Here is a 71,443-nt window from a genome sequence, read left to right on the forward strand (position 1 = left end):
CCGCCTTTTAGCCAACAGGCTCAGCAACATCCACGCAGCGGCTCCGTCTGAGAGCACCAGCAAATCTCATTTGAACAGGTTCAGGGGAAGGAATTTTGGAAGTTCCATCAGTGCTGGATATTTCCCCCTCTGTGGCATATCTTGTGCTGAACAGCCAGCACAGACCCCTGCATCTCACGTGCTCAGGATTTGCAAGGACACGGAGCACGTCAACGGCACGGTTCTGATTTTCTCCCCAAAAAAGGCATCACTATCCCACTGCTCTTCACACCTGGAAAGGCTTCTGCCAGTGGTAAAAGTCCTTTTTGGAGCTACCACCACTGTTTATTACAACCCAGGATGATACTTTACTCAGCACAGCCCCTCTTTTCTCCCAGAGCAGATAGTGGGATCCACAAGAGCTTCCAATTATTTCAAGACTATGCGGCTAAGGAGGGGCGTCTGATCAAGATAAAGAAAACCCTCAGCTCAGTATATTTGTTTGAATGGATTTGCAATAATGCAGGTAACAAAAGCATTCAAAAATTGGATTCCTAATGCTTTTCTGCCATGCCTGGAGGACTGGTTTGGAGAAGGGAAGGAGAAACACTGCCCTGAGAAAGCTGCACAAAGGAATGTGTGATATTCCCTCTCTCTGTACAAACACTTCTGCAGGGATTGAGAGGAGGGAAGAGATTCAAGTGAGGCACAGCCGACCTGAAATGTAGTCAATTACAACACAAAGAGTTAAAATGACACCCCTGAACTGCTCCTGTTCCCTCTCACCCCTCTGCTTTGTGGCTCTGCAACCCAGAAGCCAGAGTTTTCCATCTTTTTATTGCTCATTTCCCATCTGCTGCTCCTACAGGAATGGCTCATAGGAATTAGCAGAAAATTGCTATGGAAATCATGTACTACAAAAATAAATCAAGAGTGAGAGAATGAAAAGTAAAGGATGTTATTTTGCAGCTGGAGTTAGAGATTCCCAGACAGCAGTTTGATTTTTATATGGGAAGCATTCAGTGAAAGTTGGAAAAATCAGCACTAGGAGAGAAAGAGAGAAGTTGTCCACTTTTAAAAAGGATCTATTAGGAATAGCAGCCACGTGTCCCTACACACACCTCAAACTCCAGACCAGCTGAGCATCCACCTGCAACACCCCTCTCTCCTGCCCCCATCCCAATCTGCTCCAGAGATGCTGTTTCATAATGTGATCTTTCCAGAAGTACTTCTTTCTTCTCTGACAATTTTACCAGTCCAAAAGAAATCCTGACCTGGCAGCAATTTGTCTCCTGCAAAACGCTGGGCTGAGATATCACAAACCCACAGAATAACGTATGAAGTTTTAGATAACAGAGCTTTACAGGAACACCACCAGAGTTTTGGGTCTGTTTTAAGCATCTGAAGTACTGTTGACTGACAAAATATTGAAAAACACGTTTTATGTCTTTTTTATTTAAAAGAAGAAGCTGAGTTCTTGTTAATCCCGGAAGTCACTTGGCTGTTGGGGCAGACTGAAAAGCAGGGTTGATTCACACCCAGTTATTTTGGTTAAAGCCCTGCTATCTCCAAAATTGCAGTTCTGGCATCCCCAGGAGAGCCCAGACAGAGGCCACAGCACAATGCCATGACCCATGGAAAAGCAGCATTCCAGGGGAGCTGCTCTTACATCCCATGTGGGGTCTCAGGACCACAGTCCCCCCACCCCCAGTGCAGGAGATGCCACACTGCTGCCAGCAGAGACCCTCTGCAAGGGAAAATACAGGAGTTCACTGTTGGAACTCAAAGCAATAAAGACCATCCTATCATAAAGTCCCAAGGGAATGAAAGCAGCCATCCCTCAAAAGCAAGGGAGGCAGAAATAAAGGGTTGGTCTCTATCCACTTCCTTCCAGCAGGATATCCTGTCCTTCTAGTACTTAAAGAGGTTACAGAGAGCTGGAAAGGGACTGTTTACGTGGGCATGAAGTGACAGGAAAACAGGGGAAGGCTTCAAAGTGAAGGAGGCAGGGTTAGATGGGATATTGGGAAGAAATTCTTCCCTGTGAGGAAGGTGAGGCCCTGGCACAGGGTGCCCAGAGAAGCTGTGGCTGCCCCATCCTTGAAAATGTCCAAGGCCAGGCTGGACAGAGCTTGGAGCAGCCTGGGATAGTGGAAAGTGTCCCTGTCCATGGCAGGGGGTTGGAATGAGATGATCTTTAAGGTCACTTCCAACCCAAATCATCCTGGGATTCTGTGATTCTGCAGTGCCCTTGGGCATGAGCACAGCCAGGGCTCAGAGCACATCCAAAACAATGAAGGACCAGGCTCCTGGGAGAGCACCAACCAACAGCTTGTCCTGCTGGAAACCCACCACAAAAACACACAGACACAGCACAGCTAATGAAAAATGGCTTTAGGAAACCTCTTGGCTCAGCAACAGAGGAAACAATAAAATGCTAAATACATTTTTACATCTAGAATGGATGCTGCATTCATAAAAATAATTATATATTCACAGTACAACCTCATAGTTTTCTTGTAAAAGAAAACTCTCTTTTTTTGAAACCTGATATTTTATTTAGTGGTGAGTTTCTCCCCTACCCCAAAAAAAGTTCATTTGCCAACACAAATCGAACACCACTATGTTCCTGCTGAGGGGATCATACTGGATTTCCTCTCTGCTGCCATTTCTGCCACCTTTTAAAACCACTCTCACACAGCCAAGGACTAATTCAGATTTTAAGTCCCTACTCCAACATTTCAGCAGGACCAGGAGCTACCCAGCTTTGCGCCTCAGCTCTGCTTTCCTCCTCCTCAGCCCCTGCAGCTCCTCCCTGAGGTGCTGCACAGCCTGCAGGATGTCCTGGCGCTGGGGATCATCCTCTGCCTTCTGGGTGTAGAGCAGGAAATGTTTCACAGTTTGGGAGAGCAGCATTTCAGGGTCCACGTCCCCCCGGCCGAGGCGCAGCATCCTCTCGCAGGCGATGGCGAAGTTTTTGTGCCAGTTCACTGGATGATGGGGATGGGAGCTGACAATTTCTTTGTATGACTGTTAAAGGAACAAAAAAAAAAAAAAAAAAAACAAAGAAAGAAAAGAAAAAAAAAAGAGAAGGTAGGGGCAGCAAATTAATTGAACGAAGTGGGAGCAACAGCTTTTAACAATGCTTCAAAACTGCCTGGAAAGAAACAGATGCTATTTAGATGTCCAAGTCCAGAGCTGGAGTATTTCTGTAATTTGCTCTGTGTTTGCCATTCAGCAGCATGAATCAGAAATCCAAGGGGGGCTGAAACGTTTCCCTTCCAACAGCAGCTGTTTGTTTAGAAACATTACAGATGATGGTGATAACCCCACAGCACATTATGTGCTTCCCCCAGAGAGGTGTTACACCAAGCTGGGGGAAAAAAGAGATTTAACTGCCGTGCCTGCAAGACATTTACTCAATATTTCAGGAGATCAGGACGTCTTCCACAGGACTTAAGCAGTCTGTTGACTTGAGTGGGAATATTCATAAGCTCAACAGCAGGCATGTGCCTGGGAACTTTGCAGAACAGCAAAAATCACAACAAAACAGGCAAGAATTAAGGAAACCATTTGTCGATTCTGTGCTGGAGTATGAAATACTGCTCCTCTCTGCTGACACACACTGACCACTTCGTGCATCTGTTGGCATCTCAGGCAGTCCAGTATTTCCAGAGATACCTACACCAGCTTATGGGTGTTATTCTTTGGTGTGAAATGCAGCAGAATTAATTTGCAGTGAGAAGACTGTCGGATTTTACACTCGCTGGCTCAGACCACACCACTGTGTAATGACAGAGGGGACAAGTGCATAGAGGGGACTTCAGGACAAGCAATCTCTTGGCATGGCTTTGGAGCCCAGCACAGACAACATAATTATAGCAAAAGCAGGGTGTTGACTGGTTTGCTGTTGGCATCCTCCTTGACCGAGGGGGCAAGCAGGAATGGATAAAATCCCTGAACAAATCTCTGTGAATCGGCTGTGCTCCCAGTTTGGATAAACATGGGGAATGCAGATGACAGGAAACACTGTATTCCATGGACTCCAGAAATTTAAAAGAAAAAGGGGGGGAAAAAAATATGATGGAGGCTAAAAAATTAGGATGCAGGGAGCACTCCTAACCCAAATCCAGGACTTACAGTGTATGCAAATGTGTAAAGTTGTGCTTTCATTTCTGCAGTCACACTAGCTGTTTCTGCGAGGTCAAAGATGAAGAAAGCTGTTTTCATCCTAGGAAAAGGAGAAAAACTTCCATGTGGTAACTTCATGCAACCAGCTCCCATCACAGGGTTATACACAGCTCCAACACATTCACATGTGGGACAGCAAAGCCATCGGTGATGTAAATTTCTCTCCATAATCTATTTCCTCACCCTACACCCCAACTACCTTTGAGGGACTTTGAGCAGAACCTTTTGGTGAACAAAACAGCCACTTTTCTGAAGGTTTTGCTGGCAGCCTTGCATGCTTCATCTCATCCTGCCAGCCTTTTCCTTCTAAAGCCTGGCACGTGCAAACCCAATAAGGCCACGGCCCATCAAGCTGCCTGCTTTGGTGTGTGTTTCCACACCAGTGAGCTGGCAGTGCCCACTGGCTGTTGGAAGAGAGCAAAGGAAAATTACCTGGCTTGCCACATCTCCTCGTTGGCAACAGCTTCCCAGGAAGAGGGGCTGAAACTAAATGGGAATGGAAATAAAATTCAGCCATCAGATCCACATCGCTGGGTTTCACCCAGCACAACCCTTCCAGCCCACCTACAGACCTCCCAGGCAGAAGAAAACCTGTGGCTCTGACAGCAGGGAATTCAGCTGATTCTTTGTCATTCCAAAAACTTTGTGCCTCTCTCTCCACAGAAGGAGCCTCTGGTATATCAGGTGTTTCACAGCATCCCAGATCTCAGAGCCAGAGATGTTTTTTACCACCACAGGTCAGCCTATGACATTTAAACCTCTGGATGTCTCAATAATTTTAGATCCTGGTTAAGTTTTAAGGTCAGAATTGGACCTCGTACTTGACTAGAGATGTCCTTGCTGGTTTTGACACTATTAAAAAATAACAGATCATGGAATGGTTTGGATTGGAAGGGACCTTAATGATCATCTCATTCCAACTCCCTGCCATGAGCAGGGACACCTTCCACTATCCCAGGTTGCTCCAAGCCCCACCCAATCTGGCCCAGAACACTGCCAGAGATGGGGCAGCCACAGCTCTCTGGGCTGTGCCAGCATCTCACCACCCTGACAGGGAAGAATTTCTCCCTGCTATCTCTCCAGAACATTAAACATTGAGATTATGGCCCTTGTTTGATTCCTCCAACACTGCAGTGGGTGTTGCAAAGCTGCTGGCAGAAAATGATGAGCAGGAAGAAGCAGAGGCTCCTCTGCCTTGTACCTGCCATAGTCTTCAGTCCAGTTATAGAGATTCCTTGTGAGACGAATCCACTCTGCTGGGTCAAACACAGCTCCAGAAGGAACCAGCTTTTCACATGTCCCCCAGGGCCACAGCGAGTGGCTCCTTCTCCAGGTCGAGTCCCCTTCATGAAGACCTATGCAGACAAACACTTCCTTACTGCCAAAAAAACCAACAGAGAGAGCAATGGTGAAGCCACCTCAGAGACCATGGGCCACCCTGTGTGCCTGAGCAAACCAAACCACACCACACTGTGCAGCAAACACACTCACCCAGCACATCTCCCATCAGCACGGGCACGTTTCGGGGCAGGCTGGAAAACAAATTAATTCCCCATCTGGCATTGCCCATCCTGAGCAGCCAGCACAGCTGGCACATCCTGTCCCCTCTCCTGGACCTCCCAAACAAGCCAGAAGCTGTAGCAGAATCCCATTTCTGCCCACTGGCACCTGGCTGTGCTCCTGTGCCTCCCCACCCTCGCAGGGCTCACCCCAGCTAGTCTAAATGCAGATGCTATTCTTATTTGTGTGAGTATCTAATCCTTTCTCCACTCTTACTAAGCTATTTTTATATGATGATTATTCCTGGAATACATTCATTCTATGCTAATCAGTTGGCCACAATGTTCACAAAGGAGAAGCAGCAGCAATTTGCTCTCCAACCATCGTCGTTCTGAGTACACAGCAACGTTCCTATTCTCTGTGATGAATTGTATTGACAACAACAACAAAAAAATCATCAGTAAACACTCTGCAGATCACCTTTTTTTCCCCTCCTTCCTAAAAACCAAACCAACCTCAAAACAACAGGCAATATTATATCCGGATGGAGTTACTTCTGCAGAGATATTTTGCTTTAATTGCAAAAATAATCTCGCCACTGGGGAGGAAGTCAGTGGAGAAAATTGGTCTTTTGGATGCAGTACCAAGCTGTTCCATAAACAATTTCAAGAGGGAAAAAAAAAAAAAAGGTCAGAGATTTTAGGAAAGCTGTTACATATGAAAGAAATGCTTACTGTTTATTTACTTTGAGGAAACGATGGAGATTAAAGGCGAGTGTCCCGTCGGGTAATGCTCCTTCCACAGGATTCCACCGGTTCCCGGGAAAATGAACGCCAGGTAAATGCTTTGCCAGCTTGGGTAAATACCATCCATAAGTCATCATCTGCAATAAAAGTTGTTATCAACACCTGAACAGCAATCAGAAGATTTACAGCCAGAAGAAATGGTTTCTGCAAGAGTAATGGCCATTCGCTCAGGGATGTCACCAACCACATCAGCAGTGACACGAGACCAGACTGGGTCACCATGGCCAGGCTGGGTCACCAAGGTCAGATCACAGCACCAGGCTGGGTCACCATGGCCAGACTGGGTCACCATGGCCAGGCTGGGTCACCATGGCCAGACTGAGTCACCATGGTCACACCACCCACCGCAGCAGGCTGGGTCTCCATGGATAAATCACAGCACCAGATTTGGTCACCATGGTCAGACTGGGTCACCATGGTCAGACTGGGTGACCACGGTCACACCACAGCACCAGGTTGAGTCACCAGGGCCAGCTGGGTCACCACGGTCAGACTGGGTGACCACGGTCACACCACAGCACCAGGTTGGGTCACCATGGCCAGCTGGGTCACTATGGTCAGATCACAGCACCAGACTGGGTCACCATTGTCAAACTGGGTCACCATGGTCAGACTGGGTGACCATGGTCACACCACAGCACCAGGCTAGGTCACCGTGGTTAAATCACAGCACCAGACTTGGTCACCATGGTCAGACTGGGTCTCCATGGCCAGACTGGGTCACCAAGGTCACACCACAGCACCAGACTGGGTCACCAAGGTCAGACTGGGTCACCATGGCCAGACTGGGTCACCAAGGTCACACCACACCACCAGACTGGGCCACTAAGGTCAGACTGGGCCACCAAGGTCAGACTGGGCCACCATGGCAAGATCACAGCACCAGACTGGCTCACCAGTGCCTTCTGATCAGAGGCATATGGTCCTCACTCCTCCACAAAATAGCCACTGCTGGTAAGACACACCACAGGGATTTGGTCTGGTTAAACACCAGGAATTGGGTTTGGGGTTTGCCAACCACTTGCAAAGCCAGGTGTGAGGATGATATGGCAGTGGAATTGTGGGTGACCCATCCTGTAATTTTTTTTTCTCCACATTTTTCAGTGAAAAAGGAATGTGCACACCACACTCCATCCCAGAGTTACCCACAACTTTCTTTAAAAAATCAGTTTTATTTATTACCACATCATGAGTTTTAAGAGACTCTTTCAAGGAGACAAAAGAGCAACTGGACTTTTACAGCTGATGTTTAAATCTGCCTTTCTAAACAGCACTTTCTGAACATACCTCCTGGTCCACTAAGGTGATATCTGGCCTCACCCCCTCACAATAATGAAGGTAACGAAGAGCATTCCCAGGCAAGTCTCCTCTGAGCAGGATCACTGCCCCCACTGGCATGGAGGCCAGCACGTTCCTTGCAAACTTATCAACAACATAGTTGTTGCTCTGATCACAAGTGCTGAAGAGAACAGATGGAAAACAGAATCTTTAAACCAGGTATTTGCATGGCTTGGCAGAAATTCAGAACAATTTTATGCAATGGGCACCCACAGGGGAAATCCACCTTGGTCAGGCTGCAAACATCACAGAGTCACAGAATGGTTTATGGTGGAGGGGACTTTAAAGAACATCTCACTCTACCCCCCTGCCATGGGCAGGGACACCTTCCACTGTCCCAGGTTGCTCCAACCCCATCCAACCTGGCCTTGAACTTCCAGGGATGGACAGTATCAACAAATTAATCACTACACCAACTTAATATCTCCATTTCCAGGGAAAATGAGATGCAGAAACAAAGCATTTAAAGCACAGGCCCTCTACAGAAAGCACCACCCACTACAGTTTTGTCAAAATACACACCTTCACCATAATTCTGATTTCTTCTTGGGCCAAATCTAAAAACTTATTAGTTGGTGCTGGAAGTGCCAGTCCAACATTGGTTCTGCAGAGCATTTGAAATCCTCCTCATCCTTTAATGTTTCCATTAAGAGTGAAAACCCAAGTTTTAGTAGTATCAGGCAGAAGTTGGTTTACATGATCTCAGATTGGATCCTTTTCATTAAAGTTGTGTGCACACACTCCAGAAATGGATTCAGATGACACTTGAGGACAGGAGCTATGATTGGCTCACCTATGGACAAGCCTTTGGAAAAGGTGTGCCAAAGAAAGGATTCCTGAGGATGAAGTCTACACGTCCTTGGTCAGCCTGTACCTGAGCATCCTTACCAGGACACTGATTCCTACCCAAGTGACTGCATGGGTTATGGCATAGGGAAGCCCCAAACTACAGATTTAAATTGTCAAAAATGGGGAAAAATAAGAAAAAACTTCAGGACACAAGGTAGTGTAAAGGAAAGCAAGAGAAGTTCGGGCCACATGAATTCTGCAAACCTCCTTAGGAGAAAAATCACAGATTTACAAGGGTTTTTCAGACATTTATGTATCTACAGACGTTTTTTCCCTCAACCTCTGTGACATTCCCATTTACAGCCTGGAGTTGGTGACTCTGAGGGAGGTCCAACCAGGGGGTTCTGCAGGCTGTGACCATGCAAGCTTAGGTGGGGTGTGAAAAGAGCCTTTCTCACTCCCAGCCAAGGACAGAAACCCCAGCAGCACCCCAGGTCACCCTGTGAGGTGGCACCGAGGGAATTTCTCACCTGTAATTTGCCCAAAGCTGAGAAGCCACGAGGGCAAGAGCAGGAAGCCACTCCAGGCATGGCAGCAGCCAGGTGCCCTGCAGCACAGTGCCCCTCCCAAGTCTGGCCAGCGTGGCCAGCCCCAGCCCTGCCAGCACAGCCACCACAGCACTGCTCTGCAGCCAGAACCGCTCCACCTAGGAGAGAGAATCCCAGATTTGGGGTTGGGCTGGAATGGACCATAAAGATTCTCCCCCATCCCACACCTCCCACCAGACCAGGTTGCTCCAAGCCCCATCCAACCTGGCCTTGGAGCTGTATTTTGGCACCTTCTGCAGTTTCAAGACAACTGCCTGCTGCTGGTCAGGTGGTGTTAAGGTTTTGAATGTTTCTCTCAAAAATTTAACAAGCCAGAGCAACTTTGGGAGTGCAACTTACCACACCTAGAAACAGAGGCTTTGTAATATCCAAATTTGCTCTCCAAGCAAAGAAAAGGGAATAAAGGCAGAGCATTCCAGTGAAGAGCCAGATCACAGCTGATTTCTGCTGCTTTTTCCTATTAAAAAAAAAAGTATCACTCCCAAGGCATGATGAAAAACCAAGCAAGAATTGTATGTGGTTGAACTTGCATACCTAAATGCATTTAACACAAGGAGCTGATGAGTCTTTACCTTTGCCATCTATGAAACTTCTGTTTTCAAAGAACAAAGCCATCAACATTTCAGGAGTTTTAAGCTTGCCACCTACCAAGCCACAGGGTTAACCAAGAGTAAGGGACATTTTGCTCTTAATAATTGACGACCACAGCCAATTGCTGCAATTTCTGCATCAGCAAGCAGAAGGCAAAACAAGCTGCCCATGCAGGCAGTAAGAAAAATGTGCAAAAAAATGCACATTGAAGCAAATATTGTTCAACTTACAGTGGCAGTGCTGTGCTCACACAGGCCACCAATGCCAGGGCAAGGACAGGAAGGGAGAGCTCTGACTTCATCTGTGCCAGCTGGAAACTGTGGAGAAATTAAAGTATGGATATGTCAAATCATCCCTGCACTCAATTAAAGTGTCAGGAGAAGCAGGGAATAAACACAACAGAACATATTCCCACTCTGCTGGGATTAAGTCTACCAGAAAAGGGACAAGGTGGGTTATATGTAGAATTTTGAAGGGAAAATCACTGGGATGGGGGATTCAGTGTTTTTCCTTCAGTGGGGAAGCCAGAGGGCAGGAATGCTGTCCCTGTGCTGGACACACATGGCCCCAGCTCTGGAGATGATGAGGAAAGGAAGGACAGGAGCCACTCTGGCCCAAAGGACAGCAGCAGCAGCAGCAGCAGGTGAAAGGCACAGCCAAGGGGTTACTCACAGTAGCATCTCTCCCATACTGGATCCTGTCTCAGCCTTGGCCTGAAATAAAAACAAAGGAAACCCATGAGGAACCCACACACTGATTGGGGGAAGGAAATTCTTCCCATTTTCTGTTTGCAAGAAAGGCAGCAACCTCTGCTCAAACCTTCACTGCAAGGTGATCTCCCACATTCCTGTTTTATGTGATGCCACTGAAGGATTCAGCCCTTGGATAAGCATTTCCTCAAGGTGCTGGCAACTCATTATCCTGTGATTAGAGCATGCCATATGGTTTAACCATGACCTCTGCTGTATCATGGAATCATTTGGGTTGGAAAAGCCCTCTGAGGTCATTGAGTCCAACAGCACTGCCCAGCCCACCACTAACCCTTGTGCCCAAGTGCCACATCTTTTAAATCCTTCCAGGGATGGGGGATTCCACCACTGCCTATTCAGCCTATTCCAATTCCTGACCATTCTTTCTGTGATTTTTTTTTCCTAATATCCAACCTAAACCTCTCCTGCCACAACTTGAGGCCATGTTCTATATCTTCATGGTGCAAATATTTTCTGTGACATCTCCCCACAGCCTGAGACAAGCTCAATCCCTCCTTGCTTACCAGACTTGCTCCTGTCTCCTCTGCACTGACAAATGCAGAGCTGTACAAAATCTTTATGAGATAATGAGAATTTTTATTGCAGAGACCTGCAATCCATGGCACATGTCTTGGAAAAAGACATGCTGTGTGGAGGGGAGGAATTACCTTCATTGCTGCTTGTTGGAAAAGTGGTGGCTACCAGATTCAAGATAAAGTGAACAGATTCAGGAGGTCTGGAAGGAATATTTAATCTCAGTAAAAATAGAATAGCTAATTGCATCCAGGATTTTATTAAAAATAAGTGTTAAAGGATGGAGAGCCAGCTCACAGCTCCTGCAGCCCCACCCTGCAGGCAGCTGATGGCCCTGGACACATCCATCACAGAGATGACATTTCTGACCCATGGCTTACAGGTGGAACCCTCTCCAAAATATTTTCTGGGCTTTTTTTTTATGACCCTGCCTGCCCTTAAAACAGAGCTATGGGATATAAAAGCTGTCTGTCCACCCAGCAGTGCTCTGGCATTATCCCAACTGGCACCAGGACCAAACATTTGGATTTTGCTGTATTTATTGCTCCTGCTTCAGACAAGTTCATCCTAAATGTGATTTGTGGTGTAGGATTACACATAGTCCATCCCTAAGCCTCCTGAACATCAACTTGAATTCATCACATTTGATGGAGAGAGGAGCTAAGGGATTTGCATGCCTTGGTATTGCTCTGCCCAGTGGAGGCTGATTCTCAGGAGACAGCTGGGAACAAGACAACAGGAGAAGTCTCACAGGTCCTTCAGAGGCTGGACCTGATCTCTGCAGGAGTTTTTGGACAGATTTAGTGGCAGCAGCAGGAATTATCATGTCTTTTGACACACATCCTACAGCCTCACAGCCCTCTGAGAAGGGTGGAATGGCACAGTGGCACTGATGCTGTGTCACGCTGGCTGCATGTGAAGGCTGATTTCTGAGGATGTGGGGCTCCAGGACTCCAGGGAGGGACAGAACATGTAGACCACACCATTTTATTGTTTGGTGTGATTCCCCAGCCCTCTGCCCTGAAAACTTGGAAGCAGGACAGACTCTGGGGTGATGGGCTGGTGATTTCCTTGGGAGGCAAGAGCCCAGCATCCAAGTCAGGGCTGGAGGAGGAAGATGCAAACCCTCCACTCTGAAAGCAACCACAGATTCTTCCCTCTCTTGGCAAGAGCAGAGACCTCTACAACTCAGATCAGAGGTTCGTGAGAGCCCTCAAACCAACCATTCACTTAAATTCAATATTAGTAATTTAAGAGGAATAATACAGAACCCTCAAATGAACCACTCAAATACAACATCAGTAAATTAAAGAGGAATAGCTTTTAAATGAAAACTGCTTGTGACCTCTTTAAATGTCTGAGTTAAAAATAGAAAAATAAAACAATATTCATCTTAGAAACAGCACAAAATTTATGTCACTGACTCCCTCTGGCACAGCTTGTTCTTTGGGCTCCTACACAGATAAGACAGCCAGAGAGTTCCCAGGAAATAATTTGGCTCATCCCATAAGGCAATGAGAATTCTCTCTTTGCTTTCCCAGCCATGTGACCCATTTCCAGAAAACCTGACAGGTCAGGAGGTCGAAATCCAAAATGAATACTGAAAAAATGAAACATTTTCAATTTCCTTCCCCACGAGCCCTTAATCGTCACAACAGAACATCTCTGCTGTTGCATAAGTGAAAAGGAAGCAATTTAGGCAGTGACCCTTGTTTACCAGATTGAATGTCCCATATTCTTCCCTCAGAAAGTGGGTCAAAAATCCTTGAAAAGTCGTCTGGTCTCCCCATGTCCAGCGGGCTCGATTGAGGTAGGACGAAGCCGGCAGATAGAGATAAGGCAGCAAACCAGCCAAGAAGCATAAACCCAACTTCAGCAAATGGCCTAAGGACAATTCCTGCACCAAAATATGTCATATTGCATAACAATGTTTATTTTAGTTTAATCACGCTGGAACTTCAAGAACAGATAAAGAAAAAACATCAAATATATTTACACAGAGCTGATCTCTCAATTTATAGTAAGTCCCTACAAAATGCTATGTTAAACCTTATGATTTTGTGGATTACTAGGAAACTGCATCAAACTGATCTCCTTTGCATGGCAGGGTGAAATTTAAGTGAAGCAAATAATATTAGCTAGGACTCATGAGTATCATACTCATTGCATCTTTCACATTTAAATCATGGCATGACATGCATAGATGGCTGAAGCACTGCAAGGCTGAGATAACCCACTTTGCAGCGATTAAGAGTTGGCTGGTTTTCCATCTGGCAAAAAAAAAAAAAAAACCTACATAAATGCTGCTCTAGTACAAGTGCACACATCATCACCATCATCAGGAGTCAGTTTTGCCATTTCCTTGATCGTGATTAGGCTGGCTAAATTGGATAGGCCAACTTTTGGGGTGGGATTTTCGACACTGCCTAAGGGGTCAGGGAGACAAGACTTTCAAAGGGACTTGTGTGCCTAACTCCTTTAAGTGCTTTGGAAAATCCCACCCTGGAATATTGCACGCTTGCTTTGTCGTTAGCCACTGCCCTGTCAATCAAAGCACTTCCTCAGCATTTGGGGTTACTGGGAGTGATGATCTATGGAGCAGGAAAGGAGCTTGATAATGATGGTGGTCAGAGCTCCTCCAGAAGGAAGGTGGCTCATTTGTACTTTAAAAAGGCAATTTTCCATCAGTTTCCATCTTATTCAGTGGTTTCCTCCAGCAGGCACTACTGGGCTGTCCAAAGTATTTCCCAGGATTATCATATTGGCACAGCATTGCCTTTGCTGGAAATCAGAGGTCTCTCTGGACCTCCCTGCTCAAAAAAAACCCAAAACAAACTACAAATATATTGCAGAAGTGATTCTTGATTGTGTTAATGGAAATATATGGCCAGAAAAGGGAGTTTCTGGGGATGCTGAAGAGATTTTGGATCAAGCTTGTCTGAGTTGCATCACATTTCTTGCAGCTCAGGTGCTTCACCCAGGCTTAGTTATGCCCTGTGCCACTACTGAGAACCACACAGGGTGGATGTGGCTTCTGCTGGTTTCCACCAGAGAGCCAACACACAGAAACTCATCTCCAGGGGGGCTGCTGGCATGGGGAAGTCTGAGCTTTCAGTTCCAAGTATTATTTCAGCTCACAGGGTATTTGTAAGCAGCTGGGGCAGAGCACTCCTGTGCCAGGGGACACAAGGGGGTCACAGATCACTGGCATGAGCAAAGACTGAACTGTGACCACAGAACCCCAGAATGGTTTGGGCTGGAAGGGAACATAGATATCATCTTGTTTTAACCCCCTGCTAAGGGCAGGGACACCTTCCCCTATCCCAGGCTGCTCCAAGCCCTGTCCAACCTGGCCTTAGACACTTCCAGGGATCCAGGGGCAGCGACAGCTTCTCTGGGCACCCTGTGCCAGGGCCTGCCCACCCTCTCAGGGAAGAATTTCTTCCTAATATCTAAATCTAACCCTGCCCTCTATCTCTTGTCCTTTCACTCCATGCCCTTGTCAAAAGCCTTCTTGTAGACCCTCTTTAAATCAGACCCCCTTGAGATCAGTGGCTGTGGTGTCAGACTGTGACTTCAGTGGGTCATGAATAATCACATACATCAGCTTAGAAATGACACAAGTTCTGGGGGAGAAGAATCAATCCCAGCCTCAGAAAAAACAGAGGTGTGAGTGTGGAAATGTCTGTTAATACATACCCTCTTTCTGAAAAGCTGTGAGAGAACCCAGGGCACAACACAAGCAACATAAAGCACTATGGTGTGCTGATTGCACAGACTGAGCCCACAGCAAAAGGCACCCAATTTAGAGATCTGAAAGGGAAAAAAAAATCACAATTACTCTTTACAAGTTTGCAAAAACATCTAGAGATCAAAAAGATTCAGCACAGCATCCTTAGAGGAGAAAGGCAAATACACCAGTGAGCACTGGTCAGTTGTAACACAGAACTCAGGGGATTTTTTATTTGTTACAGGGAGATCCCAACTGTTTAACAGAAAACATTCTTCAAGAAGTGTCCAGCTGAACAGCCATGCCTCCATGCATACAGAGATCCTCTGTAGCATCATCACATCCTAATGATGGGAGGAGTCCAATTCCTGAACCCAGCTGCACAGGGGAGGCTGCCCAGCAGTTCACTCTGAGTGATTTTTCAGAAATGTCCTAAAATAAATCCATTATCTACAGAAATCTAATTTTTTGTAGCAGGAATTAATTTTTTTCTCTTTTTTTAGGCACAGAGGGCTAAAGTCAGGGCTGCACAGACTTCCTATGACAAGGAAATTAAAGGTAACACCCTCATTATTCTAAAACCTCAAGCCTGTTCCAGTGCCCAACCACCCTCTGGGGAAAGAACCTTTTCCTGATATCCACCCTAAACCTCCCTTGCTTGTTTCAGCCCCTGAGGGTGGTGTGTGAGATGCAAACATTTGCCTTAGTGTAGTGATGGGATCACCTTGTAATTTTTAATTAACTGCTCAGCATTCCATGCTGGACACTGCCCTGCCAAGGAAGCACCTTGCCATAAGTTCAGAAAAACCTTTGTGGGTCTCAGAGCTGCCTGGCAGGGCTCAGAACCACCTCAGTCATTTTTTAAGTACATGGATGAGCTCCAATATGATGTCTGTATGGCCATCTGATTTCTGAAAAGCACTGCAAGCTTGCTGTTGGCAGCCTGGCTTCTTCCAGGCGTGGGATGCCAGACACTCTAAAAAAACATTGGAACAAGCTCCTTAACTGCTTCTGAAAATCTAATTTTGAAAATCCCATTGGAAAGCAGGCATGTGAAACATGGGAGAAGGTTGGAAAATGCCCAGCTCCATGTCTGTGGAGTTCAGGTTGTGGGGATCTTGGGATGCTGCTCATTAGAAAATAATAATAATAATTTTTTAAAAATCCAATAGTAAAACAAGGTCTCTGTAGCCATTGATAAAACATGTTATTTGAGAACTCATGAAGCTGAGTAAACTACCACTGCAGACTCCTGAAATTCTAGCCTAGCCTGACAAAAATCCCTTTATTCACACAATTTACAGGAGTCACAGCAGGCAAGTCTGTCAGAGGAAAAGAGATCAGATGTTCGGGCAAACAAAAGTAGAAAGAACAAGACTGCTGAGCAAAAATATCATTTGGCTGACTAGTCTGTTTATAAAGTAGAAAATACAGCATGAAATTTAAAGTCTCTGTGTTTAACAATGCCATTATTTTAGGGGCACATTTAATTTCAAAAGAAAAACTGATTGAAAATTTGCTCGTTCCCGTTTTTGAGTTGGAACCTGGTTTCTGATTAGATGAAGGTTTCTGTACAATACATCCATTTACCCCCAAGAAAATTACCAATTCTTAAAACAAAACCTTGAACACTCACAGCCTAGTTTGTGTCTTTGATGCAGGATGAACTAAAATGTTTAGATTTAAAATATTTTGGTTTTCCTGCTTCTATCCTGTGAGTATTAAATAAATCAATCCCAAACCCATCCAACAGGTCCCAACTCAATCCTTAAGCGAAGTGGGCAGGGTTTTTTCAATGTTTGTTACTTTTGAACATCCAGGTAGGTCAGGGATGGACCCCACCCAGCACAGGTGCTGAGACAAGACCCAAAACTTGACCTTTTTACTTAAACAAAACTAAACCAGCAGTAAACGAACAAGAAATTAAACAAACAGGTGCAAACCAATTACAAAAAAAATAAAGAACCGTTCACTTTGCTGGAGATGTTTTACCTTTGATCTCTCTTTTGCAGTGGATGCCTCCTCAAAATGAGCAGTGAGAGCCATCAGCAGCCCCACAAACAGATTGTTTAAGCTGAAAACCTCCGCCGTGATGGACCACTGCCATGTTAGACGAGAAAATGAAAACACCCCCGCAGCAAGGATTCCTCCAGCATATGAGCCAGAAAGCCTGCAAACACAGATAACATGAAATCTTCTTTTCCAACAAAAAAAAAATGAGCCTACTTTATTGTCCTTCTTTTTTTAATTCTTTTTTTTTTTTTTTAAAAAGCATACTGCAGCAGCAGCAACGAGTGCCACCCAGCACCCTGCCAAAACATTATATGGTTAAGATCTCCCTAATAATTTCTCTGCTAAGGATTGCCATTGGGAAGAGCAGAGCCTGTTTGCCAGCCACCCAACACCAAAGAATCTGCTTCTTCTCGCCATGAAAACTTCCAGGATTGAATTTGCTTCAGAAATCCTGATGAGGGAAGGCCCAGAGAGTGCAGGGAGCCAGGGAGTCATGGCTTTAATGGGATACTCTGGAGGAGATGCCAGCAAGGGTGCAGCCTTCAATTCATCCAGGAGCTGAATTAAGAGTGGATTAGAGCTATTCAGGATGGACAGCATTGGCAGGGCTTTCCTGGGAGGGTTTTGGTGTCCTGGGGATTGCAGCACCCACAGTCCCAGCAGGGAGAGTCCAGGAATGTGGGAAATGGGTGCCAGCTCCAGCAAGAGGGAGGGAGAGGGTGAAGCAGCCACTGCTGGGATGGCTGTGAGCCCAAAGCTGGCCATCTCTGGGACTCCCAGATGGGATTATGGCACGTTCCCCACAGAGCTGTCTGCCCAGCTCAGCTGGATGCTGCAGACAGCACAGGCAGCCCACGAGGTGGAATTCAGGAAACCCATTCCACCACAGTAGCTTTTCCCACCCAGCCTCACTGGGAGCAGCTCTGGCTTTGCCTGTCTGGAAGCTCTCTCCTTTAGGAAGTCACCCTGAAAAGAAGTGTAGGGCACCACGACATGCTCAACCAAGCTTTACCCAAAAATACAAACAGCTGTGGCTGTGGTCAAAGTTGCACTCCAGAAATTCACCATTCCACTGTAAGAGTCAGCTAGTCTCCACCAAAAATTGGGTATTATTTTTCTAATTCCACCCCAGATATGCACAGTTCCATTTAATCCTAACAATTCTAGCAGGTTTAAGCCAAAATAATTATAATCTACCCAACCTCTTCATCAAGCTATCCATGTGATTTCCACATGAGGAAGCTCCTGACTGAGCCCTCTCTACAAGGGTTTCTCTCCTTGGTTTGCCAGAGTACCTGAAGGTAACTGGAAAATAGGACTAATGATTTTTATCTCCTTTGTGAAGTACTTTGAGACCTGAACCTGCAGGATGTAGCCAAAGGGTGAGAAGTACAGAGTTAACACTGAGAAAAAAGGAAACAATTCTGAGGTGTTCCAGGCCAAGCTCAAGGTGACAGCGAGTTCCACATCAAGACTGTGGGAAGAAGTCCCAAAAAATCAACAGAATTGGGGAAAAAAAACTGAAGAAAAATACCAGGAAAGGGCAGCAGGACCATGTAATGAAAAACCAACAGATCCCCAATAGACAAATCCACTTCATGATGTTCCTGTCTTGACTGAACCATTTAACAGTTCAAACTTTTAGTTATAAAGAAACAACTCCATAAATCCCTTTGAAATTCTTGCAGGGAAATAACTTTTCCAAAAATCTTCAGAAAAGCAGCATTTTAGGCAAATGTCCCAAACATTCACCAATTCTCCTTGTCTTTCCCAGGAAAGACTCAAACATATCATGAGAGTTCAAATGAGATGAAAGAAATTCCATCCTCTTGACAAAAAGTCTCAAACCTGCGAGTTGAGTTTTATGAAGCAAGGCTTAAGCAAAAGCCATTCAACCCAAAGCTTAAAGAGTTATCCCAGCTAGGTGGGACAGAGGACACCTCTGCTCACCAAGCAAAGCAATTTCAGGAGCACAAACTAAGCACAGCCCAGAGACTTGTCTGTCCACAGAATCATAAACACAACCATAGAATGGCTTAGGGGGGAAGGGAACTTAAAGATCATCCTGTTCCAACCTAAGCCATGGGCAGGGACACCTTGGCTTAGTGTCCAGCCTGGCCTTGGACACTTCCAGGGATCCAGGGGCAGCCACAGCTTCTCTGGGCACCCTGTGCCAGGGCCTCACCACTCTCACAGGGAACAATTCCTTCCAATATCCCACCTAACCCTGCCCTCTGGCAGTGGGAAGCCATTCCCCCTTGTCCTGTCACTCCAGGCCATTGTCCAAGTCTCTCCTCATCTCTCTTGGAGCACTTTTGGAAGAGTATCTGAGGTCTCCTTGGAATCTTCTCCAGGCTGAACAACTTTCCCAGGAAACTGATGGGAAAGCCAGGCTGCTGAGCCCACTCTGTGGCAGCCCATTTCATGCATGGAGCACTAAGCTCCTCCAAGTACCACAGATGTCAAAAACCCAAATGGGAACGTGTTGCGTTCTTGAAAAACATCAAGAAAACAGTTTTGGCAAGTGCAAGCTGGAGAGCACACACCTGTCTGTCCACAGAATCATAAAAACAATCATAAAATGGCTCAGGTTGGAAGGGAACTTAAAGATCATCCTGTTCCAGCCTAAGCCACGGGCAGGGACACCTTCCTCTAGACCAGGGTGCTCCAAGCCCCATCCAACCTGGCCTTGGGCACTTCCAGGGATCCAGGGGCCCACTAAGCTCCTCTAAAGTACAACAGACGTCAAAAAAACCAAATGGGAACGTGTTGCATTCCTGAAGAACGTGAAGAAAACAGCTTTGGGAATGCAAGCTGGAGACCAAGAGTTTTTCTGCAGGTTCTGTCACCAGCAATGGAAGTGATGGATTTGTGAGTTTGCTGATTCAGAGGAAATGTCTCAGAAGTGGAAGCAGTCAGAGCAGGTATCTCCAGAGAATGAAGAGCACCTGGCAGAAGAAATGCAACAATCCACAGTGCAAAACAGCACTAGCAAGACAAGTAGTAATTAATCCAAGGTGATTGTCAGCATGATTTTGGGATAAATTAACTCAATCCTGCCCTGCAGGTGGGGTAACATGGTTATACAGCTCATTTTGATCAACATCAGGGTCTCCATGTTCCTCTGCCTCTGCAGCCTCTTGGAATTCTCCAACACAGAGTGACAATGTGCCCACATCTCTCCAGCCTCAGAACCAAGATGACCTCAAATGACACACTGTCCAAGGAGGTTACAAAAAACCTCAGGCATGGACAGCTCAGCCACCTATACCACTTTGGACCCAAGATGAACCTCAAGGTGGAAAAGACACTGATGGGTTCAGTGGTGCAAGGCAGAGTGAGATGAAAGAACTCTCCAGAAAAGGCACAAAACCGAGAGCAAAACAGAGATGGGAAAAACTGAAAAAGCAAAGGGATGGGACAGAGCTTTGAAACTGAGGTCAAGAAGCTTAAAGCCAAGAATTATTTTTTTAGCCCATCCCTGGAAGTGTTCCATGGCAGGTTGGATGGGGATTGGAGCAGGCTGGTCTAGTGAAAGGTGTCCTTATCCATAGCAGGGGGTTGGAATGGGATGAGCTTTAAGATCCTTTCCAACCCAAACCATCCTGGGATTCTGTGATTCTCTAAAAAGCATGAAAAACATTTCAAAGAAACACAGTGCAATCAACAACTGAAGACATGTTGGTGACAAGTTACACAAGGAAGCAGGACATTAGGGAGCCAGAAGATAATAGCTGCCTTAATTACAGGCACAGATAGAATTCTTGTGGTTAAGACAGAGTATCTTGTTGAAGAAGGTTAATTCAACAGCTAAAGGGAGACCTCCCATAAGTCCAGCAAGAGCTCACAACCCAGTGATCAATGTGGAGACAGAGGGAACAAAATGAAGAGCCCACTTCTTGTGGAAGTTAAGAAGTTTTTTCATGGCATGTAGTCACTTGTCTCACCAAAATCAGGTGTATTTGCATTGTCAGGCCTGGCACTGACAATGCAAATACTTCCTGCAGGGAAGCCCTGCTGCACAAGAAGGAACCACAGAACCTTTGCCTTCTGCACTGGCTGGAGGCTTCCCACGTATGCCATGGTTGGGAGAAGGAAACATTTGGGTTTTTCCCTGGAAATACCTCCCAGTTGCTTAACACTGTCTTTCCTTTGGACAGCACATCAGGACTGCAGAGCAGAGAGCAGCAGAGAATTATCCTCACTCAACTTCTACTCATGCTTCTGTCTTTAAACACTGTCTTTATTTTTCAAATGGAATTGAGGTGCTGCAAAACATGGCAAAGACACCCAGCAGCTGAATCCTTGACTGGCCTCATGGAAAAGCAACATCTTAGGAGAATTTATCCCAAAATTTTTCGGGAGCAGGGAGGGTAGATGGCTGCTCCCCCAAATCCAGCTTGTTTCCCCACTCTTTGGGCCCAGTATGAGAAAGAACAGCCCGAGCACCAGAGCCACTCATGGAAGAAGAAAATTGAAGCCATGGCAAAATTGGGAAAGTCTTCATGACCATCATCTAAAAACACACTCAGAAGGGACAGAAAGAGTCAGCAAAGGAGAGGTCACACAGTCCTTTCTGGGAAATATTTTCCCATGGCATCCCTAAACATAAAAGGAAAAGACTAAAAAAATAATTTTTTTTTTTCCTTTTGAAGCATGCAAGTGAACGAATGTGCTGCTGGGCCTCAGCTCCAAGGATGAAGCTAGTAGGAATTTGCCTTTATCAGGACTATTTTAGCTACAAGTTTTTATTAAGAGTTTGCAGGAACATTTGGGAAAACTGAAATTAAATACATTAACCTGGGAATTTTTCTCAAGTTTTTAGCTTCTCATTTGTTGGCAATCACTAAAACATGAAAGACTTTAAATTTTAAAATGTAGCCTTTCTTTTAAGTTTGGCAACATTTTCCTTTAGCCAAGGTTACAAGTCATATGTCTTTAACAAAAAAACTCCACCAGCATTATTACTTTTTATTTATAAAACAATGGTAGACATTCTATATTTAGTAATTCCCCAAAATGTATTAAATGATCAGCATAAAGCTACACATGGATGGGAAATGGAATTTAATTAAAATGTTTTTGTTAAATGCAATCTTCAGTGCACTGGATTCATTAAGAAAAGTAAGATAATTGGAATGGTTTATATTTGAAGCTGATGTATTTAACACAGGCAACACCTATCCGTACCTAGTGAAATAAGCTGATTATTTCTGCCTTCTTTTCCCTCCAAAACTTTACAGGCAGGAGATCTTAGCCTTTCCGCATCTTTCTTTTTTCTTTTTTTTAGGCACTAGAATAAGAAAAACTCTCTTGACTTTTAAAATCTCCACTAATTACCTAAATAATGGAATTTTTTTTTAAATTTCAGTCTGTCCCTGCACCAGCAGATGATGATCCTGATGTCAGTGGTTCCCTGTTCACTTCCATAGATTTCAGGTACATCACCAGCAACCTGTCTCTGCAGTAGCAAAGATACATTCCTTCAATGTATTTTTATTTCAAGGCAGTGCACTAAAGAGTTAATATTTTGAATTAAAAAGGTTTTGCTTGTTAATCAATCAATTGAAAAAAACCTATTTTTTTGATGAGGCTAAACATAAAGGGACACAGAAGACTCAACACCCAAGCTTCCCACTGATAAATATGAAGCGTGCACGAGCATCGGCACTGAAATAGAATTATTTAAAAATTAAAATCCAAACAGGAGTTTAGGGCTTAAGTAACAATAATTATCCCCCAAAACCCCAATCCCTCTGGGTTTGCCTGCCTCTCAGCCACAAACACTCCATGACAAAAGGCGGTTTCTCTTGCTCTCAGCGCTGAAGAGCCAGCTCAGGTACTACAGGGAATAGCAAACCAGATTTTATTCTTCCTCAAGGACCTGGAGCTCAATAGACACTTAAGCCCTGCCCGCAGCAGGAGGAGGAGGAAGGAGAGCAGGGCTTGGCTCACCTCTCCTGGTTGAGTCTCATGGTCACAAGGAGCAAAGGGAAAAGAGACCGAGCAAAGAAGCAGAGCCACCATAAAATAAAACCAAACCAGTCTGGTCACAACCAGCTGCTGTCCTTGGTGTGAAACTGGACTTCAGCATCCCACAGCTCCAGAATTGCCACAGATCCATGATTTCTGGGATGGGGGAGAGCAGGCAGCACCCTCACCTCCCACCACATGCACAGAATGCCTCACATCCAGCCAGGGACTGCCACCACTTCCTGACTCTTCTTTCTTGTAGTTATTTTATTGAAACAACACAGTTTGGACAGGGGATGGTCCAGGGTGGTTAAGGAGTGCTGAGCCAGTGAGGATTTTGGCAAAGGAGAGCTGGTCCTTGCATCCTCTCACACATGTCCTCCTGGACTGGAGGTGTCCAGCTGGGACATCACCTCTGAAGGATATTGTCTCTGTCCATCCCTTTGGAAATGCGGACCTATGAAGGTCACCAGCACGTGCAAGAGGCATCTTGCACCCAAACCCTTGTGCCCTGGGGCCAAGGTGACCTTGGATCCTCTTGCTTGGAGGATCAAACTGCTCTGGGACGGCAGCAAAGACCTCTGTGGGTCCACACTGGGTCTGGACACCAGGGAAGGGAAGAGCCCCCTGTGACAACCTGTCAGGAGAGCGAGGAATGAGACATCCCAACGTCACCCCTTGCATGCTCCAGGTTGTCCATCACCACTGGAGCAGAGCCTGCCTGCAGCAGGCCCTTGCCAGGGAACTTTGGTATTTAAATTCAACACCTCCATGCCAAGCTATTCCAGAGCAGCTCAATGAGTGGAACAGCTCATGACAGATCCATAAAATGCACACAGGGCTGCACTGCTTTAAGAAATATCACCCCATACTCACATTTGAGTTGTACAAACTGTGCTTCCAGCCATTACAAATGAGAAATTCTCTCCTGGTGTCTTTGCAAGTGCAAAGGGTGTATTAGTTCAACCCATTATTTGATTCACAATCCTTGGAAAATAGATACACCTTTATCCCAGGCTCCTGTAATAACCAGCGCCTGCTTCCAGCAGCCAAAAAACCCCAACCCGCAGTAGGAGCCGACTTGAGCTATTTAAATGTTTTATAAGTTAGCTTTTTTTTTTTTTTTTGGGTAATTGCAGAAACTTTTCCTAATCTGACATTTGTTAAAACCCCTTATTAGAAATTATGCAGCCGCAGAAAAAAAAAAAAAAGAGAAAGGAAAAAAAAAAAAGGAGCGGGAGGGGGGACAGAAAGGAAGGAGTTGAGGGGGGAAAAAAAAATAGAATAAAATATAAAATAAAATAAAAATGAGCTGGCTTCACAATTACCAAGTCAGCCCATGCAGCCCTTCGCTATTGTACGAGTGGCATAAACCCCCCGGCGGCCTATCAGCTCCCTGGCAGGCAGGGGGCTGCGCTATTCAAAGCGAGAGATACAAGCTGCAGGGCAAAAACCTGGCAGCTCCCATCTGACCCCCCAATCCCCGGCTGGTGACAGCTCCAAGCTCCATGGCAAATTAGCCCTTCTCACATTACAATTGCAGGAGACAGATTCCATTAGCGGTATCTGAAATTGAGTGGAGAGCTGCTCCGTTATCAGACTTGACTCATAAGCGCCGCTATTAATCAGAGCTATGATAGCATTTATATATTTCAAGCTATCTGCCGCCGCTGTGATATTCTGCTACAAAGGGTTGATGGGACTTAGGGAAGGGAACAATGGAGCTTTCTGGGAAAAGCAGAGTAAATCAAGAAAGTCTGTGACTTCCGCACATTCTGAAGGGATTGCGGTTTACATAAATTTTCTCCCAATTGGAGATTGAGCTCTTCCTCATCTTACACATGGGATTTAGTTGTCACTCAATGGTAACAGCTGTGAAAAGGTGAAGCGGCCCACCGCTCAGAATATTGCCTCCGCTTTTAAAGCAATTAACCCATGAACAGGAGGATACCTGGTGATATCAAAGGGATTAAGCCAGGCAGTGCATTATTAACATTTCCTTGAACTAATTCTAACTCTGACTAGCTGTCAGAAAAGACTCTTCAGTCTTTTTTTATTTTTTTAAAAAGAGTTTTTTTGCCCTGCTTTTTCTTCCCCCCCCCCCCCCCCACCCCCGACCCTTTTCAAAATGAAGCAGAGTTACTGCAGCCTCATGTGCCTACTTTAGAGCCAAATGCAAATGAACAGATTTGGCAGTGTCTTCAAACAGACTGAACTCAGCACCAGTTTATTCTGGGGACAAGTGGGAAAAAAAATAAAAATAGATATGTGATCAATTAGCCAGAGGTCACGGCAGATTTTCTAAAAGCAAATTAGTACCTGAGTGCATTCCTTTCTTCTCTCCCTCCTAAAACTTTGTAACTACTCCTCACTAAGCACAGCTGCTTCCCAAACGCCCAAGACGTTCCTGCTGTGCTACAACAGAGATAATCTACGATAATCTATAACCTGGAAAAATCCAAACACACCCTCTCCTTCCCCAAAGCCCAATTTCCTAATTTCCCACTCTGGTTGAGCAGGCACTGACTCCTCTCTCATCCCTCAATCCTCCCCAAGTCATGTCCACAAAAAAAGGGGCCAAACCGTTCTCAGGGCTGAATCCTGCTCTGTCAAACCCATGTACTCAGGGGACATGGAGCATTTCCTCACTCACCAGAGGCAGAAAACAACTTTTCCCAGCACTAGGCACTTTTAAGGGAGCATCAGCCAGGAGGTCCCTCTGGGATGGCCATGAAGGTCGCTGATCCTCCTGGTCCTCCTTAGGGACCTTCCCACAAGAGCTCCAGGACACACACTCTGGGAGCCAAAAAGATCAGTGCCATCAAGAGGGTCAAGTGGCACTTCCAAAACATCCCTAGGATTTCAAAATGATGGAATCATTTTGATGATTTCATTATCCAACATGCCTAATTCTCCTTTTTGCTGGCAGTGGGAGAAGAGCTGGCTCTGGGTCTTATATACACTCACAGTTCCTTGCCTGGAAGGTTTAGTGGGCAGGGAATACACATATATACTTAAATATATATTTGTATAATGCATTAGTATCAAAGTTAATATCAAAGAACAGCAAACCAAAGAGATGTGAATTGCTTAATTTAATGCAACATCTTCCCCCCTTTCAAAACCCTGTGTCCAACTCAGCCAAAATAAAGCTGGCAAAAACTTCCTACAAATACTTGGGCACTGACACCATCTACTCTGCTACTGCCTCTGCAATAAAACAGCTTTGTGTGCTCAGAAACCCCAAAACAGCCAAACTATGAAAGGTATAGACTGAAAAAAAAATTGCACTTAGAGCAGGGGAAAGCTTCCTATTTCTCTTTGCAGCAGAGAACGCAAAGAATGCATCCCCTGTGCAGAAAATGACACTTTGGCAATCATATTATAAGAAGATAATTGGTTTACTTTGTAAACTTGCTATGCTTTGCCTCCCACAGTAAAACAAATAAATAGTTGTTTAAAGAAACAATCCTACAGCCGCACTCGCTGAGTCCTAAAAACATAAAGCATCTCCCCCCTCCTTCAAAGCAAAGATGAATCATTTGCCTCAGTTACAAGCAGTCCGAGGAAACTCTTTGTAAATGGCATTTTACGATAATTACAAGCAATTTATTAAGACTGTGCAGAGGGGGGGAAAAAATCCATACTTGAGAAGTAACTCAAAGGAGAAACGGCTCGTTCAGCAATGACAAAAAGCCTTTCTGCATCAATGTGCTGCAACATAATTTTGCTTTGAGAACAACAATCCAGGCTTAAAAAATAATGTAATTAAAGGAGTAATATCATATATTATAACACATTAAAATTAACAGACGTGACGTGGCGGCCGCTTCCTTTCGACCCCAGTGTGGAGCATCCCGCCAGCCATCACCTGGCAAAGGAGAAATCTGCTCAAGGAATAAATTCCACCCTAATCCCACATGTGCCACAACATCCCAAACACCACAGAGGGAAGGAACCACGACTCTTCTCCTTAAGCAATAAAATCATCCCGACCTGACGAGGAATAAACTCCGGGAAATGACTCAAACAAAAAGAATCAATGGGGAAAATTAATAAAAAAAAAAAATTTAAAAGGGAGAGATTTACTGAGTGGGGATGTTGGGAAGGAGGGAGGGAGGCACGGGGTGTGAGGGTAAACAGCAACGCTGCCCGGCTGGCGGGGAGAAAATAAAGGTTTTAGAGGTTAAGTTCAGGTCAGACGACAAATGAAATCGTAACAACCCAACTGACATTGTATAATGTCTTCTTCACTGGATCAATAGGGCAGCGTCAGCCCCATTTCCATAGAGATGGCTTCCTCCCCGCTGGAGGGTGGCTATTGTTTGAGCAGGCAGATTTGCCACTTGATCCGTGTTGCTCCCGAAGGATGTGTACTTCATCAATTATTTGTACTCCTAACATCTACATATTTTCATATTAACATCCACGTTTCACACGGCAAGAGGAGCAGGTGCTGATTTTGCCACTGGTACCTCGTAGGGGTCACCCCACCAGATAATTTTATTTAAACACAAAAGTAGGGGGGGATTTGATAGACCCGTTCAGTCCCTTTGTGAGAACACACAAGCCCAGTTTAAAACACACCACATCACCCTCAGACAGCTACAGTTTCAAGCAGACAGTGCCAGTGAACACTTCCTAATATCTTTGTAAATTTTTAAAAAAGCAATAATTTTTCTTTTTTTTCTTTTTTTGGCCAAATAAGTGTTCCCAAAAATAAATCAATTTTAAGGTGCTTGAAATAAAAAATGTAACATTGTAATTTGGAAATAAAACTGACCTTACAATTATTAAAAAAAAAAGAAGCAATCACTATTAGGCTGAATAACTGATCCGGTCAGTATCTGTAAAATAATTTCTGTAAGTCTTAATAGTTTTTATCATCACTCGCTTGCAGGTTTTCTGTTCCTTCATGCAAATTCTAAATTTGACAGAAGTGCTGTCTTCCAAATCCAATTAAACACCAACAAAACACCTAAACCTTCAGAAGTGCTCAAGTAATTCCCAAAATAATTCTCAAATTTAGCCTGTCATTTCTCTTCTGTATTCTTATTTCTCTAAAGGAACGATTGCACCATTTCCAAAGCACAAAGCGGGCACCCAAGGAACTGTCACACACAAACTAAAAACTGGGGGAGATCTTCCAAATAACTGCAATAATGGGAATAACCATGATTAAAAAAAAAATCAGAACCAAATATAGAAAACCTTTAGCAACTCCTTGCAGGAGTTTTTAACAGAATGGAGTTGCGCTCTGATGCTGCACCGAGCGCTGTGCGCGGGAGGGCAGCGCCACTTCCAGCTTCCCAAATAGGCTGTGAAATACAGGATATTAAATTAAATAATGCTGACTTAATTACATGTATTACCCACCAGTGAAAGCAATCACTTTAAATGCCTACAGAAATATCTAGGAACTACTCAAGCAATTCCAGTAGTGTGCTTTGGAGCTGATGCTACGTGCGAGGTGATGTGCAAAAAAGCAACTCCTCTGCAGCAGAGAAAGATGGACCCTGTGCAACAAAGTTTAAGCGAGCTCAGGGCTTGCTTAATCTCAGAATGTGCCCCCCACCACCTGCCCATTTATTCCTGCTTTTATTTCTAGGTTGCTGGGAAGGTTTCCCTGAGGGGTGGCTCTGGAAACGGGTGGGAGAAAAGGGCTTTTGTCAAAATAATCCCAGTCGGGAAGCGCCCCGTCTCATCCCGGAGCGCCCCGATACCATTGGCAGCCTCAAAACGTGCCCTATTTTCCCTGCAAAAAGAACATCAGAAATTGTTTATACGGGTTGCCATAATCCTCTCAAATATGGGTCAGGCTGAGGTTAAGAGCAGCCAGAACTTGCACATCAAAGACGAGCAGGGTTAACAAAAACCCCACCACCACGTGAGCATCCCGATTGTTCCCTGTCCTCCCAAGGTTAGAGGTGCGGAGAGGAGGCTCCGGACATCCCCCCCACAGCCCGGAGCTGCTCCAAAGAAAGGCAGGGATGCTCTCCCTGCTCCTTGGGTACCACGGGCAGGCAACTGCCCATCCACCTCCGCCGGGAGCTGCAATTAAACCAAGTTCACGGTTTCCCGATAGGTGAAGCTCATCCTGTTAATTTAAACAGACCATCTGCATCTTTCGAGAACGACAAACTTCATTAGTTCTGGTTAGTTAAACCGAGCGGTGATTTGTGATAATGAGCCTGAACAACCTGTCACGGCTGGGCAAGGGAAAGGGCGCACTTTTTATTATTGCTATTATTATTATTTAACAGAAAAGAAAAGGTGGGGGGGAGGAATAAAAAGAGGGGGAGGCTTTTGTGTGGGAAAGAAGGTCAAATTCAGATTAAGTTGCTGTTAGGTTAATCAGAGGAACTAATTAGGGAAGGGGGGGGAACTGCCGGTCCGAAGGCCAGCGGGGAGCAGAGGGAGCCTTCGGGAATGTCCCGAGCCGCCGGGGAAGCGCCACGAAGCCAAGGAAAAAGCAACCCCGAGGACTTTACCTGAAAACTGTGCAAAAAAGCAAAGAGGCAGCAGCTGCTCCCACCAAGCCGCAGAGGAGATTGACTCGGAAGGCGGGGGAGCCGCCGGGCAGCCCCGTGGCCACTTTGGCCAGCAGCGTGAACAGGGGGTAGCCAGGAGGGTGGGCGACCTACAGACAGAGGGACATGGGGTTGGAAAGGGGGGTGAGGCTGGGAATAGGAGCAGGGCAGCTCTGAGCAACTCCGCTCCCCGAGCCACCCACAGTGCCCATCCCAACCCTCAGTACCCATCCCAAATCCCCATACCCATCCCAATCTCCATACCCACCCCAATCCCCATACCCATCCCAAACCCTGGTACCCATCCCAACCCCATCAAGATTTTTTCCTCAGTGGATCTGGCTCCACGCCTCGCCCATAATAATGAGGCGGCGAGGAAAAGGAGGTGCCACTTTTCATTAGCGTGCCTTAAAGGGCTCCTTGTTTGGGTTCACAGTATATTAGGGTCATTCAAAAAGGCTGTTGTTTGTTTTTTTTTTTTTCCTTTTTTTTTATTTTTTAAAAAAAAGCAGCTTCTCAACTATTTTATTGGTTAGCAAGTTGAAAGACCACACTGCTATCGGATTACCACCGCGCTGACAGTCCTAAGGTCTTGCCTAAAGGGATCACGCACCATAATAAAGTTTATTAAATAATAAAACTTATTAAAATTGTTAACCCGATTTATTTTATTCTCCCCAGCTTATACAAAATTTGGGTTGATAATAAGCCAGCTACTGTATATACAGTAAAGCCTTTGCTTTATAATTTAGTTTAATTGGATTTAAAACTTGAAGTAAATTGTCGCGTGCTGTACTTATAAGTTAGTAAAAACTGTGGTTTGAAAATAAATTAATCTACTTTACTCCATGCTTAATTAAACTTCCTTAATTCCTAAAACTGTTAATGAGAGCATTGATTAAACAATAAAACTAATACTTACTCCAAGCTCATATGCGGCTGTGATCAGCTCCCCTGTGAAAAAATAATGTAAAACCAATAATTACTATTAGGAAATGACACTCCTCCAAAGTTTTCAAAATCCAAATGCTTGCATTGGGGTTTTGCATTAATTTGACTGGATAAAACTGTAAATCTGTGGAGATTTAACAGCATGAAATTTTCTAAGAATATTTTCTCCCTCTGATGTCACTGCACAAAATATCTTTTGTATGTTTTTCGTGAGACTTTTATGAACAGATAAGTGAAAATATAGGTAGGCTTGGGCAAAGAATGGCCGGAGACAATCAAAATGCAGACATTTGTGTGTGTGTATTTTTAATTTAAAACCATCTGACTCAATAACTTTCAAGCATTACATTTTGCAACGCTTAAGCTGCATTGTCTGTTCAATAACCCAGTTGTTTGTCATAAAAAAAATTATAGAAACCAACACAAATCCAGAGCTTTACAGTTTTTAAAGAGGAAAAACATAATCACTGATTGTGCAAATCTGCACCCATTTATCTGGGAAGGTTGCTCTCCCTTGATGCTAAAGCAATTCTGCTTCACAAGTAATTCTTTTACCTGTCAGTGGATGCTGCACCCAGCTCCCAATAGAAAAAACACTGAGGTTTTGCATTTTGTTTGTATTTTATGCCAGGACAAATAGCTGCCACAAAAAGACCCACGTTAGCAGAATAGTTGGCATTTTTAGAGCACTTAAACACTGGAGCATTTTGCAGTAAACTCTCCTGAGCAACATACATTGAATATATTCAATGAGCACAACGCATTCAGGGAGACACAAAATTGAAAATTTACAGCTGGTTTTCCTTCTTTCCCTCAAATTTCATAATCCAATTTTACTGGTCCTAATAATTTTGCAAGGACCAAGGTCATGGGGGCATTGTTAGATGGGAAAGACACAAATGAAGGGCTCTGGTGGCTTTAAATGCTAAATTAACAATATTTTAAATTTCTGTACAGTCACGTCCTCACTATGCCATGCAAAGGGGGGCAGGGGGGATTGTACAAATGGCACCTTTAAATGCTGACACCAGGATTTAAAGTAAAATGCAGTACATGCTGCATTTGAAAATGAAGATTCAAGTCTACCCATTACTGCTGGTGGCAAGTTCTGCAGAATTAGAGCTGTTGGCTGGCAATGACTGGGGCCAAACCTGCCACTTCCTGCACCAAAACCTCTCAGACATGGAGTTCCCTGCACTTGCAAACACTGGCTATTCTCTTTTTAGGAAAATTTCACCCTACTGCAAAACAGCCTCAAAAAGTGGATGCAATGGGAAAACCATCCATTCCAATTCTGAGCCCTTCAGAGTTCAGCAGCTCAAATATTTCCAGGGCACGGCGAGGCTGGGAAGGGATAAATCCTCCTGCACACAGCAAAGGATGGTGACAATACAGGAAACCCAAAATTTGGCACTGATGGAGTTCCCCAGTGTGCAGCAGCTGGTGAAGCCCATCACCCATCACATCCCAGGGATGCTGCTCCACTAAAATCCTCCTGGGATGCAGCAATATGTGCATCTAAAAAAGCAAAAATTTAACATCATTCACATTGCTGTGACATTTAATTCAAAGGCAAGAGTAACCCCAAAGAAACACAGCCACCACCAAGCTTTGAAAGACAACAGCACAACTTTGCCTTGTAAGAATTAAGGAAAAAAAAAACCAAAAAGACCTGCAAAAGATAAGCTCACAAGCTGCAGGCCTGTTGAATTCCAGTGGGAAAATCAAAATAAGTCCATAACAGCCACTGCTTTGGAAAAGGTTAATTCTCCACCTCCCACCCACACACCTGGGCATCCCTTGGGCTGGAGGAGTGAGGAGCACTTATTTTGTTAAATAACAAAACACACAGAGGAAGAACTACAGCAGCCCCAAACTTGGTTTCAATGTCTTGTGAGACAGAATGACCTGTGACATCTTCAGGCACTGGCTCAAACTGAAATGTTTATTCCCTCCAACTCCACAGGAACAGGAGTTGGACTCAATGATCCTTGTGGGTCCCTTTTAATTCAGAATATTCAGTGATTCCTGATGTAAACAAGTTTCTGAGTCCCCCATAAAGGTGTTCAGGCAACAGGCCAAATGTTGCCTGAACTCTGATTTATACCCAGCAAGTTTGGGAGCTGATATTTGAAACATCACAGTGAACATTTGGTTGGTTTCTTTTTTTTAAACTTTATTTGATCCTTTCTAAGCTGTTTTAACATCTGTGGATGTTTCTGAATTATAATTCCATCTCCCCCTATTATTCTCTCACTCATTTCTTTATTTTAACACTAAGTAACACGAGCAAGCTGCCAGTGGAAATATAACTGCCTTGGACATTTTTGGATTACTACAAACTTTGAGAACAGTTAAAAATACAGATAGCTTAGAAAATAAAATAAAATTAAAATTAGAATAAATAAAAAATAAAATAAAATAATGAAAATAAAATAAAATAAATAATAAAAATAAAAATAAAATAAAATAAAATAAAATAAAATAAAATAAAATAAAATAAAATAAAATAAAATAAAATAAAATAAAATAAAATAAAATAAAATACTAGGCTCCCTGCCTGGAAGCAGATACAGCAAATCCTTAAGCAGCTCTTCATTCACACAAGTAGCCTCAGTGCTTTTGGTGGCACAAGTTTCAGGCACAGGCCAATCAAACACCTAGAGCAGGGCCATGCACAGAGACATTCCAAGGACTTCAGCTGAAGTATTCCATGCTCAAGCCATGAGAAACCAGGGGAATAATGCCCAAAAAAATCCTGACACTGTGATGGGAAACAATCCAGGCACAAGGGGATAGCAGGGATGAGCCTGTGTCTGCCCAGTCCCAGTGAACACATGGAAGGCAGGCAGCAAATTTAGAAGAACATTCAAAAAAATAAATAAGGAGAGACAAGGAGTGAGGTTCAGGGCTTGTCAGGGGACACTGTCCTGAAGGATTTCCTCTAGCACAATTTTACACCAGGGATTTCCTTTCCACAACAACTTGGGGAAAGTGGGGTGAACGCATGTGCTGTTTGGCTGCTTGCTCTGTCTACTGGGATAATTCACATCAAACAAAAAAATCAAATCCCAGCATCCATCCATCACATCATGAGGAGAACCTGCATCTCTCTCTGCAAAGGCTGCTTATGTTTATTTGCACCCCAGAGGGAGAATCCAGGCTCAAGCACAATTAAGAACCAGGTTCCTGAGGCTTTGTGCAACATGAACAGCCCAGAGCACAGGGTGCTTGCCACGGACAAAAAAAAAAAAAAGGCAAAAATTATAATAAAAACCAAAATGGTAACAACTGTAAATATATCAACCATCAGATATTAATTAATACACCCAGAAGGAGCAAAGCCAGCCCTTTCAGTAACTTGGGAACAGAAGCAAAAGCCATCAGGATGCACATGGCCAGCCTGGCCAGTGCCTCTCTCTCTCTCCACACATCCTGAGCCTGTACAACACATGAATCCATCAAAATGCCACTTATTTAGAAGGAGTTTCATGCACAACTTGGATTTGAAACCACTGGTGACCAGGAGGCACAGCATTAAACAGAGCTGCTGAACTGTTCTGAGATGACACAGAAAGAAAGTATTCTGGACACTTGTTCCAGGAAATAAAAAAATATCAACATATTCCCAAGAAAAACCAAGCCCTTCCATCTCCAAACCACACAGGCAAAACCAAAGTATTTGTAAAGCAAGAACAGGTTAAATCAGTAAAACCAGAGCAGGACCAAACAGGAGAACTCTGTCCCCCTGTGGGATCAGCAGTGCCAAACACCAAAATTCAGACAGTCTGGTACTGCCAGGAAGCTGCACTTGCAGAGAGGCAGATCCAAAGATTTCCCTGCTGCACAAGCCTGGGACAGCACAGCTGGCAGGATGGCACATCTGCCCCCTAAAGCCACCAGCTGTCCCCGGGCAAAATCCTTCTCTGAAAGGCTCAAATACAGGCAAACCATTATGGGGTGGCCCCAGGGCACCAGGCCAGGGGGGTCCCTGCTGTGCTGACCCCACTGGGCCATTGCACACCCCAAAGCAGGGTGGCCCTGCTGCACCCACCTGTGGGGCCAGTGCCTCTCTGGGGAGCTTTAAATGCATCAACCCAATAGGGTGAGCACCCCAAAAGTGGCTGTACTGCACCAGGGGCTAATGGGACCAGCAACCATATGGGGTGACAGCAATGCCCCCATTCCTATAGGATGAGCATCCTCATGGGGTGACAGCAACCCCCTGCAGTGACACTAATGTCCCAGTCCCTGCAGGATAACAGCAACCATATGGGGTGACAATAAAATACCAGCCCCTATGGATGAGCATTCCTGTGGGATGACAGCCAGCCTAACAGGGTGACAGCAATGCACCAGTCCCTCTGGGGTGAAAAGCCCTATAGGGGTGAGAGCCATGCACCAGTCACCTTATGGGGGGACAGCAACGCACCAGCCCCTATAGGATGAGCATCCTTATGGGGTGACAGTGCAGTATCAGCCCCTATAGGACAAGTATCCTTATGGGGTGACAGTGAATACAGGATGAGCATCCCTATAGGGTGACAGTGCAGTACCAGCCCCTATAGGACGAGCATCTTTACGGGGTGAAATGAAGTACGAGTCCCTACAGGATGAGCATCCTCATGGGGTGACAGTGAAGTACCAGCCCCCATAGGGTGAGCATCCCTGTGGGATGGCAGCAAGCCGATGGGGTGACAGCAACGCCCCGGTCCCTCTGGAATGAGTAGCTCTCTGTGGTGACAACCCAGTGGGGTGACACTGACCCTCCAGGGGTGACAACAACGCACCGGCTCCTTTGGACAGACCAACCCTACACGGGTGACACTGATGCACGAGCTCCCGTGGGGTGACAGCAACCCCGTGGGGTGACAGGGATGCCCCGATCCCTGAGGGCTCGTCCCCCCGCCGCCCCCCGCCATGCACCAGCCGCTACGGGCCGAGGGTCCCCACCCGGTACGTTACCCGCATCCCCGCCGGGCAGGGCGGGCGGCAGCGTGGCCGTGTAGAGAGCAGCCACGATAGCGCCCAGGGCCCCGGCGGCTCCTCCCGCCCCGTTCCCGATCCCTATCCCGGTGCCGGTGCCGGCCCCGGGCCCGGGCCCCGCGCCCATGTGCGCCGCCACCTTCCGGGTTCGGCCGAGCGGGGCGGGCGGGCTGTGCCATCCACCGCCCCGCGGGGGGAGCACCCCTGTCCCGCTCGCCGTCTCGCTCTCCCCAAAGCGCCTTCCGGGGCTTCTCCTAATGCAAATCTCAGACAGAGAACAGAGAGAGCCGTGAACCCAGTGAGGCCATTCAGCATGGCCTCCCGCTCTTTTTCATCCTCCCTCGCGAAGAGAAGTTGGTACAGCCGGAGAGGGAGTGGCGGAGGGTGAGTACGGCCGGGCGGCCGGGCGGGACCAACACCCGCGGGGGGAGACGGGCCGAAACCACGGCGGAGATGCGGGGGAGGAGGAGGGGACCTGTGGGCGTTGTGCCTTTCCCTTGCTCCCGGGATCGTCCCTTCAGGACCAGGTTTTTTAAGGATCAGATCAAAGCCCTGCTCGGACAGTGCTGGCTGCAGGCTGCACCACCTCCACCACAGCCCCCGCGTGCCCATACACAAATAATAAAGATTTAACCCCTATATGGGATGGCACAAGATGCTGGTGAAGGAAAAGATTGAAGGTGACAGCGCAGGGATTATTAAAAGCGGCGATTCCCGCTGCGGGAAGCAGTTAAGGAAGGCAAATAGCATCCCGAGACCTATCGATAGAGGACTAAAACACATCCGTGGAAATCATTATGGGATTGTGCGAAAGAGCGGCGAGGCCGTACCTGCAGAATTGTGACAGATTAAAGAGAGGCTTTTGAATACAAATGAAAAAGGTATAGGAGAGGGTAACGAGGATAATAAACAGCCTTATGGATTAGATCTAAGTGGAGACTTTAGAAAATGAGGTTTGCATTTATTAAGGAAAAAAAGAGCAGGATTAAGGGCTGACACAAGGGAGAGAACGTGCGTGATGTTCTGGGGGCTGGAGCAGGGTCCCGCTGGAACAGCGGCACAAACCCCCTGGAAGATGAAACCAAGGGAGGCATCCAGGGAATTCCAGGGTCCCCAGCACAGCAGGGACATCGACCTGCTGGAACGAGTCCTGAGGAGGCCACCAAGATGACCTGAGGGATGGAGGCCCTGTGCTGTGGGGAAAGGCTGGGAGAGCTGGGGGTGTCCAGAGGAGGCTTTGGGGTGACCTCATGGTGGCCTTCCAGTACCTGAAGGGGCTCCAAGGGAGCCAAGAGGGCCTTTGCACAGGAGCATGGAGTGATAGGACAAGAGGGAATGGCTTCAAACTAGAAGAGAGTAGGTTTAGATGGGATATTGGGAAGGAATTCTTCCCTGTGAGGGTGGGGAGGCCCTGACACAGGGTGACCAGAGAAGCTGTGGCTGCCCCTGGATCCCTGGGATTGTTGATCACTTGAATGTTCTTCAGGAATGCAACACGTTCCCATTTGGTTTTTTGACATCTGTGGTACTTTAGAGGAGCTTAGTGGGCCGCTGGATCCCTGGAAGTGCCCAAGGCCAGGTTGGATGGGGCTTGGAGCACCCTGGTCTAGAGGAAGGTGTCCCTGCCCGTGGTTTAGGCTGGAACAGGATGATCTTTAAGTTCCCTTCCAACCTGAGCCATTTTATGATTGTTTTTATGATTCTGTGGACAGACAGGTCTGTGCTCTCCAGCTTGCACTTCCCAAAACTGTTTTCTTGATGTTCTTCAGGAATGCAACACGTTCCCATTTGGTTTTTTGACATCTGTGGTACTTGGAGGAGCTTAGTGCTCCATGCATGAAATGGGCTGCCACAGAGTGGGCTCAGCAGCCTGGCTTTCCCATCAGTTTCCTGGGAAAGTTGTTCTGCCTGGAGAAGATTCCAGGGAGACCTCAGAGACTCTTCCAAAACCTAAAAGTGCTCCAAGAGAGATGAGGAGAGATTTGGATAAAGGCCTGGAGTGACAGGACAAGGGGGAATGGCTTCCCACTGCCAGAGGGCAGGGTTAGGTGCGATATTGGAAGGAATTGCTCCCTGTGAGGGTGGTGAGGCCCTGGCACAGGGTGCCTAGAGAAGCTGTGGCTGCCTCTGGATCCCTGGAAGTGTCCAAGGCCAGGCTGGACAGGGCTTGGAGCAACCTAGGCTAGTGGAAGGTGTCCCTGCCCATGGCTTAGGGTGGAATGAGATGGGTTTTGAGATCCCTTCCAACCCAAGCCATCTATGATTTTATGAATTTAGGCAAGCTCTGTGGACTTAGCCGGGCTGTACAGGAAAGCTGAAGTTTTCACCGACTCAGACATCACTGGGGTGCTTGGAGGAGCTGGTGTTGGAGGGTGTGAGCACCACCTGGGCCCAGCAGCTGCCTCCCATCCCAATGGGAAGCAGTGGTGACCCAGAGCTTCCAGGGCCCCAACTCCTTGGCAGGATTCTTCCCTCGTTGGCTGAGCACCATCGGGGAGAGGAAAAAGACACGTTCCAATCCTCCTCCAGCCATTGGCACTATGGAAATGAGCGGGGTCATTGTTCCCGTGCCCGTTGGGGCTCCTAAAATGTAATTTTAGCAGCAAAGTGCGCAGCCTGTGTGTGAAAGCAGGCTGGTGGCGAGGCTCTTTATCCGGAGCGTGGCTTTTTTTCTTTGCCGTATTTTTCCTTCTTTGTGTTTCCCTTGGAAAAGGCATCCAAAGACAAATGTGAGCCGTAGCTGATTACAATTATATTGATGGGGGAGGTAGCAATTTACGGGCAAATATCGAAACGTGGAAGAATGGCTGGTAATAATAGGGTGAGGACAAACTGTTCTTTAATTGTCCTGCAAGTTGTTTTATATCTTTGTCATGCAGAAGCTGGAACTTTTAGGGTGCCAGTGGCAAAGTACTTTGCTGTAATGTGGTAGGGCAGGCTCACAGCAGCCTTTATCTTACTGAATAACTACCACCATTTCAAAGGCTGGGATTACAGGCACACTTTATGTTGAAAAGGGGAATTTACATGTTTCTTCTGTAAGCAGAAATCTATTAATTCGTGAGATTTGCCTCCCCTTTCTTCATCAGCCATGACCCAGGGGTTTGACCAAGACAGGAAGGACATTCAAACCTCCTTTTTTTGCTGTTTTTTTAGAGACAGGTAAGATATTTTTTGGCTGTTTTCACCCATGCTCTGGAAGCTGGGAGTTGTCCAAACCCAAGTGAGATTCACCTCACCACAGAGCAACCCTCCAGGCTTTCTCAAATCTTTGAGTATGTGCTCAACAGCAATTAAAAAAAAAAAAAAAGTATTACTTAAAAAAACCCCAAACCACTGGGGCAAGTGGACAGTCTTTATAAGACGGCCTCGTGCTACACAGAGTGATTTATTTCTAAAAAATCCTTGGCACTTGTAGCACGAGAGCATACTCTAGTGGCAACCGAGCAAAGAAAGTGCTCTGGTTTGTGCAGTGTCTTGATGATAAGACACCTCCTACCTTTCTTTGAGAGGCTTTTCCTCTCCTATCTCCTCCAGCTCCACGCTCAGTGCTCAGCCCGACAGGAAATACCCAAGGCAGGCAGAGAAAATAAACAGGAACTGCTAGAAGTCATTTTAAAAACACAGCTTGGGAACATATCTCCCCAAAATGACTGTGTACTTAGAGAGTTGTCTTTTTACCAGGCTCTGTTGCAGATTTTCTCCTGAGAGACACAGTTTAGAGGAGGCAGGAGATAGGAAAAGGGAGAATAATACTTAAAGCAAATTCTATTCACCCATGGCAGTGTCATTACAAACTTGAATGAGCACAGTTATTGCAAATAAATAAAAACAATAGACCAGAACCAGTTTTACATAAGAAAATACTGAAATACCGTTCAATTAGTCCTAAGCTTTAGTTAAACCTTTTCTTTTGCCCATCAGGTGATAAGGTTAATACAGAAAGCACTCAACTGCTGTGCTCATGTAACAACAGTCAGCACCCATTTAATGAACTTACACGTACACACATTTAGCAAAGCCTCAATATTGTCAGCACTGGGCTGGCACGGAATTTTAATGGCAAAGTAGCCAGCCCAGGCTTCATTCTAAACAATATCCCCATGCAAGGAGAGCAGGTCCTCGTGGGGACCACCAACAATACAAAGAAGCCCAGCTCCTATATTTAAACAAGAATTTTGGCAGAATTTCCACTGGCGATGTATGGCCGCCTGCAAAGCACGAGAAAGGAGGTTATGCTGCTTTTATTTGGTCTTAAGTTGCTTGAATAAGCTGCTTTTTATGACTTGCTTGTTGAAGGGGGCAAGACCAGGCTCCCATATCCCAGCTACAGCAACGTGGCTGCAGTGGACATGGTGCAGAGGGAGCTTCCAAAGGGAATAACATGGAATAAAAGCCCACCTGGTCCAGGGGGCATCCTCTTGTCCCTGGACATGTGTTGGAATCCTGGATGATGAGAATTTTAAACTTTCTGTGCTGAAGGGCACAGACCCACAAGAAAATACTATATTTGTCCTGAGGCCATGAAGAAGGCTTCCAAAATTGATTGATAGCACTGCAATGATGAGTGTGTAGTTTGATTAGAAGTGTGTAATATCACTAGGTGGAAAACTTAGAGTTTAAGGTTTTAGAATATAGCAATATATGTGGGGCAAGATGGAGGTTTTAGGGTGTTGGCTGGTTGTTGTTCTTCTTCACCTTCTTCTTCCTCCTTCAGGGGTTTGGGTGGTATTTTATCATTGGACAGAAAAGTCTGCATTGCAGACTGGGAGTCATTAGTTATTAGGTTAAAAGTGAAAATAATTCAAGCATCATTTCTTACTTGGATAGTTTAGCCTTAAAAGACCTTGTAAAGAAAGACAGTTAGCCATTTTGTAGCTTGTTAGTAGAATGCTGTAGAACTCATGACTTGTAATACAGATAAGAAATAAAAACCACCTGAGCCTGAACACAAAATATCGTCTCGAGAGCTTCAATCCCAACCCTGACAGAGGTAGAAAAAAGAAGCCAAAAAACCATCAGACATGGGGTTCTGTCTGCCCCTTCCTGCAAAAGCACACTTTCAAGGTAGATCCAGCCATCAAGGACATGCCTGGATGTGGCTGATCACCCAAAGCACGTGGGGAAGCTCTGTGCTGGTTCCTTGTGTTCTCCCTGGCCATCCAAGTGATCCAGATTCGTGTACATCCACCAGGAAACCTTCAGTGCCTTGTGAACCCATCAAAATTTAAAAGAAAGGTAAAGCTCTCCCAGGTGAGAATGGGTCAGAGGTCTGGAGAAGACAGGGACTCAGTTCCATAGGAAAAAAGACCTGGTTCCACTGCTGCCAGGACAGCTTGTTCTTTGTTTCAAAGCTCAGCTTCATTTTATTCTCCAAATAGGAAAACTGAACTATTTCCCCATGTTTCTTGGTTCAGTTTTTGATTTTAATTTCCCCATTTCTTATTTCCCTCAGTTTTGCACCTTTGTCAGAAAGGCTTTATTGACTTGTAGAAGACTCCAGTCTCTTCCTGCACCAGTCTCAGTGGCCTCCCAGCTGTTTCTCTGTCACACTGAGCAGCCACAGATCCCACTTGTCTCAGCTGGTTTCCCCAGAACTCTGACAGTCATCTCTGTGTTTTCACACCTGATTTCCTTGAACTAATATTATTTATCCCCATGCCTTATTGGCAGACTCAAGTCTAGTGTCTGATTTGCACAGTGACTCCACCACTTCCCAGACCATCTTCTCTGGCTGCTGCACCACTTGAGGACCTGTTCCTTTCATCCCTGGGCTGCTCCATTACTCTCTGGTAAGTGTTTAGATAAAGGGAACATTTTTTACTAATTTACACATTTTCATCCTTATTTTAATTACAGGTGTAGGAATCAATTTCTAGCCCATACTCTGGTGGCCAGATTCACAGCCTGGCCCAAGAAATGCCCACACACAAAATCTGTACCAGCACTTCAGAGTTTCAAACTCTAATTTCTTCGTCTGTGCTCACAGCTCCAGTAAAACTCATCAAGGAACTCATTTAGGTAAGAATTTTTCACATTCCATCAGTCTTCTCTGTTTTGTTCCCATTTCTTTAAGCTTCTGTCAGAACTGTGTCAGCTGAGGATCATGCTCAGGGAGTTTGTACAAAGGATGTCAAGTAGGACAGGAATTTTACCCTCCAAAATTGCTCTTTGCACCTGGTTTCACCTGTGTTTTCCTGCCTGCCCCCACCATATCTTTGTTGTGTTCCTCCATTGAAAAAATCCTTGGTGCTGCTACTTGTGGTTAAGCTACCCCAGGTTGTCTTTTATTCCAGTTGGAAATTGATGCAGCTCCAGAGTGAGCTCCAAAATCTGTGTTCTCCCACAGGGTTTTTGCATTAATCTCATTCTGGTAAGATTGTGATGGGAGCCTTTTCTCCTCCCCCTGTTCTGCATAGATGAGGTCACAGACAAGGGCTGTGGTGTGTTGGTATGTGGCCAAAATGAACTTGTGGAGATGCTGAGCAGCAGGAAGTGTTGGAATGGAGGAGAGATGGTGGGCTTGCCCCATCCCTGGAAGTGTCCCAGGCCAGGTTGAATGGGTCTTGGAGCAACCTGGGATAGTGGAAGGTGTCCCTGCCCATGGCAGGGGTGGAATGAGATCATTAAGGCCTTCCAACCCAAAGCATTCTGGGATTCTGTAATTCCCATTTCCCTGTATCCAAGCAGCCCTGCTGATGGAGCTGTGCCATCATGCAGGACATGCCATTTTGTGGATAGCTCACATTACCTGGAGTTTATTACCTTCAATGGAATAAATCCAGGTTTTGGAGGGAAGAGATTTGGGAGGTCAGACCCTGGATAGGATTTTGAGTTAGGCCGGTTTGCTTTTCCCAGGCTGATCCCTGGCTCAGCCCCCTTAGTTCCTGTCCCAGGGGGTGACAGTCACAGAGCTTCTGTTTTTATTACACAGGAGCAGAACACAAGATTCTTTTCTGACACTTGCAGTAATGGCTGAACCATTTAAACATAAACCTCACAAAAAATTCAGGCTGGGACAGTGGGATTCTCTACAGCCTCAAAAAACAAGCCAAACCTCAGGCACGTTTTCTTCAGCATGCTGGTGGCTGACAGGAGCATGTCCCAGCTCAGCAGCATCCCCAGAGCTGAGCTGGAATTTTACCCTCCATGCATCAAGGATCTCCTGAATCCTGGATCCTCCATCAAATCTCCTGAACATGCTCCATGCCCTGGTTTCAAGGTCTGCACAGGTCCTGCAGTTGTTCTCCTTAGAGGTCAGGAAGTACAAAAACAGAATCAGAATACTTTGGCTCCATCTCCATTTCCTGTGGAAGGCCAGGCAAGGAAACAGATTAAATGGATTACAATAAATCCAGATTAAATCCTGGCCCTGGCTTGCCCATTCACATCACCAGTTGTTCAGCACCCATGTGGCCACAGCACTCCATGCCCAAACCAGCTGCCTTATGGGAAGGACCCCAGAATCTTCATGGAAAGGTTTGTGTTGGAAGAGACCTCAAAGCCCATCTCATTCCACACCCTGCCATGGGCAGGGACATCTCCCACTAAGCCAGGTTACTCCAAATCCCATCCCATAAAGAGACAAATCTTGATTCTGGTACTGCCCAATCATGGATTTGAGGTAAAATGAGCCTTCCCTGAGCATCTTTTTAACAGCAAATGCTGACAATCACAACAAAACAACATTTAACATAAAGCCAAGGGCAGCTTCTATAGGACAGTGCCTGAAGTTGCCACAGCTTTTAATTTAGGAGCCTCAGACTTCTCCTCCTCTGCTTTCTGTCATCTGGCATTTGCAGGCTCCTCTCAAGCCACAATGAGAAAAACGCATCTCATTTTTCAAAGGCCAGAACTGCTGGTGCAGAAAATAGCAAAGTGCAAGGGGCTGAGCTCTGCTTCTGCCTCCACTGGGATAAATCCAGCTTCCCTCACTGCCTTCAGCTGCCTTACTCCCCTTTTGGTGTAACCCAAAGCAGAATTTGCCTCTTGATGTTTTTCCATGGCATTAAGGCCTTTAAGGAAAATCCTACAAAAAGATTTAGGTGCAAACAAAATCTCCTGCTTTCCACAAATCTGCCTGAACTTACACTGCTAAAGGAAGCACAGGGGAACTGAAGCCTCTTGCAGGGGACAGGGGACTCTCCAGCAGGGTCAGCTGTGCATATATTTACACATGATATTAGCAGGAAAAAAAGGCAAAATGGATGCACAGTGACCCAAGGTAGTCCAAATGTTCTGTGCTATCATTTCTGCTGGAGTCAAAGGCCTTGTGGGCTGGGGCCTTGATAAGCCTGGTGAGCTAATGAGCAACAGCTTAATCAGCACAGATAATTCTTCTGCAATGCAGGAGGCAATTGCAGCCTTTTTTCCTGTTTTCTAGGAACCTTGTGGATTTTTTTCAGTCATAAATATGAGATAATGCTGTACAACTTGACCTTCCCAAACAAAGCTTTTGCAGAATAATATCCACTGGTATTCATGAATATCAGTTTATCTGGGCTGGGGTTTTGTCCACTGTAGCTGACCAAGTGGAAAGAACACCAGGAAAACTAAGAAAAACTTTTAAATTAATTTGATTTCTCTACATATGGATGAAATCTATTGGTGCTGAGTTCAAGAGGTCACTCCAAGCATGGAGATATCTGTGGGGTCTCATCTCTTATATAACCAGAAATGACCCAGCTCTTTTGGGGAAGGAAGTTTCCAGCTAAACACCACGAGCTCTGCACAACCCATCCTTTCACCTGGCACTTTTTAGCCATGTGCTGGCCAAAACCACCTGTGAGAGGCTGCCAGGAGGGCCCCCTGAAACAGCTGTTGTGTCTGGAAGCTGAAGCCAAAGAGGCTCTGCTCAGACAGCCCCTCAGAGTTAGAAAAGGCCATGGCAGAGCAGGAGGAAGGCAGGACAGTCTGCAGACCCCAGGGTGGCCGCCTTGAACCGCTGCGTTCCCCCAGACAAAATGTGTCACCAGTCCAGATTGGAGGGTGGGGGATATCCTGTCTCCCACCTCCTTTGGCTGGCTCCATTTTCCCCTGACTGGAATTAAAATAAAGAGTCAGGATGGTCTGTTGCCAAATTCCCTCGGTGGTGGTCAAACAGGAGCGGCTGCCCGTCCCCGCCCCTCGCTCGCTTTGTTTGTGCCTGTAATCACTGGATTTCCCAGCTGGTCTCCCAGCCCAGGACCTGCTTAACTCCAGTCAACAAACACAAGTTGGGGAATTCGGTCCAAGCAGGCAGGTGCAGTAGCTGGATAGCTTGTGGATTTCCCTTCTGCCACCAAACAACAGTTACTGCACATATGTTGGGAAGATAAAGCCTTGTTTGCCATCAGAGAGGCAAAATGCAGAGGCTCCCTGCAATTCCTGCTGTCCAGGAGATGTGGGAGAGAAAGGTGTGTGTGTGAAAATAAGGGAGGATGCTCTCCCAGCAGCTGAGAGGTGAAAGCTGAAGCATTTTGATCTCAAATTCTTGCCAACAGGAAACAGCAGTCGTGGAGTTACATCTGCATCCAGCCCTGATGGGAGCATTAGGCTCAGGTTAGGCTTCCCAAGGAGGATTCTTAAAACATAGGACAGGTCTAAAATTCACTGTTGGCACCAGTAGGGGTGCAAAAAACCCCTCTGTAATTCCACTGCAGCTTAGCAGAGAGGAGGGTGGGCTGTAACGTGGCTGTGGGCTGCAAGTGCCCCATGAGGAGAAGATTTCTGATTCTGGAAGGATGATTAATTGAGCAGACAAAGCTGAAGGGAGCCTGAAGTGCTAAAAGCTGCAATTAGACAAACTACACCTAGAAGTGAGGTTCTGAGGGGAGGGAATTAAACACTGCAGAAATCTGGCTGGGATGGCAGATCCTAGTCCACTCCTCTGCATGGTGATGGCCACACACACCATTTTCTCCTCTTGGTGTTCCCTGTTTCTTTTCCAGCTCCCTTTTGGATGCAGGGGACATCAGGGCTTGAGGTGACTTAAATGTCCCTCCAACCATGAGTGAAGACAGAGAGGAGATCCAGTCTAGCAGGATTCAGTGTTTACCCAACGAAACCATCTGGGAAGATTTGGCTTTCCCCTAAAACATTCAGTTTAGGGATAAAGACTCCAAATTTCTTCCCCCAGTGCCATGAAATGTTTCCAAGGGACTAAGACAGGCAGAGAGGCCCAGCCCCATGTACAGATGACCTGTACATAAAAGCAGTGCCAGCAGTGCCTCTGGCCTTATTCCACCCCATACAGCAGCACCCACTCCTGAAGTCCACAGAGCTCCAGGAGGCCAAGGCTGAGAGGAGAGCAAGACCTCCTGTTCCTAACAGCCTCTAATCCCTGCCCTCCATAATCAGTTTTAAAATGGCCATCAAATCTTCCCTCTGCCTCTAATTGAAAAAGTGATGTCAACAGTAATCTGCTGCCCCAATTTATCCCCATATATTTGGGGAGGTTTTGGGCTAATGCATTGTTTCATAAACATATGTTTTAGCCCAGCCCTGTGTGCACACACACAAAGAGAAAGCTCTGAACACACCACAGCAGTTATGGATCCTAATGCCTTAAATATTACTTTTAATACTAATGTCAGATTATTAAAAACATAATCCATTCTCCTGATTGGACCTAATGTAAGCAGGAGGATAAGAGGACTTCTATCCATGCATTAACACATTTCATGTGGTGTAAAGCCACTTTCTTCCTCTTAAAACATAAGGTCAGGAACTAATAGAATCTGTACTTGAAGTGGGTTTTTAAAACATATTACATGGAAAGTTTAGTGAAAGTTAATCTGCCCATAAGTGTCAGCTGGAGCCCTATGAGTAAACAAGAAATAAATGTAATTCACATGCAATTTTTTCCCCTGTTAAAAACCTATCTGTGCACTTTAAAACATTTATGTTTAAATAGAGCAGAGACCAGCACTAAAAAGCACTCAGCCCAAAGCAGCTTTATATAAATGTATTGCAAGGGACTAAAATAAAGTAAGCTACCCAAATCTCCCAAAGATAAAGGGAGAAGGGCTCTGACCCCATGTGAATTCTCCCCCCATCCCAGCCCTGAGCTGCTCCTGGGCCTCATTCCCTGTTCTTGTGCACCTCTCTGTGGCAGCATTCCCCATCCTCCTACATCTGCTCTGTGCCTGGCCAGTGCTGGGGCTCAGGGGCAGCTTGGCAGTGGTGGGGCAGCGTTCCTGGCACGCTGTCCCCACCAGTGGGTCTGTCACCTCCCCACGGTGCCCAGCCTCTGCCAGCTCCTCCCTGCCAACTGCAGGACCCCTTCAGCCACACATTCCCACTGTGGAGGGCTGGGTTGTTTCCCAGACCAACCCCCTTTGCCCATTTCCTTTGCCCAACCTCTGGAGAGGAATTTGGAAAGGCCGAGCCGGGCGCTGAAGCAAACACAATATCGACAAAAGGCTGATTTTTGCCCCCAAATTTGGCAATGCCATCATTTTTAAGCAGCCTCAGCTCCCCAGTGCTGGTGGAGGCCAAGCAGCTGACCCTGCTGCACTTCATTGATTGCTTTTTTGGCAGCTTGAGGGCTGGCAGGTGGTTTGGGAAGAAGATTTTGGAGCACTGGTGATGCCTTCCCGGGGGAAAGCACGCAGCCAGCTGCCCAGCTCTGCCTCCTCCTTGCTCCAGCAGCACATCTGGGCTGCTCCACCACCAGCTCTATGCAGGAACCATTTGGTTCCCCTAAAATGGATCCAAGAGTGGCTGCAGGGGGTGCTGGCTGCCAGGGGAGGGAGATGGGAGGGCAGCAGAAGTGGGGGGGGAAGCTTGAGCTGGCAGGCACCAGGACTTGGCCCTCGTGCTCCCAGCCACATGCCAGAGATTTAAGCTTCATGAGCAGGCTCCAGCCACCAGAAAGAGATTGATGACATATGGATTTCGTACATCCAGCAAATGGGAGAAAAGCTCTCTATGGCTGCATGGGATTAGCAGAATTTCCTGACAGCCAGGGTCCTGCAGGAGGGATGGATTGCTGAGGGCACAGGGAGTGGGGGCTGTTCAAACCTGTCCACTAAGAGCCTAAATGAGGGATGTGGGACTCCAGGCAGTCTTCAAAATGCAATTTATTACATTCAAGGTGTTGCAGCAGTCCAGGGTTGTGGGTGACAGAGCTGTGCCCACAGCTGGCAGCTCCAGCAGCAGGCAGGCCTGGAGACCCTTTGGTTTTGGTCACAGTGCATTCTATACTTTTCTTTGCTGAGCATCTTCATACAGTAGAACCAATCTATACCTTAACTCTTATCAATAGCCTGTTATAACTACTGTAATTACCATATTCATGTTACTATTCTCCAATCACTCACAGTCAGTACATTACAGTTTAAGCTAGAAATTGTTTTTCAGTTTTCTTGCAGTGGAAAAGTCTGAGACCTTTTTTCTACTTGCCACATTTGCTGACTTGTTTGCCTGTGCTCTCTTTCTGCTTGGTAAAAACATCTTCTTGTTTGGGGTGGGTTTATCCTTTGCTCTAAGCCATAAAAACCCCTTCTAACCAACACCCCTTTGCCTCCTTGGTTATCCAGTAAAACTGGCTCAGCAATTCTTTACTTCTATAGCAAAACTTGCTTCCATCTCTATTCCTTCATCAGACTCTACATTCAAAACTCTTTCTGCTAAGCCTGAACATCTGTGAGACTTTCTTGCCAAATTTTCACCCTTCCCAACAGTCCACCATCACTGCAAGTCACTCTTGGTCATCCTTATCTCAGTGGCACTGGAGAGGCTTGGAACCATGCAAGACCCAGACAGGAGGTGTAGGGAGAGTAGCAGAAAAGTCAGAGGGATGAGCAGCTGGAAGGAATCCAGGTCCAAGTAGATCCAAACCCTCTCTAGAGTAAAAACAAGCAATTCCCCATCTTCCCTGTCTTTCCTTAGGCAAACATTGTGATGGGTCATTCAGGCAGGTGCCCAGGGTGGGTGGCACAGGTCCCTGTCTGTGTAGAGTGGATGTGTGGTGTTGGAATTTGAAATGTAAGGAATTTTTAGAATTTTGGGGTTGTAAGTTAAAGCTTAGAATGAAATACAAGATTTGATTTGAGACTTTGGAGAAAGCTTCTAAACTTAAGTGTAAGAAGTGAGAATGTGGATTTATAGTTTAAAATAGAGAGACATTTAAGTTAAGGAAAGTTTAGAGTTAAGTCAAGGAAAGTTTAGAATTTTAGAGTTTAAGATATAGAAAAACTAAAAGTAGTTACAAAGGTAAACAAGCAGTTTAGAATGCAGCACTGTAGGTTTGTGTGTCATAACATGATTAAGAAAATTTACACTGTAGTAGGAGTCTATAAGACTAAATATTTAAAGATTAAGTTAAAAACATAAATATCTTTGTTACCAATATTTTATTAGTCAATAACTCCTTTAAAAATCTAATAATTAAAAGCCTTATAACTTTCTAAACCATACTGTAACAATGTAAACCAAACTCACCCTTCCTACCTATGTAAAAAAAAAAATAAAGTAAAATAAACCACATCATCAAAAACAACTCAAAAATCCCATCTCTAACTTATTCAAAACTCCCCACAAATAAATTGTCACAGTGTGGCCTCTTCTCCAGGGCCAGAATGAAGGTGGTGCTTTGTGGGGAAAGGCAAAGTGGAATGAAGGTCCCAAAGGGGATGAAGACCCACCCAGTCTGGCACAGCCTCCTTCATTCAGGGTTAAAATCTCCTGTCTAAAGCCTAGAGAAGAAAGGGTGGAGAAAGGGGGGGGATAGATCAGAATAAGTGCCAAAAGTTTGGTTTTCCTGCACTTTGAGGAAAATGTGAAACAAAGTGATTGCTTCATCCCTGAAAGTGTTCCAGGCCAGGTGGGATGGGGCTTGGAGCAACCTGGGATAGTGGAAGCTGTCCCTGCCCATGGCAGGGGTGGAATGAGATGGTCATTAAGGTCCCTTCCAACCATTCTGGAGTGCTGTGACTCTGTGATTTGGCATTTCCCACCCTGTCACACAGCTTAGGCAGCCCTTCCTGCCATGGACATAAGTTGTGATACTGCTTTCAACACAGCAACCTCGAGTTGCTGCAAGTCCTGTGGCCAACTTCTCCAGCACCACAAAAATCAAACAACAGGGCCTTTCACTCAAGAGGCTCAGATTTCAGAGTGAAAAAGCCCTTTTGCCTTCAAATATCTCCAGGACATAACACAGGCAAATATCATGCACCAGTTCACGAGCAAAGTTACCAAAGAAGGAAGAGAAAAAAAAATTAAAAATAAATCCTAGGATGCTGGGTAGTGAGCCCCAGACATTGTGCTACCATGTTATTCTGGGAAAACAGTAGGAAGATGCTTTGAATTAAATGAAAATTATTTTGTGTGTCTGATGGTGTTGGAGGAGGAGGGAGCTGTTATCTAAAGCCTTTACGTGGCTTGAGTCCTTAGCAGAAGCTGAGCATGCCTCAGGGGATCAAAAATCCCTGAAAATGGGAATTCCTTGGCCATCTCTAAGGCTCTGATTTTGTCATGGCAGCCACAGGAGCCATGCATTCGAATTAACTCCATGAAATCTAGCAAATGGATGGAGAAATACCTCTAATTCAGCAGGTTCTTTCTTTTGCTTCCAAAAGATGGTGTTTTGCCACTGACAGCAATTCAAATCAGGGGAGATATCACTCAGCAGGGAATTATCTCCTGGAGCTGTGTCTGTGTCCAGGACATGGAGCTGAGTGGGGATGTGGAAGGAGTGAGGGAATGTGACCAAGGTCGGGCTGAGATGTGGAAAATTTGATCAAGAGCTGGCCTTGGGCAGAGCAGCACTGCAGATCCATGACAGGGCTGGCTCTGAGCACCAATTAAAGAGAAGGCAGAAATCAGAGCTAATGAAGAGGCAGCTGCTCTGGCACTGCCAGCTGGGCAGTGTTCCTGGCCTCACCACTGAGTGCTTCTCTTTACTGGAAAATTTACTGGTTCTGGTCAAATTCAGAGACTCCAGGGGTGCAAATTCCAGTTAAATACTTGACACCTGTAGAACCTGGAAGCCATGGCATTCCCAGTGTGGCCACTGCCCTCCACGATGCTGGCCAGTGGCCATCAGTGCTCTGGTGGGATGGTGGTGGGTGTCACCTCATGAATGGCAGCTCCAGCTCAGGGTCACAGCTCCACCAGCTTCTCTGCAGAGTAAATTATCACCTCCTGTTAGTGAAAGATGGAGCAGTCTGTCTGTCTGTCTGTCTGTGTGAAAGTGCCCCAAGTTCCTTATTTGGGATCAATCCAGGGAGTTTCCTCCCTCCTCTGATCTCCATGATTGAGCTAAAAATGAATACTCTGAACCCACAGACACGTCCACTGCTGGGAACTCCCTTCTTCTTTATATTTAAGTCTCCCTTAAGCAGTGTCACCAGCATGGCAAGCACCTCTGGGCTGCACTTGCAGCTTTCCTCCCTTTTGTCAACATGTCAACACCCCAACCTCTATGTCCCTGACCCTTCAGGAAGATGTCATGGCAGGAGTGAAAGGAAAAAAGCAAAGACCTTCCCATGAGAGGAGTCACTTTTGGGAGGCTGTTGGGTGAGGCAGAAGGTGGACATTTCATTAAGGAGCAATCTGTGTGACCATCACACACCCAAAATCATGGCAGCACCTTTGCACGTGGCACAAGGGAAGAGCAGCTCATTTATCCTGGTTGGGAGCAGCACCCTGGACAACACAGGGAGAAGAGGCTAAAAATCACCTGGAAACACAGGCAGCTGAAGCTGAAAGCATTAACAAATTTGGCAATGTCTCCTGATCAGTGAGTATTGAAACAAAATGGGGCCAGGAGCTAATTATATGGAAATATTTCTATTTGCACATTTCACTGCAAGGCAAAGCAGAGAGTATAGCTAATGCATCTCCACCACTGACAGGAATATTAAGTTTTCTGTCATTTTGCTACCACAACTACCTTTCTCAGCATGTGTTCTGTCCTAGTTCCTATTAAGGTGAGAGCAGAATCAAACTCATTAATTGTCTGCATTTTAGATATGATAAGAATTTAGTGGTTGGTGTTAATTAAACTACAAAACAACTCCTCTTGCTGCCGTGTGCATTCCAAGCTGGAGCAATTAATTCACTCACTTAAACTGATCAAGATTTAATTACCATCACTCTGTGCAATTACTCCATAATTAAAGTAATTTGGTTCATTCCACTTGCTGACAGTGTCATTGAACAGCCATTCATAGTACCCAAAGAAGTGATAATTAACTTAAAGAACAGCTCAAGGCAGTTTTACACAGACTTTATGTTATTCCTAAATATACCTATATGGGAGAAAGAAGCCTATCACATACTACAGGTGCTTCCCTTGTAAAGGGGTTCAGATCTTTTGTGTGCAATTTTTTTCAGCAAATGCACTGTAACAAACCCAATTTTGGGGAAGGCTCTGTAGCTGTCACCAGATAACAGAGAATTTCATAAGGGCAAGCACGATAAAACCTGGATCCTTCCAGCAGTACAGGCATTCCCTGCCTCCTCCTGGAGACTCCTCATTAAGAAAGAAAAAAAATCCTCAATTAAAAGTTCCTTCCATCCAGATAACACTGCCAGATCTTAGATTTTATTTTCTTTTAACAGAGCAAGTCCCCAGTTGATGGGACCAGGGGAAGGCAGAGAAATCTCTGAGTTTTTAATGATCAATGTTCTCAGTCCCCAGGTTGTTGGCAGTCATTGAATTATAGAATTATTTGGGTTGGAAGGGACCTTAAAGCCCATCTCATTCCAACCCCCTGCCATGGGCAGGGACACCTTCCACTAGACCAGGTTGCTCCAAGCCTCTCCAACCTTCCTTGAACATTGCCAGGGATCTATAAATAAATATCTGGTCTAGGTGTTCATGGCACATCGATTTGGAACCAAATTTTATGCTGATTTTATTCCAGAAAATTATTTTTCTGTTAGAATTATTCCTCAAGGTTTGGAAGTGAATATTGCTGCCTGTTTCAGAAAGGCTGTTTGCACTCACAGGTACAAAGCTGCCTCCAGAAACCTCTGTGCTGAGCCCCCTTCTGAGAGGCCAAACTTATCAGACCAGCCTAATCTTTCCCCATAACCTTGTGAAATGCCAATGCCAAGCTCTCTGCAGGGTGGGCAAGGAAAGAGCCAGATACATCCCTCTGTCCTTACTTTTGAAGGATGGAGTGGCAATGAGGACCTTCAACACATTGTCCACCCATTTCAGAGTTAAACCTTCTCAGCCCACGCAGAGAAATTCAAAACATGACCTGACACAACCATTTGGACATGAAATATGCAAATTTTGTACTGATTTTTTTCCCCCCCACCATGAAAGTGATGTTATTCTAGAGAATCATCTCAAACAAGTAGAAGCAGCACACTTGCCTTGATCTGATGGACAGCATGGAGCACAAACAATCAGGTTACAATGATCATGAATCAGCCAGGGGAAATGAAGGAGATGAGGATTTGTAATTATCAGGGCTGGTTGATTCTAATCAGAGGAAAACATGGAGTTCAAGAAGAATGTAATGGGTTTAAGCTGAAAAAGGGGAAATTTAAATTAAATATACAGAAAAAAAAACTTGCCTGAGGGTGAAGGTGGTGGGGCCCTGGCACAGCTTGTCCAGAGGAGCTGTGGCTGCCCCATCCCTGGAAGTGTTCCAGACCAGCTTGGACAGGGCTTGGATCAGCCTGGGATAGTGGGAGGTGTCCCTGTCCATGGCAGGGGTTTGGAATGGGATGGTCTCTAGGATTCCTTCCATCCCACACCATTCTGTGGCTTAACACTTCTAAGGCAAAATTAAAACAAAATGGTTTAAGCAGAGGGTGAACAGCTCATAAAAGGGATTGTGGTCCCTGCTCCATGTGGCAGCAGATCCCAGTGCCCTGCACTCCTGTGACCCACTTGGGAGGTGTCAGGTTCCCTGCAGCTCCTCTCTTGGTGCTCTTCCATCAGCCAGTAAATCCACAACCCTCAGCAATGCCAGCCCTCCCCAGAAAGCTGAGCTATGCCATGAATTATTCCTCCACCTGCAGCATCCATAAATCAGAGCCTTTTGGTTGGGCTCCCAAATGCTTGTTAGCCTTGCGTGACTCAGCAGTGGCTAAGTTAATGTCAGCTCTACCCAGGGGAAAATCTTCAATATTTCTTTTTACTTAAAAAGAAAGAGGAAAAAAAGAATTCTCAAACATTATTTTTAAGCTCCTAAAAGAGCATTAGAAAAGAATGAAGGGGAAGGAAAAAAGAGACTGTGTAAAGATTGCTTACCAGAGTCCTTTTACAATAGTCAGGCACACAACAGAAATAGGTGGACATTAATTCATGCTAACCTTGCACACCTAAATACCATTAATTCATCAAAACTAATAACATTTATTCCTTCAAAAATGAGATTAAAGACAGGCACCCCTTGCAGTCATAATCTGTGGCTGATGACTCTCAAATGAAACCTCCAGTATACAAAGCTACCAGCAGAGCTTGCAGAATCTCCTAAATTGCAGCTGGCAACACATAAATCCTCAGGACAATGTACATTATTTTCTGGGGAGCGGGTGTTTGCATGCCAATTGCCAGGCAAAAAGCAAAGCAAAGCTGAGAAACTTCTCCCCCAGCCCAGGAGCTGTTGCCAGTTGATGTCAGATGATGCCACTGGGACTGATGCTCACCTAAATCCATCAGGCTGGAGCAGGATTCGGGGCACACGTCCTGAAAAACACCTTTGCTTTAAGTTTGCAAACCCAGGGAGCAGAAACCTCTGAGCTGGAGGTGCCCAGATGCTCTGGCAAGGCATGCAAAGCTTTGGGTGCATACCCTACCCTGGCTGGAGGATGCTGACAGAGCTGGGAAGGGTTTTTAGCAGGAGCTGCTGGTGCCTCTGATGGGTTTGGGGTGGATAAGGGCTCAGCTCTACACTGGCTCCAATAAGGAAATTAAAAGTTCCACTTTTGCTTTCCCTGGGTTTTGGCCATGGGAATGGCATCAAGCTGAGTCAGGGGAGGTTTAGGGTGGATATCAGGAAAAGGTTCTTCACTCAGAGGTGATTGAGCACTGCCCAGGCTCCCCAGGGAATGGGCACAGCCCCGAGGCTGCCAGAGCTCCAGGAGTGTTTGGAACACACCCTCAGGCACAGGGTGGGATTGTTGGGGTGTCTGTGCAGGGCCAGGAGCTGCTCTCAATAATCCCTGTGCTCCCCTTCCAGCTCAGGATCTCCTATGAATGTATGGACTGTGGTGGTGGGAGAGCCTCTCATCTGCTCCTGGAACAACCTTTTGCTATTTTTGCTTGTGTTTGAAGCGCAGGTGTCTGACCCAGCACTGGGCTGAGCCCCCCCAAGGTCCTGCTCTGCTTGGGCTGCCAGTGTGACCCTGTCCCTGAGGCCTGTCACACTTCCTTCCCATCCTCCCTGTTGTGCCCACTGCAGTTTCCTTTTCTCCCAGGCTCAGGTGGATGCTTTCACCTGCATCCAGCAGGACAGGCAGCTCAGCCACAGCCTTTATCTCAGGGCTCCATTTCCCTGTGACCACAGCCTTGAGGGGACCCTGACAGCACCCTGATGTGGTATTCACATGCCCTCTGAACAGAGAGAAGCTGTGAGACAAGCAGAGAAGAAGGGAAACACAATTCTTACCTCGCTTGCTGTGCTTGTGTTGTGCTAAAGTAGAATGTGCTATGGAGATTGTTGTGATGGTGCTTGCAGGGGTCCCAGGATGAGGGAAGAGATGAGAAAGTTGACTCCACGTTTCAGAAGGCTGCTTTATTATTTTATGATATATATTATATTAAAACTATACTAAAAGAATAGAAGAAAGGATTTCATCAGAAGGCTAAGCTAAGAATAGAAAAGGAATGAATAACAAAGGTTTGTCTCTGACTGAGACAGTCTGAGCCAGCTGACTGGGATTGGCCATTAATTAGAAACAACCAGATGAGACCAATTCCAGATCCACCTGTTGCATTCCACAGCAGCAGAGAATCATTGTTTACAGTTTGTCCTGAGGCCTCTCAGCTTCTCAGGAGGAAAAAATCCTAAGGAAAGGATTTTTCATAAAACATGTGGGTGACAGATCATTTACCCAAAGTGAGGATGGTTTGTTCCCTTGGCCTATCAGGGCCAGGTGTGTGTGGGACTGTCACGGGACAGTCACGAGACAATCAGAGATGAGTGCAGTGCTGTGCAGGTGTGAGCAAGAGTGAGTGCCTGGCAGATTCAGTTCAGATACAATGTGCATAGTACAGTATAATAAAGTGATTCATTAGTAATTCATTTGCCTTCTGATGATGGAGTCAGATGCATCATTCTCTCTCCCCTTCGTCAGAGTCACTTTTTATTTACAATAGCACCAGGCACCCCCACACAGCTGGGCCCACAGCTCTGTGCCACCTTCAGCAGCCCCTGCACGGCTTCAGGAGTCCCACAGACTCCAGGGCAGGCCTGTGAGGGCGTTCACAATCCTACAAATCCAGCAGATTTCTGTCTTGCACTCAGGAGTCTCCGGTTTGCAGAGGGTGGTCAGCATGAGGGTGTGATCACCACTGCTGCTGGTGGCCACAGAGACCCAGAGGTCATTTTGGGAGGCAGCAGGATTCCTGGCTGGCAGCACTGCCCAGGGCTCCTCAAGGACGGTGGCTGGTCCTGCCAGCCCTCTGCAGACACATCCAGAACACCGGAGGTATTATTTCAGATTAAGACCAGATTAAGCCCATTTAATTTTAACTCAGATTAAGCCTCTATTTAGAATCTGGCCCTGTTTCCCATGCAGCTGGGCTGACCCCCCCCGGGGGGCTGTGAATCACCGTGGAGGGGTGCTGGGCACCACCCAGCCTCTCCCCCACCCTCCTGACACAGAGCAGCTAAAACCCAGGGTTACTAAAATAAGGCTTTGCTTGTGAGCACTCGTGTCAGAGCAGCATTTCGGGATGGGGTTTAATATTTTGTGGCTTCAGGAGGTACCCCAGTGCCTGCAGTCCACGGGGGTGTTGGGCAGATGTGAGCACTGAGGAGCTGAACTGGTTTAATCTCTAAATAACGATGGAAGTGCAAGTGTGTGAATGACTCCAAATGAATGGATCACCCACACACGCTACACTCTCTGCATATCTAATTACACAGCGCTTGCTCCTGCCCTGCTTTTGAAGAAATACTCCACAAGCCACCAGTGCCTTTCAAACAAGTGATTACAATGCAATTTCAGGAAGGAAGCGTTCGGGACCCTTACAGACTAGCTGAAAAACAGCAGTCGGGAGAACATAATCAATCTCTCTGATTTTCCGTTCCTATTTGTGTGAAGAAGGCACCCCAAAGGTCCAAATCTGTGAGGAGATAGCCCCAACAAAAAAAAACCCCAAATCTCTGTCTTTCAAGGTTTTTTAAGAGCCAGGCTCCACAGCAAAGGCAGTTTTGGCAGCACTTATTTTTTTATTTATTTGATAGATTCTGGAGTAGCTTATTCTGACTTCACCAACACATCCTTCATCCTAACCCTGCATTGGGCTGTGATATTAGGTGACTGTGTGGTGTGTTTTCACTTCCTATCGACTGGTTGTGTACTTCCCTCCCACTAATCCCTTGTTAATGGACACTTTCTTTCAGCCAGCTGGGATCTGAGTTATGTTGTCTTTGTGCTTCTCACAGATTTTATTACTTGGATATCTTTGTTTTCATTATTTCGAGATTTGGGGATTTTGTCTCTTCCCTTCAGATGTATTCACGCAGTTAGAGATGGGCTGGCCTCCCACAGCTCCTGTTTGCATTTGATATGGGAGCAGTGGGAGAGCAGCTCCTGGGATGGAAACAGCACAGCCCCACACTTCAGCAGCCAAATCCAGGAGAGAACCCACTTCTGGCTTTTGCTGGAAACTACCTCCAAAGGTAAAAATAAAGCAATTCCTCCCCTCGCTCGCTGCACTGGGTTCACTGGTTTTAACTGGGCTCTGCTGGAGGGTGCACACCCAGAAAGACACAAAGCACCCTGAGCAGCAGGGAGGTGGCAGGTGAAGCAGGAAGGGAGGAGACAGCTCCCAGCTCTGCTCCTGGATTGCCAAGGAGCTTCCAAAATTGTGGGGCCTGACAGAGCATGGCTAGGCAAGCTGCTGTGGAGTCACAGAAAGGCTTGGGTTGGAAAGGACCTTCAAAGATCACCCAGTGCAGCCCTCCTGCCATGGGCAGGGACACCTCTGTCACCGTGATATTTTCTGAAAAATCCTTTCACCAGGATTTCTTCTCCTGGGAAGCTGAGAAGCTTCAGCTTCTCCATGTTTTGCTGTTCTGGAATGTGGTCTGGAGATTGTTTATCCAAACAATTGTTTTAATTTAATGACCAATTGTGGTCCAGCTGTGCCAAGGCTCTGAGGAGTCATGGGTTTTTCTTTCTCATTCTTGTGAAGCCTTCTGATGTATCCCCTCTCCTTCTTTAGTATAGTTTAGTATAGCATTCTTTAATATAATATCATAAAATAATATATCAGCCTTCTGAGAACATGGAGTCAAAGTCTCATCTCTCACCTCGTCCTGGGGACCTTGCAAACACCCCACACCTCCAACTCACCAGGCTGCTCATGGTGTGGGGAAGCCAGCAGTGACATCCCTGGACACAGTGCCCATGGCAGTGAGGTGCACAGGAGGTTCAAGGACATCACCCTGGCCTTCAGAGGAGGGGAAAAGCACAGACCACAGTGCAGCAAGGTCAGATGGAGAGCCCAGAGTCCCCTGGCAGCAGAGTCCCTCCTCCAGGAGGAACATGAGACCCAACCCTGGGCAAATCCTGGGTTGCAGGATAGGCTTGGTGGGAAAGCAGAGAGGTGGAGATCCAGCAAAGCCACCAGCAGAAGGGAGACATACAATTAAAGACTTATTCTTCCCAGTCCACTTTTCTCCACAGCCCCAAGCAAAGAGCAGAGCTTTACAACCTTTTTTTTCTTTTCCATTTGTATGTATTCTAGCCCCATCATCCTTAGGATGGGCACTAAGCCAGTTCAGGGAGGAAGGGCAGAGCTGTCAGTGCTGGCATAACCTGAGCAGTCCCTGGAGAGCCAAGGCTGCCACGAGGACCAGACAGGCCACCAGGGGCAGGTGGGAACTGGAGTGATGCTGAACTGGGTTTTCAAGACAAGCAGGAAGGTGTTTTTAGTGCAGAAATCAGAAACAACCCCACAGTTTCAGGAAATTAGCGACAAATAAAACCCCTGAGAGTTCACCCAAAGGAATGTGGTTTGAGGCTGAGTTTCTCAGCTGGGACACAGAGCCTGGTGCTGATCATGGCTGAGCTTTGGCCACGATGTCCCTGGAGCTAAGAACCTGCTCTCTGCAGAGTGGGAGCTGCTTCCAGCCAAATGCCACAGCCCAGAAAAGTCTTGGCACGTTCAACATCCCCACTTTGTCTTCTTAGTGCCCTCTCCTCAAAAAAAGCAAAAATCAATCTGATATTTTGATGCTTCCTGATAAAAGTTACCTCTGTCAAAATGACCTTTTGGTTAAACAGCACTAGCTGGCATATTAATCCTATTATTTCATCAGGATTATTATTTTTTATCAATCCAACACAGCTGGCATTTTATCTGGCACTAAGTGGATTGAAGTTCTCAGCTGGGGCATGCTGTGCTCTCAGATGTGTGAAGCACTGACAGCCACAACATGAATCACCCACCCCTTCCCCTCCTGCCACCCCACACTTGGCTCCAGATCTGCACTGAGATGGTCAGAAAAGTCAGCTCAGCATTGAGAAAAATAATCTCTTTCCAATTGGTGGATGCACCAGGTGAAATTCACAATTATCTCTCATGGTGCCCTCAGCTCCTGGGAGCTGGGCAATGCCACAGCATTCCTCAACTTCTCAAAAAGGAGGAAACGTTGATGGGATTGCTGATGTCTTGAAAGGAATAACAATTACAAGAAAGCCCTTATTCCAAGACTGATTTTAAGGCAGATAAAGACAAGAGCTAAAGCATTTCAAATCCAATCCAACAAAGTCCTTAAGCGCCTGCTTTAAGGCAAGCAGAGGAATAATGCCACGACTCAAAGGGGGTGTTTATCTGGTTGTATTTATGAGGGCTCTTAAGGGCTTTGCTGGATCAGGGTGTCAGGTGTGGGAGGAGAAACGCCCCACTCTCCTGCCCGCCGTGACCTCAGCACACCCCTGCGCACAGCTTCCAGGGAAAACCCATCCAACGGGAGCTACAGCCAGCACAGAATCACAGAATCACAGAATAAGGAGGTTGGAAGAGACCTCTGGAAGGTCATCGAGTCCAACCTGTGCCCTGACACCTCAACCAGACTATAGCACCCAGTGCCATGGCCAGTGTTTTTTTCACACATCCAGAGATGGTGATTCCACCACCTCCCTGGGAAGAGCATTCCAGTGCTTTATTATTCTTTCGGTGCAAAATTTCTTCCTAATATCCAACCTGTCCCTTCCCTGCCATAGCTGGAGACTGTGTCCTCTGGGTCTGTCAGAGACCGACCCCACCTGTCTGCAGCCTCCCTTCAGGAAGGTGTAGAGAGCAATAAAGGCACCTCTGAGCCTCTTTCAGGCTAAACAGCCCCAGCTCCTTCAAAGGGCTTGTGTTCCATCCCCCTCTCCAGCCTCAGACATCTCAACATCCTTCCCAAACTGAGGGGCCAGAACTGCACACAGCACTCGAGGTGTGGCCTCACCAGCGCCGAGTACAGGGGAGGAATCACCTCCCTGCTCCTGCTGGCCACACCATTCCTAATGCAGGCCAGGATGCCACTGCCCTTCTTGGCCACCAAGGCACACTGCTGGCTCATATTCAACCGGCTGTCAACCAGCACCCCCAGGTCCCTTTCCACCTGAACACTGTCCAGCCAAAGGACAGCCAAGGACAGAGTCCTTGGAAGGGCAGCAGAGCCTGGCTGGGTGCCCAGGGGATGTGGTGGGGTCTCATGAGCCAGTGACAAACATCTCTCCAGTCTGGAAGCTGCTGATCCCACCTGAGAGCCAGGCGTGGGTGAGGTGGCTTTTTGAGGTCCCTGTTTCTGTGTGAGGGAAGGGTTGGAATCACAGGAGGGGCTTGTGCTGAGCTGCTCCTGCTGAGCCTGACCATGGACAGATGTGGGAAGGGGCATGGATATAACCATGAGTGTGGAGATGAACATGGAGATTGACTTTTTACATGAGCAGATAGGGACAGGATTAGGGGGTGTCACTATGAGACACAACACAACACAACACAGACACGCTGCTGTTCTCAAGGTAAAAAGGGAAGTTTATTTTCTGACTCCAACATTTATAGATTTCCAAAAGTCACAGTGGATTGGAGGGTGAAAGTGACACCTCTCCAGTGACATTGGACAAACCAACAGTCCATCAAATTCCTCCTCCTCCATAAAAGAATGCAAACCAGTAAGTTATTTACAGAAAGTGTGTGAGAGTGTTCATTACAAGAATGTAAACACCAGAAGGCTCAGAAAATCTTAAAAAATCAAGGCGACAAGGGGGAATGGTTTTGAATTGGCAGAAGGCAGGTTTAGGTTGGTTATGATGAAATTCTTGATGGCCAAAGACTGGTAGAATTGGGAATTCTCAGCCTCGAAAGGAGAAGGCTTTGGTGTGACCTAATTGCAGCTTTCCAGTGCCTGGAGAGAGCCTTCAAGAGAGATGGAGAGGGACTTTTTCAAGAGCATGAAGTGACAAGACAAGGGGGAATGGTTTCAAACTAAAAGGGAGTAGGTTTAGACGGGATATTGGAAAGAAATTGTTCCCTGTGGGGGTGGTGAGACCCTGGCACAGGGTGCCCAGAGAAGTTGTGGCTGTGCCATCCCTCAAAGTGAATTCCAGGCCAGGCTGGATGGGGCTTGGAGCAACCTCATCAGGTGGAAGGTGCCCCTGCCCATGGAAGTGGCTGGAATTGGGTAATATTTAAGCTCCCTTCCAGCTGAAACAATTCTGTGATTTTGCAATGGATGTGCAATGAAATTAGGTCTGAATCACCACAAGGACCCTCTGGGACCCACCTGAGAGCAGATTCCTGCTGCCAGTGGGAGCCTCTATGGGGGCTGGGAATGTCCCAGCCCATGCAGTGGAGAAGGGACAATTATTTACCTGAGCAGGTCCTTTCCTCAGGGCTTCCCAAGGACCTCATCTCCAGTGAGCTCAGCCAAGGCAGCAAATCCCTTCCCTTGCAAGCCTCCAATGAGCCAGGCCCCAACCCCTTTCCCAGCCCCAAAATCTGGGTGACAATTCAGAAGAGGAGACTTAGAAGATCCCTCTGTTTTCAGGAGACAGTGTTGGATGGTGGCTGCTTCTTCTGCAACTCTTCATTTGTCCTTTACAAGGTTCTGTGATTTAAGAATGTGTGTTAAATCTTCTGCAACAATCAATTCAAATATACAAGTTTGGCTATTCAAATTACTTTTCCAAAAGTACTTTAAAATGCATTAAGTTATTAATTGCCTGCTGGCACTTTAATCAAACGGGAAAATTGACATAGCCAGAGGCATGTATTTTTGTGGAAAGGAAATTTATTTAAGAAGAAACAGCGGCTCTTACTGCTTAATTTAAACTGAGAAAACTGTGGAAAATCAACTGCTATGGAAAATTAATAAAACATTTCCAGCTGCAAACAGTGACTAATTGTACAAGATGAAGACTGCCTGGAATTAATAACTTGCAATCTTCTGTGTGAAGAACCCCCTACCAGTTCAATTTACTGGGAGATTAAATTACTTCTAAGTTTGCCATATTAAAACAGAACATGAATAAAATGTTAGTGAAAGCACATCTATTATTTACTGTCTGTGATATGGATATAATTATTTCCAAACAACCACAATGTGACGTGACTGGCAATATTTAAATTATTTGCTAGCGAATGTAGTTTTACCACCTCGCTTCCTATAAAAAAACAGCCCAAATGGGTTTTTACAGATGGCATATTCCTGCCATGGGGAATTATCCCCTCATCCTCTGCCCCGTGGTGCCCAGCATCCCTGTCTTGCTGCTCTTTTAGCACCACCTCTTGTCTTCCCCCGCTGCCCCACGAACTCGGCACTTTGCTCGTTTTTGTGGTTTTTCCCCCTTTTTCGAGCTGACTGCTCTGAGCACCCGGTGCCAAGAGCTTTGGTGGTGGCAGAGCACAATCAGGCGAGTGTTTTCCCCGTGTGTGAGGGCTCCTTGCTGATCCCAGAGCAGAAAGCTCACCTGTGGAGACGGAGAACTCACGCTTGTCTCTTTCAGAGCGTGCCAAGCTCGCGGGGCGCGCCAGCCCCTTCCGAGGGAGCAGAAAATGGGGAGGAGAGCAAGAAACACCCAGGCAAGGGAGTGTTTGCAAAAACCCAAACAAAACCCAGCAGGATTTCCAAGAATCCTGTCAAGGAGCAGGAGGTGGGAGAGCTGCAGAGGATGGAGGAGTTGCCAGCCCTCAGGGGGCTCCCGCTGGGATGCCGCGTGGTGGCCCCAGTGCATTGGGAGGTGCTGAGATAATGCAAAGAAAGAGGTTGTGCAATGGTGTGGCTTAGGTAGAGAGGATTTTTAAAGCCTGGAGTGAGCTGGGAGTGAGGAGAGACCACCTGGAACATGTTTGGGGCTGGTGGGGTTGACCACATGCCCACTGCCCTGCCATGAGATGCAAGATTGTTGAGAAAGGGCTGTGAGGATCAGCTGAGGGAGCTGGGGGGGCTCAGCCTGGAGAAAAGGAGGCTCAGGGGGGACCTTTTTGTTCTCCACAACTCCCTGACAGGAGGGTGCAGCCTGCTGGGGGTCAGACTTTGCCCCCAGGGAACCAGTGGTAGAATGAGAGCAAACGGCCCCAAGCTGCACCAGGGAGGGTTCAGGTTGGTCATCAGGAGGAATTTCTTCATGGAAAGGGTTGTCAGGCATTGGAATGGGCTGGCCAGGAGTCACCATCCCTGGAAGTGTTCCAGAAAAGACTGGACATGGCACTCAGTGCTCTGGTCTGGTTGGCAAGGTGGTGATCAGACAAAAGTTGGAGTTGACAGCATTGGAGACCTTTTCTAACAGAAGTGATTCTCTGGTTGGGTGTGGAAAGACTTCCAGGATCTCACTATAAAACTGAGACCCCTAGGAAGACCCCAGAGTATAAAGTATTGCAGAGAGGTGGTTGGTGGGAGGATGTTAATGGGCCATAGGGTGTCTTGTCCTCTCTTGGAGAAGGCAGGAAGGAAGGACTGTGTGGCAGCACCCCTGCTCTAGAGGGGGGAAACTGAGGCACAGGGTGACCTGGACCAGCTCAGCTCTCTGACAATCAGGCTTTGTGTGGGGTATCTCAGTCACAGGCCTGGCAGAGAGACCACCCCATGTCCCTGTCTGTCCATCCAGCCACCAAAGGGAGCTGATAGCCCCAGCAAAGCTCAGGGGATAAAAGGACACATTAAGTACTTTCAGAACCTGCTAAAAAGGGATGAGAGCCATGGAGCTGGACAAACCACAGCAGGAATCTGTCCACAGCTCCTTCAAATAGAAAAAAATGATTCTGTCATTAAAGATTGGCACAGTCATGGTTAAATACAGGTGCATTAAGCCAAAGCTGCCCAGAGGGCAGTGTCACAGAAAGGCAGGACCAGCCATCCTCCCCAGGTGCTGCTGGAGGTCAGAGGTTAAGCATGCAGTGGTGAATTCACACCTTTTATTCACCTCCATGGCTCTGCCTGGCCACTGCTTCCAGCCAGGTGTGATCCTTTGGACCTGCCTGGGTTCCTGAGGAGATCCACAGCTCCATCATTTGTCCTCACCTCAGCAGGAGCCATTTACTCCTGTGTTTAAAGGGACCTGGTCATGCTCTGTGGGAATAACTGTGCTGCAGGAAAGGGAAAGGGGCTCTCTGCTAACTGTGAGCACCTTTATTTGCTGTTCATCCCCATCTGTCCTCCACTGTGCTTCCAGTTAGAGGTGATCCCTGTCCCTCACAGTCTGAGGAGGTGAGTCAGCCCACTGCCAGACACTCTGGGAGAAGGAGTTCATGTCCACAGAATCCCAGAATAGTTTGGTTTGGGTCTTAAAGCTCATCTCATTCCCACATCCCTGCAGGAAGGACATGGGCAGGGACACCTTCCACGAGACCAGGTTACTCCAAGCCCTATCCTTGGACAATTCCAGGGATGGGGCATCCACAGCTTCTGTGGGCAACCTATGCCAGGGCTGCACCACCCTCAGAGGGAACAATTCCTTCCCAATATCCCATCTAACCCTGCCCTCTGCCAGTCTGAATCCATTCCCCCTTGTCCTGTCCCTCCAGGCCCTCATGAAGTCCCTCTCTGTCCACAAAGCAGTGAGCTGGAGCTCAGACCTGTTGGTTGTCACAGAGAATGTGGGTGGGGATGGAGTTTCCCAAAGACGCTTTCACGTGTCAATAATTGAGTGTGGCACCTTTAATCGCCGTAGTCCTGTTGCTGTGCAAACCTGGGGACCTCTCCTCTTGATGTCAGCTTAGACCCGATTTTCTAATTGCATTACCTGGGTAATTAGGTAGAAATACAACAACCCTGTGCTGCACCAGAGTGAGGATCCACTTCCTAACAGAATTAACCTGGCTTTAGTGTGGAAAACTTGAACACATGCATGGGCACATTCAACTTAACCCTGCTGTGATCACACAGATTAGAGTGTGGGGCTTGTTCCCTTCCAGAAATAGCTCAAAATCACACAGGTGAGGTTCCAAAGAAGCTGTAGTTTGACTTCAAGCAATTAGAGACAGACAACATGGAAGCCACCAGGTTCCCACCATCCAGCACCTCTGCAGGACTGCCCAGCATCCCTGCCCAGCCCAGCTGGAGATGCTCCAGATTTGGGTGCAGACACCAAGGAGCCCTTCAGGCTTTGTGGAAGCACCATTCCAGGAAAGCTTTGGAAAGTCATGGGTCTCCTGGCTGAGTCCTGGAAAGCTTTGGAATGTCATGGGTCTCCTGGCTGAGTCCTGGAAAGGTTTGGAGTGTCATGGGTCTCCTGGCTGAGTCCTGGAAAGCTTTGGAGTGTCATGGGTCTCCTGGCTGAGTCCTGGAAAGCTTTGGAGTGTCATGGGTCTCCTGGCTGAGTCCTGGAAAGCTTTGGAGTGTCATGGGTCTCCTGGCTGAGTCCTGGAAAGCTTTGGAATGTCATGGGTCTCCTGGCTGAGTCCTGGAAAGGTTTGGAGTGTCATGAGTCTCCTGGCTGAGTCCTGGAAAGGTTTGGGGTGTCATGGGTCTCCTGGCTGAGTCCTGGAAAGCTTTGGAGTGTCATGGGTCTCCTGGCTGAGTCCTGGAAAGCTTTGGAATGTCATGGGTCTCCTGGCTGAGTCCTGGAAAGGTTTGGAGTGTCATGAGTCTCCTGGCTGAGTCCTGGAAAGCTTTGGGGTGTCATGGGTCTCCTGGCTGAGTCTGCAGGTGTTTGGTGTCACAGTGTGTCCCCAGCAATGGTGGCAGGACCTGGGGGAGATGGAGGGAATGTTTCTGCAGGCACTGGTTGCCACCATGCCCTGCTGTCACCATGGCTACTGCCAGGTGCCTTTTCCCAGCCAGGGAGGAGAATTAGCTTCGCCCTGGAGTGGGTTCAAGAACAAGAAAGAAAAGCATAATCCTCCCCCCACCCCAGCAGGGTGCAAATCTTGTAAAAACAAGAGGCTGTAACGCTCACCTGGAGACCTGGGGAGATTTGTTGGCCTGGGGAGATTTGTTGGCCTGAAGGTCTCATTCCCTTCCCTCATGGTCCATGCAGAGCTGGATTTCCACTGCTCAGGGACAATCAGCACCACCTTGGCCGTGGGGAACAGGAGGGAAAAGGCATCTTCGTGCAGAGGGTGGTTGGTATTCAAAACAGGACCAGCCCCTTCTCCAGCCCTTCACCCCTGTCTGGGACAACCTGGGTCATTCTTTGCTTTGAAACTCCCCCTTCCCATCCCATCTCACCCCTTGTCCCACCTGTCCCCACCACCCTCACCCACCCCATCTCTCTGACACACCAACCCTCCCTTTCTCCCTCCTTTTGTTATTCCCGCCCCTCCCTTTCTTTTTTTTTTTTTTTTTTTTCCTCTTCCTTCCTATTTTTTTCCTTTTTTTCCCCTAAAGAGCGAACAAAACAAAACAAGAAAAAGCGATGCCAAGCCGATCCTCTTAACCCAGCGTTCCTACCCCGGGGAGGGCCCCGGCAGCGTGGAGGCACACGGCGAAAACCCCCACGCATTTTGTCCTGTTTCTTCAGAGCAACTCGAGCAAATTGAAAGCCGCGGAGGGGTGTGTGCCCCCAGGCACTTGGTAAATCCACTTCCTTTGTCATAACAAGAACAAATCCCACCTTTGAAGTTTTTCCTTCTTGTTACAAGGGGAATGTCTTTTGTTTAATCCATTTTAGCCTTTAATGCCTGACCTGGATCAATCCTGTTGGGTAGATTACACACTACTCACGCCGACTTTAAACTACCCTACAGGGATTTTTATTCTTCCCCCCCCTTCTCCCCACCGCATTTGTGTGAGAATCTCAGCAATAATCGGCATTACGACTTTAGACCATCACTCACTTTGAAGGAGGAGACTGTCCTTTAACAAAGGGGAGGGAGGGGGAGGAAACCCACAAATATCAAACAGATTTAATCAGCTTCGAGGCCTTTCAATCTCATATTCATAGCGGATCTTTATTAGTTATGAAAATCAGTGCAGAACTTGGCTGGGCTCTGTGTCTCCATGTTCTCCTCCCCTGTTTCATGCTCTGTTCAGGACTGAACATGCCAGTGCTGGTCCAGGGGAAATCCAGGGAAATATCCACCCAGGACTGCTGCAAACAACCTACCAGGGTGTCCATCACCCACACCACACCTGGACTGCCTTGTTCTCCTCCATCCCCTTGCTCATTCCAGTGGAAAAGGCTGAAAAGTGCTGCCAGGAGGAGCCAGGTGACCCCCATGGTGACCATGACTTCCATGGTGGATGGATATCAGCACACAGGATAAATCTGTGTATGAGCCCATAACCTTCAGCTCCTTAAGCCTTTACATCAGGACTTGCTGTGGGAAGTGGTGACCCTCAGTTCTTGTCATCCCCTTATTTTTCAAGCCAACCTTAACATGGGCTTCCTGTGTCCCCTGGTAATGTTCCCTGGTACCTCCTCAGAGCAGGAATATCCTGTCCCAATTCCTTCTCCTGCTGGCAGCTTCTCCCTTCTCCTGCAGCCCTGGGGCACTGGCTGGGCTGTGGGTCTTGTTGCCAGATTAACCTTGGCTTCAGTGCTGTTCCTCATGGTTGATGGCCAGCACCAGCCTGGTGCAGAGCCACAGGGCTCAGGCACATGCAGAGCTGCAGGAGAGCTCCAGAGGGATCACAAGGAGCATTTCCCAACCCTCCCCAGCTCTGGCCCCAGGATGCAGCTGATAGCATTTGGCCACAAAGTGGAGAAGATCTGAATGACCCAGTTCTTCCCCAGGAGCTCCCTGTTCTGGAAAGCTCCAAGGCAGAGGCTGCACGTGCTCCCCTCACCATATCATTGCTCTTCCAACTCAAACCAGTTTTTCCTTGAGTGCAGCTTTGGCCTTTCCCCAAGGAACAGGAGAGCCAAATCCTACTCGTTGGATTATTCCCAGCTTTTCAGAGACGGGGCAACCGAGAGGCATTTTAAAAGATTTTATTCCACCATCAGTCTTGATGAAGAGTGAGATGTAAGAGATGTAAAACTCAATCCCATTCTGTCAGAAGCCAACCTGTTTCCTGGTCACAATACCTTATAAATGTTTTTCAGCCTATTAGCTTTTACCACAAAATACTGCTAATATTTCTAACACCAATCCCTTACATTTTTACCCTATGTGGTCCTGCTACAATGCATCTTTCACAGTTCTAATTCTCTAAAATATCTGGTCTTTTTGCAAGGCCATATTTTGAAACTTGTTGAAACTTGTTTCTAGTTCAGTCTCTCTCTCAACAATGTCATCTCTATTCCATGGCCTTCCTAAGTTAGCACACTTTATCTCAGTTTGCACACAGATGTACACAGATTTGAGAATCCCTTACAAATCCATTCTCACACTACTCCAGGAGGCTCGTAGCCCATCTTCCCTCACCTCACTTCTGTTCCTTCCCTCTGGGCTCCCTACAAGTTGCCCACCAGGTTTTGAAGCCCTGAGCTGGACACAAGGCTTCCCTCATGCCTGCTAGGAGCACACAAGGCAGGACCAGTCCCTGCCAGGTCTCACATGTCACTCTCTTTATAATAAACACCCCAAATGAGTTTTTCTTTGCTGTCCCATCAGCCTTAGGTTGTGATTTGTTCTGCCTCCACAACCCAGCCCCCTGTGCTGCTGCTTTTCCTTTCATACTTGTGTGCCTAATTTTGCTCTCCTGAATGTACCCAGAAGCCCTGGGCTTTGAGAACTTGTAACTGCTCATTTCTGACCTTGGTTCATCCAGGTGTCTTTTGGATTCCTGCAGAAAAGCCCTGCTCTCTCCCCATCTCCAAAAGTCACAGGTGCACCAGCTCGGTGTCTCATCCATCCAAGCGTGGGAATTCAAATAAAAGGGACTAAATAACCCAAAAATGCCAGCAAAGTCTTGTATGGCAGCCCTTAAATCTCCCACACCTCTTGGATGGCTGTTTCTGATGGATTTCTGCTCCTGCCTCAAGGGTAGATGTGGAAACTGGGACGACTCCTCATGAGGACATTGAAGAGGCTGATGAATGCCAAGACAAGATTTGGCTGATTCAGTGACATCTCCCACCCTTGCCCCTCAAGCAGCTCCCAGCCAGCAACCAGCCAAGGTCACCACAAAAACACATCCCAGAAGAGGTGGGAACCTGGCTCCTGCCACCACCAGTGGCCACAAAACATCCACCAAGACCCTGCCACCTCACCCTGGGGGATAAAGCAGAGAGTGGGACCATTTTACCACAAAACCACTCCCCTGGCTGGGGCCAGAGTGCCAGGGTTAGAGTACCTGTTCCTGGCAGCAGCAGCCTGGGGGATAAAGTGGCTGTTCCCTGGTTTCCATAGGGCCAAGCCTTAGCAGTGGATGTAGCAGAGCACTTTGGCCTGTGGAGCCAGCGAGGGCTCAGGAAGGGGCCAGGGAGCCCCCAGACATTCCCCAGGACAGCGGGGTGAGGAACCATCTCCTTTCACTTTTTATGAGATTGATATGCTTTGAAATTAGTAACCCTCCATTAGCTCTCCAAATAGCTCCGAATCATTAGGGTCAGTACGTCTGCACTCCTCAAAATGAGCTTTTACCTGAATTAGCATCTCAAAGAGGCAGGGCTCCCTTCCCCGGTTTTAATTCCCGCACATCAGGATGGTTTTGGTGGCCAATCCGAGCCCCTCATCCCAAATACATTCCGGGGAACCTGCTGGCTTGTTTAAAATGTTCTTTTCCCTTCCCATTCTTTACTAAATGCCTATTATATTAATGTTTAAAATCCATTTAAGTTCATCATGGGTGGCTTTGTGGAAGGACAGCGGCTCCATCACTGTAATTAGATGATTTATTGCCCTCTCGTGGTGACACGCGCTAACTAGAGAAGCTGTGATTTAAATTGGATGATCCTTCCAAGAGGGTTTGAGTGAGAAATAAAGGGAGAATTATTAATACTATTAGAGAGCAGCGGCGTGTTGGTGCAAGGGATGTGCTGTGCTAGGAGAGGGATTAGCCAAAACTTGCTGGTTTTGCAGCTGAGCCCAGCTTTGCCCCGGGGTGGGACCAGCATCACCCTCAGCCAGAGCTGAGACAGGGTGAGCTGCTGGCACAGCCATGGGCAGGGTGTAAAAACCAAGTGTTGGCCAAAATCGCTGGGTTTAGAACTGGAAACTGTGGGGAAACCACTCCCAACAGGAATTGCTGCTCCATCCCAGCCAAGTGTCCCGTGTGCCCCATAAATCAGGATATCTCTGTCCTCCCTCCTTTTCAGAGGCTGCTGAGCACAGGAAAAAGTGATGGAGGTTATTTTTTTTTTTTTTTTTTTAATTGAAATATAGGTTCCTTTCTTCTCCCTGACAGACCCTCTCCCCTCTGAGCATGCAGCCCTCCTCATTCCCACTCTTGGGAGAGCTGGATGACTCCCAGAGCTCTCCCACTGTAAAGACAACTCCCCACCAGTGTAAGTGAATCCACATGAACGTTTCTCACTGATTCAATTAAAACACCAGGCAGGCCTGAGCTGCAATAATTTGGTATAGAAACCAAGTATAGACCTAGCCTGGAGCTGTTATTTAAAAGCCTGGGTTAATACAGTGTAAACCCATGAGCACATCCTCTTACGGTGGGGCTTAAATCTTTTAAGAGTGGCTTATATCAATCTAGTTTAAGTCAATTCCTCACCCAGTTAAGCTAAATTGAAAGGAGCACTCAGACCCCAAACACAGAGCTGGTGTTACCTAATCCCTGTGCACACACTGCTGGCAGGGGACAGGGCACCAGGGAGCCTTGGCCAGGCCCAGAGTGTCACAGTTTGGTCCCATCCAAACACCCCCTCAAAGGTCCCCTTTGCTGCAGGACCATGGTGTGGCCCTGTCCTCACAGAGGACGAGGTCACCATTCCTTCACAGGGAGCTCCATCCAAAAAATGGAAATATCTGCTTGTCAGGTTTTGGAGAAAACATCTTTTTATGTTGGGCTCATCCAACAGATTTTAAAAAAAGGGTTTCCTGGCAGGAGGTACAAGGGAAGTTTCAGAAACAGTGGATGGATGTCCTGTGACCACCAGAGGTGTGTGTGAAAATGAGGGTTATAGAGTGGTGAAGGAAAAAATAAAGAAAAAAGCTTTTCTCCTACTTGGGAGTAAGCCTGGAGGCCACAAACTGTTTCAATGCTCAATTCCATGATTTTTGTGTCATTTTGGGGTCAGCTGGCTGGCACAATGCCCAGGAGCTCCCACCAGGGGCACCATGTAAAATTCTTTAAGGTAAAGAGTTACCTTACACAGGTGAAATTCTTTAAGGCCACTAAAGGAAATCGAGCCTTGATTTTGGGCATGGTCCAGGGAAGTGCCTTGGGGGGATCCCATGATGGGATGGGTGGGACCCCCTCAGCCCCAGAGGCACCAGCAGCCTTCATTCCTGCCCTCCTCACCCCCCAGGTGAGCAGCACCTTTCCAAAAGACAGAGGCCACCCTGAATGTTGTCACCTTTGAATTCTGTGTTTATTTGTGGAAGCAAACACAGAATTTGTGAAAAATTTTGTTTATTTGTGTCCAGCCACACAGACCCCTCTGCATCCTTCATGGAAATGTGAAATCACCAAAATCCCTTGGAAGGTCCTCAGGAGGGGAGAACCCACTCTGAGAGTCTCTTTGGGAAGGACAAGAGCAGATTTTTAATCCA

At 46.7% G+C, this 71,443-nt stretch overlaps 1 protein-coding gene across 6 annotated transcripts; it reads right to left on the reverse strand.

Moving 5' to 3' along the window:
* Window positions 1-2,358: 2,358 nt before the first annotated feature.
* On the reverse strand, window positions 2,359-35,609 carry TMEM260 (transmembrane protein 260). Of its 6 annotated transcripts, none has more exons than XM_050975346.1 (17): window positions 35,248-35,608; window positions 30,254-30,285; window positions 29,293-29,441; window positions 16,808-16,985; window positions 14,785-14,898; window positions 12,803-12,982; window positions 10,475-10,515; window positions 10,033-10,119; window positions 9,551-9,668; window positions 9,134-9,309; window positions 7,764-7,935; window positions 6,416-6,553; window positions 5,662-5,702; window positions 5,372-5,548; window positions 4,603-4,656; window positions 4,120-4,210; window positions 2,359-3,009 (listed from the first exon to the last, which is right to left on the reverse strand). In XM_050975346.1, exons 1-17 carry the CDS (start codon window positions 35,393-35,395, stop codon window positions 2,737-2,739), a joined length of 2,169 nt encoding a protein of 722 aa, XP_050831303.1. In that variant the 5' UTR covers window positions 35,396-35,608; the 3' UTR covers window positions 2,359-2,736. The 6 variants fall into 6 exon arrangements, 5 of the variants coding, with proteins under 5 accessions (XP_050831303.1, XP_050831304.1, XP_050831306.1 ...); XM_050975347.1 differs by having other exon boundaries at window positions 5,372-5,525; window positions 6,405-6,553; XM_050975349.1 differs by lacking the exon at window positions 4,603-4,656 and having other exon boundaries at window positions 35,248-35,609.
* Window positions 35,610-71,443: the final 35,834 nt, after the last annotated feature.

The sequence above is a fragment of the Serinus canaria genome, chromosome 5, assembly GCF_022539315.1.
Source record: "Serinus canaria isolate serCan28SL12 chromosome 5, serCan2020, whole genome shotgun sequence".
Classification (NCBI taxonomy): Eukaryota; Metazoa; Chordata; class Aves; order Passeriformes; family Fringillidae; genus Serinus; species Serinus canaria.

What these genes read in the sequence shown, in the direction of transcription:
- TMEM260 (XM_050975346.1), bottom strand. Translation starts at nt 35,395, where the DNA reads ATGGGCGCGGGGCCCGGGCCCGGGGCCGGCACCGGCACCGGGATAGGG. An exon ending in AATATGGGACATTCAATCTG is followed by an intron (nt 10,516 to 12,802) that starts GTAAACAAGGGT and finishes TTTTTATTTCAG; the next exon opens with GCCAAGGCTGAGACAGGATC. An exon ending in AGCCTCTGTTTCTAGGTGTG is followed by an intron (nt 9,310 to 9,550) that starts GTAAGTTGCACT and finishes TCTCTCTCCTAG; the next exon opens with GTGGAGCGGTTCTGGCTGCA.